General features: G+C 36.6%; 1 protein-coding gene across 1 annotated transcript; it reads right to left on the bottom strand.

Annotated features, from left to right (window-relative positions):
- Positions 1-18,887: 18,887 nt before the first annotated feature.
- On the bottom strand, positions 18,888-68,220 carry LOC128029243 (sortilin-related receptor). Its single transcript, XM_052616887.1, has 48 exons — positions 67,932-68,220; positions 61,593-61,709; positions 59,145-59,273; positions 56,639-56,800; positions 56,313-56,380; positions 53,467-53,647; positions 44,355-44,456; positions 44,089-44,258; positions 42,464-42,656; positions 41,157-41,274; positions 39,993-40,066; positions 39,419-39,507; positions 39,164-39,342; positions 38,733-38,919; positions 38,495-38,623; positions 37,999-38,084; positions 37,095-37,267; positions 36,157-36,288; positions 35,982-36,073; positions 35,660-35,906; positions 35,438-35,576; positions 34,358-34,531; positions 34,136-34,249; positions 33,931-34,053; positions 31,569-31,688; positions 31,347-31,472; positions 31,081-31,191; positions 30,869-31,000; positions 29,684-29,815; positions 29,375-29,509; positions 29,119-29,271; positions 27,721-27,876; positions 27,433-27,561; positions 27,223-27,349; positions 26,330-26,499; positions 26,121-26,233; positions 25,934-26,038; positions 25,781-25,847; positions 25,251-25,333; positions 25,075-25,162; positions 24,812-24,996; positions 23,646-23,765; positions 23,401-23,565; positions 23,122-23,296; positions 22,504-22,610; positions 22,078-22,276; positions 21,771-21,983; positions 18,888-20,857 (listed from the first exon to the last, which is right to left on the bottom strand). Exons 1-48 carry the CDS (start codon positions 68,217-68,219, stop codon positions 20,790-20,792), a joined length of 6,645 nt encoding a protein of 2,214 aa, XP_052472847.1. The 5' UTR covers position 68,220; the 3' UTR covers positions 18,888-20,789.
- Positions 68,221-72,089: the final 3,869 nt, after the last annotated feature.

Below are 72,089 nucleotides of genomic sequence, written 5' to 3'. Positions count from 1 at the left end.
AATAGTATAATAGAGCATGTTTTATGTTTTTAGGCGTTTAGATGCAGAAATGGACAAATAAAATGTAAAATAAAATGTAATTGATTTAATTAAATATAGATTAATTCTTGTTAGAGCAAAATAATAAATAAATACGTACACACATTAAAAAAGCAGCCAAGATGAATGAATTTCATTTTTTATATAGATTAAAATTTAAGACAGAAGCAGCTGGTATACGCGGTCACTTAATATTCAAATCCAGTAGATCCACTTCAGATATATTTCTCAACAGTTTATGTTCACGTGGCTGTTTTCGTTTATAGTCGCCAAGCTATTATGTGTTTTGAAATAATCTTGTCCGTGATGTGTTCATTCTTACGACGAAAGGCAGAATCATGCAGCTCGAGAGATATATGTTATTCTGCCAGTCGCGCTTTCAAATAGTCTTGCAGACTTAAACGGGTCACAAACACCTGCATTTAGCTCTTGTAGTGTTACAATGGGTTTATTGTGTGCATTTGTGGTAATATGTTATTTAAAAAAGCTCTTAAACAAGAATAAATTCGTTTGTTTTGAGCTCGACACTGTACGCGCTGATCGGAGGCGTGATTTCAGATAGGCAGCCACAAATATTTCATTTTCACACAAACAGTTCAAAAACATCTAAATGTAGCTCTTGGTGTGTTCTAATCGGTTGATTGTGTGATATCGCTGTAATAATTTATTTTTAAAAGCTTTAAAACAGGAATAAATTCGTTTTTTCTGAGCTCTTTACTCCAGACGCTCATGGTCACATCTGTGATTCATTTCTCCTATTTCTCACATATCTCTGGCCATAAATTATTTATCCATGAGCCCTGAACCGGTAATAATCAGATATGTTGGTTTAGCTTGTCAGTGTGAATTAAATCTAAGTATTTATTTGTATTTTTAACCGATTTAAAAGTGAAAGAAAAAGTCCGGTAATTGCACCTGTAGGGGCGCAATTTCTCTCAGACAATGGAAGCACACACACTCAAACAGAGGGACAGAGTGAGATGAGATGTCTGACAGTTTTTTAATTTTCTGTTATCCATACAGTGTTGTAAAGTCGTGAAACTATCCATATTTACTCAGAATGACTTTTTTTCTGTATGAAAAAAGGTTTTGAAGTGTTTGGAATTTAAAAATGCAGGACAATTAATAATTTCATTTTTACTGTCATTTAAAAAAATCACCACGACAAAACCGTTCAAGCTATCCAAAATCCATTGGCAATTTAAGTTGTTTAAAATGTTTTGGCATCATGTAGACAAAGTTTGGTGTGTATAGTGTTACTCTCCTCTGAGCAGTATGCATTAATTCACAGCTAAATGTAAAAAAAAATCCACATTCAAATCAAAATAGCTGACTTCCTGTTGATCGTAGCTGATGACTGTGAATTAGAAAGTTGTCCGTCTTGATAAGAACAATTTATGTACCAAGTTTGGTGTCTGTAGCTAAAACTAACCCCCCCACTTTTGACAAAAGGTGGCGCTATAGAGTGCCTCATTCACGCCCTTTTAAAAGCTTTTGCCATTGTCTAGCTATCACTAATACTGATATGTGTTTCTAGTTTCATGTAAATCTGAGCTTGTTGTCTGCCTCAAACTCACCATAACAGAACATTCAAGTTTGACACGTTGCCATGGCAACACTATATCAGATATCAATATCCCCACAACAGATTTACATCGGCCGTGTTTTGTCATTATTCTGATGAAGTTTTAAGTAAATCGAGTAAAAATAAGATGCTGAATTCAAAGCATTTGGAAAATGACACACTTCCTGCTGCCAGTTGGTGGCGCTATAACGTTGACTCTTAATAGTCACATATATACAATCAGTATCATACAACGAACAAACCCATGAATTTTGATCAAATTCAGGAAATGCATGTGGATGTTATTAGACATTTCCTGTTCCTCATTTCTCGCCATAAGTTCCACGCCTCGCCACGGGCAAACCGTTCGAGATATCAAAAATCCCCTCGCAATTTTTCATCCACAATGTCTTGAGATCATGTTCACCGAGTTTCGTGGCGAACGGGTTGAAAACCTCAGAGGAGTATTTCAAATTCCAGAGCATGCTTTTTTTAAACAGCCCTGAATAGCTGACTTCCTGTTGGGCGGAGCCTATGACATAAAGCGCGAAAGTTGTTCAGCTCAATGAGATCTATAAGTGTACTGAGTTTCATATAAATACATGCAAGTGTGTGTGAGCTATGGTTCAAGATTTCTGACTGTGTTCCAGGGGGCGCTGTAGAGCCCCTGTGCCACGCCCGGGTCCCAGCCTCTGCGGCGTCCTGATGGCCGCAGATTCCAATGTGTGTGCCAATTTTCAAGAGTTTTTGAGCATGTTAAGGCCCCCAAAAACCCCCGGAAGGTTTAATAAAAAATAAAAAAAATAATAATAAGAATAATCCTTAGAAGAACAATAGGGCTCTTCGCCCCTTCGGGCTTGAGCCCTAAATAATCCTTAGAAGAACAATAGGGCTCTTCGCCCCTTCGGGCTTGAGCCCTAATAATAATAATAATAATAATAAACGGAGCAATTCCAAGAGGGTCCTCACACCATCGGTGCTCGGGCCCTAATAATAATAATAAACGGAGCAATTCCAAGAGGGTCCTCACACCATCGGTGCTCGGGCCCTAATAATAATAATAATAAACGGAGCAATTCCAAGAGGGTCCTCACACCATCGGTGCTCGGGCCCTAATAATAATAATAATAAACGGAGCAATTCCAAGAGGGTCCTCACACCATCGGTGCTCGGGCCCTAATAATAATAATAAACGGAGCAATTCCAAGAGGGTCCTCACACCATCGGTGCTCGGGCCCTAATAATAATAATAAAATATCTTTTTTTCTGTACAGGGAAGAACGGCACAAGGGAATAGATACCTTTATTTTCTTTAAAAGGGCTATTTTCCCCCCGAAAGAGACTCAGTGGAATGTGGTGTAATGCCAGATGTTCAGCATTCCTGAAACTGTTGCATCAGTCTCTGCATGTAACATATTTAGGGAATGCCTACACTCCTAAACTCAATATAATGGATGAAAAATTGGAACACAGTCTGCACACAAACTGTATTTTCCTTGATTAACAAATTAATCTGGCCTAATAGCCTAATAAATTGCAACAGCTGCAGTGCGAATGTAAAGAATTTGCGATTGTAAATCTTTTAGAAAAATGTTCATCTAAAAATAAAATGATTAATAAAGCAATGAAACAAAATTCCTTTAAAATATTTGTTTTTTTGTTTTTTTACTTTATGTCCTCATCAGACTAGAATGGCTGCAGGAGGAAAAGGGAGAGTTAACTGCCGTTTTTGCTGTGCAATCCGATCTGTTGAACATGGAGGGAAGGAAAGATAAAAGGAAAGAGAAGCTGTTGGAGTCTGTCTACAGGAAGAGCCTGATTAGAGGTGAGCCTGCAGCAGGCACATTGGCTGAGGAAGCGGCCAATCACGAGGGCAAACCATCTCTCTGCATGTCACTTCACTCTTGTTGAAAACAGTGTGTCACTATCAACCATGCACTTGATTACAATATGAATTTACCTCTTGTATTTCATGTCATATGAAACATTACAGGTCACATACTCTCAGCGCATGTATTATTAATGGATTTAATGGCTCACTGGTGTTTCTTGAAATATGCATGCTCATGAACATTAATAAAGTTTGGGAATGTACTTGAATTCTGCAGGAATTAAAGACACAAGGGTCCCTGTATATCATGCAGTTTTTACAGGGTTTTCAGACATAATTAGGCAGTTATGAGCATTTCTTTAACTATGGTCACACATAACCAGGAATTGATTTTCTTTTATAACAGCTTTATTTATTTATTTATTTTTAATGTAAAGGTTACATTAAAACTTTGATACTTTTTTACCATGAAAGCATTGTTTGTTTTATGCATTTAAATAATTAGATCTAAAAAAACATAATAAAATGATTTACTTATTTACTTATTTATTGTATAAATTGTAATAAAACCATTGTAACATTTTTATAAAAAAAGCAAAGCCTTTGTTGATTATATATTTTTTTTTATTACACTTAATGTGTAGTAATTTAAATAATATTAATTAAAAAACAATTGTAGTATTTGTGTTAAATTATTCATATAAATGTGTACTTTTTTGTGTTACATACAGTATAATTACTAAACTAACATTAATGTAAATACAGTCACAATGGTCATATAATTTCTATCACAAGAAACAATTGTGTCCTTAATAAAGGGTTAATAAAGGATTCAAAGTTACTTTAGATTTATCGAGATACTATTCTAGTTTTTATTCATATTTAATATATTTTTTCATTTTTTTTTTCTGTTTAATTATAAAGTTTTAGTAATTCTATGTTTTTGTCAGTTTTTATTAATTTTAATTTAGTTAGGTTTTAGCTTTAGTTATTTTAGTACATCAAAATAATGAGACAGTTTGCCTCTAAAAATAAATAAATAACTTAAATAAAATAAAAATTGTAAAATATATATATATGAATAATTGCTTTTTGGTTTTAGTTTACAATAATAACCCTTCCAGGATACTTAAAATACAAACTATGTAATTAATCAGAATATGTAAAACATTTTTAAAATGATGAAATGGGATGGAAAGGACACTGTGGTCATGACTTTCAGAAACACAAACATGGCAGAAACCTCCTGTGATAACTGTATGTCCACTGTAGGACGTTGTTAGTTTACAAATTAAATAAACTGAGTCTGGGAAGTGCTTCAAAAGAGTTTCATGGTTTCTGAAAATATCAAATGTCTGCTTGAACACTTAAACAACGTCACATAAAAAAATGCTTTTCTAGTCTGCGAGGATATTTTTGTCAATCCTTTCTAAGAGTTACATAATCTCTCTTTCATTTATTGTGTATAATGTTGTCCAGTGTCCCACTCTGCTTTGCCAAGAGGCCACCGAAAAGCGTTCCCTTCCAGCTTTGCCATCTCAGAGTGGGAGCTTTGCTTAGGGCCACAGTACACCCATTCATGTGGCAACCGAAAGTCTAGCCAGCAGACTGTGTCGGCCTGTATCACAATGCCGGAGTGAGCACACATGTCAGCTATCAGTCTCCTCTCTCTCAGGCTCAGAGTTGGCAGTGCTGAGCGCAAGGGTCAATTTGCTGCATTAATGCCATCGGAAGCTGGCGCACACTCATATGGCTCAGGCCCCATTCACTCCCCGAACACTAAGCGGGCTCGACCCACCCCAGACGTGGCCTGCTCACTGCTTCAGCAAGTTGCTGGAATTAGGGGATCAGGGAAGGCAATTTGGTGTTTTCCTAAAACTCGGAAGTTGGCAGCAAGAGCTGATAAGAGGAGTACCGGAGATATTAGTGAGAGCGCCGGCGAAGCAGTATCCTCAAACACAGGTGTTGTTACTATAGATACACACTCCTGCTCACCTTACATATGACAGCCAAGGACACTGATGGAAATGGATAGTTATGAAAACATTATGAGTGTGGTTTTACCCACAGTTCATTTGGAATCGCATGACCTCTTCTGGAGGTTGAGACAGGCTACTCTTAAATAAAAAACTAAAAATCCAAGGAAAAGTGGAGCATATAGACTATATAAGAAATACACACACACACACACACACACATTTCACTAAATTACAACTTTTCTTGTAAATGGTGTAAAAGCAATATGAAACCACAATGTAAACTTAATTGGGGTTTGTATATGTGTGTGTGAGTGTGTGTGTGTTTGAAACAAGATTTTCAACTTTTTTGTTTTTTCTCTTCCCCGTCTATGTATCATGGACTCTCTCATATTTATCATTGGTCCCCTGTACCAGACCTGAGCTAAACCTGCTGAACAGACCACTTAACACCATCTGGTCAAGCTATTGGACTACCATAGCCATGTCAAAAAAAAAAAAAAAAAAAAAAAGGATAAAACGCTTCAAACAGATGGTTTGCTGGTTAAGCTAGTTAAGAAGCCTAGGTAGGAACACCAGCATACAAACATCTGATGTATCGGTATCGGTTTCCTCACAGCAATATTTATCAGTCACCTTCATTCATACAAACTGAGATGTTTCCAATGGCTCTGTCTTTCCAATCTCACTTGCATTTCTTCTCCTTTTCCCGCTCAATGCAAAAGGCTTTGTGTGGCAGGGAATCTGAAAATAAGCAGAATCGCAACGCGAATGCTACGCGGACTTCAGAACAATGGCAGAACATGCCACGAGGGTTAAAACAAATGTGTCTTTTATGAAGTGAGGGTGTCGTTTCTACAGTAGGGTGGGGGAGATGGAGCTCGGTGGATGAGGAAATGACAATATCCAGTCTGTCCCTGCAGGCAGCAGCAGCGGTGAACCAGGCGCCTCCACGGCTGAGCACCGAGGAGCAGCAACTCAGAGGAAACATCCATCTTCACCTTCACTGAGAAGGGGAAATAATTATGTTTCCTATGTGTTGCTCATAATGATTCGGCAAAGGATGGAGGAAGCTAGTGAGGACTGTGGACATGTATGTCTTAAAACACTTTTATTCAGGGGAATAATTTCTAGTCTTTCATCAGTACTGGGGCACAGGCCACCATCAAAAAATTGTGTCCCAGTTTAGATACTGCTATATGGATATAATTATATAAATAGCTTTTGCAGTACAAAGTCGAGCTGCTTCACTGATTTTAAGGTGAATTTATTTTTGTTTTCTTTCTTATAAAGTGTCCTGATACAGATGTGGTGTGAGAAATCAAAAGAAACGTGTGAGTGAACTGACCATGTGAATTAAAGGCCACGTACACACTGCAGCTAAATGTAGTAAATTCACCTCACACAATCCTGTTTTGTACACACACATCTCAGTAATTCACGGGAGTGACGAGCGTTTTCCAAAACTGAATCAAGTAACAACCACATTTACAGAAATGTGACGCTGTGTACTGATCCAAACTAAACTGGTGGTTAATGATGTGTTGAAATGTGTATGAGAGTTGAGGTGTAAGAAATCACAGGGATTTCTGTACATCTTGACCCATTAGTACTGACAGATCTTGCTATACAAAAAATGCACCTTCCTACTTTATTAAAGGATTAGTTCACCTGAGACTGAAAATCCATCCATCTTCTATTCACCCTCGAAGCATGCTATGTGTGAGTGACTTTCTTCTTTCAGAATAACCCAATCAGAGTTATATTACAACTTGCTCCTTGCTCTTCCAAGTCTTTCAACGGGGTAGGCAGGTGTTTGTTGTCAACAGGTCAAAAGATGTGAAATAAAGTGCGCACATATGTAATAAAACGTCCCTCACAAGGCTTGGCGGGGAAAATGAAGGCAATCGGAAAAGTGGAAAAGTTCTGTTCAGTACGCACACAAAACTCTTATTTACTCTCGTATTTAGATGCGAGGTTGTCATTAATGAAACGGTACTGAACCGCAAACAAATTCTGACCTTTCTGCAAACCCAAATAGTATGGGTTTGAAAAGTGTGATTTATTGGCGAATGTGGCATCAATAGTTCTAATTCTAAACAGTGTTTAGTAAACACACACGACATGATTGCTCAAATATTAACTGAAAAAAAATGTATTCTCAAATCAGTATAGAGTAATCATTCCCAGACAAAGATTTATCAGTGATAAATGACTGGGTCTCATGCCCCAGTAAAAAGAGTCTATCATTTCCCCTGTATTTATCCACATTAAAAAATATTTTTGAATGCATCGATAATGCATGTTGCACATTCTGGAAGAGAAACAGAATACACCAAAAAAAAAAAAACTGACAGACACAGCGCAAGTGTTGATTTTGTTCAATGTAATGTGCTATAAGAGGCTGAAAGTGGCTGGGGGTATTTTTGGCACCACTCTACATCCTCATACTGCGTGTTAAAGAGGTGCTAACTATACCTCCATTTGCCAGAAGTCCTCTGTAAATATTTACAATTAATAAATGAAATGAAAAAATCTGCCGCCAGCTCAATAAACACAAGGTGCCTAATACATGGGAAAGGCTTACAGAAGATTGATGTTCTCCTGAAAAAGTGTAAATAGCAAAGAGGCGTCCCTTTCGTCTGTTTGTTTGAGATGTCACGCCAACGGTCCAGAAAAGAGGATGGAACTGGTATCAGGAGAACAGGCTCTTGTTTGTCTTTCTCATGCTTGTCGGTGAGCTAAACGTCTGGACTCATTCAACTGAATCTAAAGGGGACGAGTGACAGGGCATTGTGGTGGCACTCGCCAGTGTTATTTTTGGAAGAAGCAGGTAAGGAACACGGGCGAAGTGACATCCGTGGTACCTGTCGGCACTTCAGACGGGATGTCGGGATGCCACGGCCTGATTCAGCAGCTGGGCTGGAGGTGGTAAGCCAGCTCAAATGTGCCCAATGTTTGTGGAGATTTGGCTAGTGCTGATGGAGACTAGGTGACACCTCTCCCAAGCTAAACATAGCAACCTGAGCGCGGCCACGTGTAACAGGAGACAGAGCAGCCCTGTGTGTGTTTCAAAGCTTCGCCATATGTCTGAGAGGCCTGCAGAGGGAGAAACCCGAATTTGTGTGTCAACAAACCTGTTCATCTACGGCAGACGAATTAAAACTGATTTTGCCCCAGTGGCCTGTTCAGACACAGATGGTTGCCATGTCGCTGAGCTTTGTCCTGGCAAGCATTCACCAAATCGACAGGGGCGTTGGGAGTGAAAGCAGAATGAGAATTAAAGGGGGCCGTGTGGCACCTCCATTGTTTGGGAGTGTTAAGTTTTTTTTTATTAATGATATTTTCCGTAAGCTCACAGTTATCACTACTAAGGAGTCCTGTTGCTAGGAGAGGAACAGCACCATTCACTTTCATTGGCTGCGAGGACCTGCATGATTGGCCAATAAAAAATGACTAAGAGACTCGGACAGTGCTGGCTTTACAGACCCAATTATATGCAAAAATAAGTCTTTAGGGGCAAAACTATTTTTATTTTTTTTTCTCCATGCACTGGTCAATTTTGAGATTTGGGGGGTTTGTTGGCTCTCAAAACAAGTCTTCTTTTAGACAAGAAAAGAAGACATCCAATACGTTACGTTAAAGCCGCTTTCCACCAAATATTCCACCAGTTTTATTTTATTCCTGCCATGAAAAACTGGTGTAGAAACAAAGAAAGAATCGAAATGACAAGTTCAGAGAAATGACAATCAACACTGCATTTAAACCTTACATTCTGAAAGACTAAAATAGGACTTTCTTGTTAAATATACTCCAGTAATATTTTACTGTTTATATATTCTGAAGGGTTTTACAGAAGGGTTTGATCATATCAGTCCCCTGCTTTATATAATATTTAATTTTTTTATTTTTTACTTTAGACAGTATTTTTTGATTAATGGAGTGAAAAAAAAAAAAATCTCCTGTTTAAAATAAGAATTTTGAAACTGCCTTTATACAATGTCCAGATTTCTGATTAGTGCATGTATAATTAGATAAAGCATAATTTTCATATTCAATCATAACCTATAATATATTAAAAAAAACTGTCTTAATGTGCTGTGATTAATCAGCTGGTGAAGTATGTTCACATGTGGTGTATTGGATTGAAGGAGACTAGATAGTCCAGATTTGACACAAGAAGGATATGGAAAATATATGAAATAAAATCTTTGGTGTTTTGAATTTCAAAGCAAACCCATGGAAAAATCTTTTCTCCATCTCATATTCTCCCAAAATCAATGCCAAATCCTTTCAGACTTGCACTTAATGCCCCTTAGTTGGTGTTGTGACAGCAGAACTCCCAATCACAAGAATTTATATGAAAGGGTCAAGGAAGTTATATCTCTCTTAAGCGGAGAACAAATCACCTCCGGCAATAGACACAGAGGGAAGTCACGACCCGTGAGAAGAAGGGCCAAATCCCTGTCAGAAACACTGAAAGTCATTTCCATTAAGATTTGAGGATGTAAAAGAAAATAAACATTTTCCGGAGCCACTTAAACTGATGTAAGACAGGTCTCCCATAAATAAGTGCTAAAATATTTTCATGGTAACTTCTCATGCCTGACATGTCCTTGACCTTCTTCTGCCACCTGCCATGTGACCTTTCACCTCTAGGAGCTTGCAGTTCAAGAGGCTCCTGGTGTTTTATGGCAGCTAACACTCAAACACAAGACACATACAAGCACTCAGGGACCATCAAGCTTGTGGAAAGTGTCAGAGAGTCTCAAAGAGTCTCAGCCTTTTTTTTCCATTATGAACATTTAAATATAATAATTAATACAAAATTATATGAAAATATTGGATTAAAAAATCATTAAAATAGTGTTCATACATATTTGATGCACTTTATGCTGTCAGTATTTAAAATGATTACAAATAAATTCAATAAAATGTAAATAAATTCAACTTCATTATCATATAATATTCAGGATTTAATCAAATCAAAGAAATCACAGACCGAGAGCACAGAGAGTAAGCGGCTGGTTCTAAGAAAATTAAATGGCCTAAAAACTGATGTGACGTGTGACATGTAGCCAAATATGGTGTCCCAAACTCAGAATTTGTGCCCTGCATTCATCTCATCCAGGTACACACACATACACCCGGATCAGTGGGTTTTTACAAATTTCTTCTATTTACGATTTGTAAAATTACTATTGTATACTGTATACATATAATATTTACATTAGAAATAATTAAATTCTTTGTACATTGAAATACCATTAAAAATCTTCAAAATTGTGTGATTAATGTTTGGTGAGCTTTTAGTAAAAACTTCTGTCAACATGCATTACACAAGTATTTAATAAATAAACAAAGATTAAGAGTTAAAAAAAGAAATTATAAAAAAAAATTACAACTTAATTAATCTACTCTTTTAAGTAATATTTATAATTTGGTGCAAAGGTTACATCTCTCAATCCCTAAAAAAAAATATCTAACAGCTGTTTTTATAAATTTATACTTTTTATTTTTGTTATTTATTTTAATTGTGACATTTGTTATGTCACAATCTGATGATGTTTATTCTCAGATCAAAACCATATTAAAACGTTTTCCCAAAACGAAAATGATGAAAGCTGAAGTCTTGAAACATGATCTGCACTCTAAGAAAACTGTTTTGCTATTTCCTCTTTCCAAAAACAAAGTGGAACAAGGAAAGAAAAAAAGCATCATTTCAGACGAAGTGCTCCGGTCAGCTACACTGTTCATTTGTGAAAGGAAAACAGAGAGGTTTATGTGCTTTTAGACATTGACATTGATATTGCTATTTGCCGGTTTCACTGTTATTTTATTTTGCTTGCTTTTAAGTGATGCCATACATACTTTAATATGAAAATACAATATGACTTGAAAGTCCTTAAAAAGCTTTAAATTATAGTGATGTAGAGCTTAGTGCAAATGTGTAGAGAGATATAATGCCAAAACAGGAGATACAGTAGAATTAAAGCAAAATGGCATTTGGTCTAAAAGATCTTTGGTCAAAGGAGAATAAAACAGGCTGAGAACAGGAACATCAGGGATACCTGTGGGTGTGCATGGAATGTGAGGAATGCATTAGTGATATAGTAAATGGAGATCTGCTGGTACTAGGGAGGCAGTATGTGGGCATTGAACAAAGCTCGTGGTGTGTCTTTAGTTTTCCTTCATGTAGCTCTGCGTCACTCTGCAATGACATTTTAGACACCGCTATACCCCAATAATCATATTAGTACCTCAGGACTACTAATGAACACTGTAACTCTTGACACTGTCTACCTTTATTGTATCTTTTACTGCCACTTATGTTTATATAATGCTCTGTCCGTGTCTTTCATTCTCTGGGCACTGAAGTCACTCAAAAATCTCAGTGCTCTCCACGTACGTCTATGTCTTTTATGTCTTGTTATTGTCACTGTATGTCTGAGCCTCGTCACAAGCATTTCAATGCCCAGTTTTCCCCAGCATTAACTATGCAAATAACAAATAAATGCCTCTTGACTTGACTCTTAGAGAATTATGCATTACTCATTAGAGAAAATGCAATGCGCCAAGATAGTGACAATTGTCTAAGACAGCTAGGCAACAGCAGTATTATTATTCCTGGACATCAAGATGTTCATGACGTTCAAAGTAAATGGTTGCTAGTTGATCCCGAAAATCTCGGACCTGAACTAGACAGCCTGAAAAATATCTTTGATGAGCACAGACGAACAATTAAACAAGAAAAAGGAAAAGGAATGAAATGGGTCAATTGTAACCGTTGCTAAAGTGCTAATTGAAAATGGTGATAGAGAACAAATAATGTCATTAAAAGTTGATTTTCCAAGGTGATGTGGATGTGATGTGGAAAATGTTAATATGAGATGTCAGTTTAGACAAACAGAATAACTGAAAAAGTTGTCAGGGTGTCATATGCGCCTATAGACTTCTGGAAGGGGGAACACGCTCGGAAAAAGAAAGGTGCAAGTCTACACAACGAAAACCGTAATGGAAGGAGAAACAGAAGATTTACATCAGAACCTGAAATAAACTTGCCTGTGTGGTTGAAATGGAGCTTTTATTTATTTGTATTTTTCAGGAAGCATGAAACTAGTTGATGGAGATAAATGAGAAAATTGGGAAGGAATGGAAAGAACCATGCCTGCCTTTAATACGTCCTTTAGTTGATTTTGCTACACAATTGATTGTAGTGGACCAAATTTACTACTTAAGAAGAATGTAGCAAATGTACAGAAATAGTGGAAAAATACACAACAGGAAATAGTACAGATGTGAAATGTAGATTGAAAAGGGGAATATTTCACTTTACAAAAAATTGTGAAAAATATTTGGATTTTGCACAGGAAGAGCGGAATAGAATATGAAGGTCCTGGAGAAAAACACGGGTGCTTTTAAACTAATCAAGAACACATAAAAATAGATCATATAAAATACAAAATTGACCGAACCCAAGTAAGAATAACTCCTAGAGAGACTGAAATTAAAAAGAAACGTAATATGAAACTTCAAAATCCAGTGTTCGTATTTAAAGGAGAATGCCAGAATAGCAGGATCCTTTCCAAAAGATAAACTGGCATAGTAAGACAAATAAAACAGCAAACGTGATGATAAAACATGCCACTTATTCTGTTCAGAAGAAGACCTGATACCAAATAAGTGTAAGCACAAGAAAAGAATGGGAGGACTGTCTAGAAAAGAATAGAGAGAAATGTAATGGAGAACAGTATAATTGGCAATTACATACTATATGGTGCAAAAAGGCCTTTAAAGGCTATATTGAAAATTATAGATCTAGAGCAGGATTAAACTGGGATAAGGAAAAAGAAAGAGGATTTACATGGCAAGTACTAAGACTGCAAATAATGAAAAAATAAATACAGAATTGTGGAAGAAAATATTAACTGGAAATGGCACTGAAACAGATCAAATTGTATTACAATTAAGACTTTGGGATGTACAGTAATAGGAAATATAAGAGACAACATAAATGTAGGAATTACTGAGAAATTGTTAAAAGGAGAATAAAAAAAAGAGTTACTACGATACGAGAATACGATATGAGAATAGATGGTTATATGAGTATTACCCAATGCCTATAGTAGAGTAAGACATCCTAATATAACTGGAAGAGTGTTTTGTGTAATACCTAAAGGAACACCAGAATAGTCTGAATATTATGAGACCTGAATGCAGACTTTCCTATAATCTTAGGGGATCCAGATGATCAAACAGTGAAGTACGCCCCCAGGAGTTTATGAAGAGTATTACATTACGAAGAAGACAAAGATCAAAATGTTAAATAGTTATGAATGTTGGATGGTCTAGTATACAATAGATTATAATAGAAGAAGAAATAACCTTTATCGGGGAATTAATAGGTTGTTAGCTAAAAGTATTACAATAAATTTACCCATTTTGGAGCGGAATATTTGGAAATTTAATAATCGAGAACAAGGAAGATGTATGCCGCCTTACTCTTGGTACTGTATGGTAGCATAGTTACAATGTGCTGAAAAGAATGCAGGATACAGGAAGTGGTTGGAAAGATTTAGTGAAAAAGAATTACACAAGGATGGACTTTAGTGGGAAAGGATTGGAAAAAACAGTAACTACAATGATAGATGTAGGACAAAAGGTATTGAATACATTAATAAAAGTGGTTTAATAGGTAATTGTCATCTAGTATGTGTCAATGGTGGGAGAATGAACAGGTTTTAATGGAATACTTAGACACTTGCTAAAAGTTGTTTGCTGCTTTGCCTGCAACATCCTGAAAGTTAAAATAACCGATGATGATGAATCAGAATTGCAAGAGGCGTTGCTATCAGAAGACCGGAAAGATGTGAATATAAAAACATTGAGAGGTAGAAAAAAGCTACAGACCTAGTGTCTATTAAACTGTTGAGAAGACTTCAAAGACTAGTGAGACCATAGAAGAAAGAATGACAAGCAACTACACCAATGAGACTATGGCCAAGATCAGCGGATCTTACAAAAACTATGGGAATACTGGTAATAGAATCTAGCTTACTATTTTGGATGATAATAATGATTTTGGATAACTAAAGAAAAAAAGGAACAATAAGAATAGTACTGATTCACATGATAAAAACAGTATTCAGAAAAATAATTATGGGAGACATTACAATAATATTGATGTATAGAAGCAAAAAACTCCTGGAAATTTTTAGTCACTTAGAAAAACTTGTATGGGTTGGTGAGAATCAGTTTGGCATCATGTAGGCTATAGTTAGTTATTACTTACCTGAAACATGGATGTGTGTTCATGATGATTACAGAAGAAGAGGTACTAGGGGTTAGTAGTAGTCTATGTAATAGTAGAAGTCATTCAAAAATGAAAAATTGTACTAAAAACAGATGGAATGTGATAACTTAAACCAAATGGATAATTGGAGCAATCATATTAGCTGTAAACGGTGTGGTTGGAACAAAGAGTATTACACCTTTGGTTATAACATACATGATGTTTTAGGAGCTCCAAAGAAATCTGGAAGTAGAGCTTCTGGTACAGAAGAGTAAAAGATGGCTATTAAGAGACAAGAAATGTTAGAATATGAAAAAAATATAAATTGGTGTAATTTAAAAAAGGGGAATTAGTCATTTTAAATATAGTAAATGTATATACTAAATGTAATTGTAAAGAATTATTGAAAAGCAAAAGTAGAAATTATTGAAATAACTAAAGTGTTTGTTAAAACGCTGAAATGTAATATGACGGGGTAAAAGAATGTAAATTGGACAAGAATAAAGTGATAAACCAAGTTTTTGTATATGCTTTAGCTTTACATTAAAGGTACAATAAGAAATTTGTAAGAACTGAATAGAGAATGGGATGTTTTATCTTATAGACGGAGGCATTTCTGAATATGATGGAGGAGGAAGAGTCCCAAGAACTCCCCAGAAAAGTGACGGCCAAGGTCTTGCTGGAACACTAAATCTTGACCATAGGACAATGTAAAAAGTGTGAAAGTTATGGGAGAGGTCGTACCTTTTTCTGTGAGAATCCAAAGGGAGATTACATACTGTAGCATGCCAACATTAAATAACCAACACACAGCTACTGAAGCAAAAATGAGGGCGGTACCTTACCATCGTAAAGCAGAGAGATTGGCCCCAAAATGATATCGTGAGAGATCCAGTACTTAGAGAAGAGCTGGTGAAGCCAAAAAAATTGAACATTTTGGGTCAAAGAGTACATGAATGTTACTGAAAAACTGAAGCTGACTATAAAAGGGGATGTGTACATAGAATTACTGAAGTTTAACAAAAAGACCAATGCACTCGAAGTGTACATGCAAATGAAAATGAAAGATTGATCAGTTAGATCTAGAAAATAGCCAATAGGGGGTGATTTGGATATGGATATTGCCATTTCCCTTTTTTAAAGTTATTTTATTTTGCTTGCTTTTAGGTGATGCCATGCTTGAATATAACAATGTTTTGATCTGAAAGTACCTAAAAAGCTTTAAATGATATTGATGTAGAGCTTAGATAAATGTGCATGACTTCCATACTGTGAAAAAAAATAAGTGTGAAAAGTAATATGCTGAACTTAATTTAACTAACCACAAAGGTTAACAAGAGGGCACACGGCAGTGAAGAGAAAGTGTTAAAACTACAAGTGGATGTACAATCGACAAAGAAGAAGGGGATAAGTGCGAGAAGAAGAAAACAGCCAAGTGGACAGTGGAAGAATCTCCGGCAAATTAAACAAGAGACTGAAACTGAGAGACTCCTACAACAGGAAGACGGTCTCCTAGAGGAAATAGATGAGTCAAAGTGAACTGGCATCTCCCAAAAATAAATATACAAAGGTCAGAGGAGTAAACCACTCTTCATCTGCCTGCATTAAGTGTGAAGGACACCTATCTCCAATATTGCTGTTTAGAGTTTGATAATAGAACTTGTAGTTTAGCTGATTTTTGTTTTATTTTTGCATTAACTGCTTTGTATTGTAACTAATAAAATAAGATATTTTTATTGTTACGATTGCCTCCAGTTAGACTTTATTTGTATACAAACTGAGCCTCAAGAACAACCACAAGGGAGTCTTCTACATCATTTCTGAAGAACGTCAACCTGCGTGTGGGTGAGTACTTCATGGTTTAAGCTAGATTTGACTTTCCTCGCCCAACCTGAATAATTATAGGGTTAAAGGTGTAAGAAACAAGGACACAACAAGGAACAGAGCTAGCGCACCCACTGCTGGAGTTTCCTTTCAAATGTAGATTTCTTTGTCGTCTTGAAGATCCATCTGTCCTGGTTGTTCTTTATAATCATACAGTTATTTAGAAAACAATTATAATATAATTTCTGACAGTAAAAACTAAGCACATTCAAATTAAACAGAAAAGAAGACTGGGACATTTCTACTTTTTGAAAGGGTCTATTTTTGGACCTAGACCTTTCTGTCTGACCTTTTCTCTAAAGACACAGATCCATTACAACATTGACCTCTTGTAATTGTTTGTCTCATTGCAGCTCTGGCATTTTAAAACTTAATGGTCCTTATCTGTACACACTGGACAGCTATCATCAATTATCTTCTTGTTACAAACATCAAAGGGGCCTCTACACTATAGTGACATGTGCAGCATCGAAGGAAACCTGCACAAGAAGAATCAGGAAGATTTCAAGAATTGGAATTTTCTGATAAAAGAAACAAAGCAAACAGTTTGTCAGCTAATAAAAAGTACAATAAAAAAAAAAAATAACAATGTCAAATTAAAAAAACTTTTTACTGTTAATATGTTTCTTACTTATAAATAAAATTATTTAAATGATATTTATTTACAGAAAAGTATTCATATCTGCTTAGACGTTGTTTTCCGGTTTTTCTCTTTTTCTGTATTTTTAATTACCTCGCTATAAAGAATTCTGTATTTAATTAACTGTATTAACAGAAAAGCACAATTAATAAAATGTTCATCTCATACTGTTATGTGAACTGTTAACTATATGTCTTCTTTTGTATAATACAGAAATAAGCCGCATGTGAATGAAGGAGCAGTGTATTGAGAAATGAGAGACATCTGCTGGTGGTTACGGGGAACTGCATTATGAGTCAGTCCCACGGTAACATTCCATTTTCACGTCATACGTTTAATTATTTATTATTACATTGTCAGGGACACATGCACAACTCATTTTAAGACTCAAATTAGTGAATGCTTTTTAAGGGACATATTTTAAAATAAAAACAGGGATACCAGTTAGCCTAGAAAAACTTACATATATTTATATTACACACTATATTACATTAGAAATAGATACATTGTAGTAGTCTTTGTTACCGTGCTTTTTAAATGAATAATATTTAATGAATATAAATATCTCACCTCTATAAACATGTCTAACTGTTGTTCACATAAAGCCCACACATCAATAAACACAGGGCAGAGGGCCTAGAGGCTGAGGCAGGGAAATTATGCAAACTGGTTGCTCTAGGTTGCCTTATTTTCAAAAATGTTTTTTATATCATATCATCTGTAGTTAGGAAAAAATTAAGTGGAGGTGGAGGGAAAGAAAACATTTGTTCTCGGGTGGTGTGGCATAGTAATTAAAATACTGTAAACCAAAAGTCTTGTGTGGAAAAAATAAACTATAACTAAAGTCTATAAAAGTTAAGGCTCAACAGGTAAAAGTAGGTTAAGGTGTAGATCATATACTACTTTTAATTAAGTACTATATTAATTTATTAATTAATTTACCAAAAGGATACCCGAAAAGAAGAAACTCCGCAAACCTCTCAGAAAATGATTTCATCTTGTAAAAACACTTTTACCCCATTATCTGTCACTTTGTAATCTGGTAGGATTTTTGCTTTGCACTTCTTTCTTTTCCCACACTGGCTAAACCAAAGTCATTTAAAGCTAAACACCCTCTGGCTCAGCCTGCTACAGTAGCCACGCCCCCAAACTCGCACGATTGGCTGCGCGGAGGTATGCGAATACAAAGAATACATGTAATACATACACACGTTTCATGAAAACAAAAAAAGGGGGAAAATATTCTATTTGGAACAATTCAACCACGAATGGAAATCGCTTCATGAGCAGCAACTTTAGAAATCTTCCTTGAAGAAGAAGAAGAAAAAAAAACATTTATCTTTGTATCTAGCACAAAACTATCATTAGACCCATAATATGTTTTAACCTTTATTCTTTTTACTTTACAGACCAAGCTTCTCTTCAAATAAAATAACATTAATAAATAATCAATCAACCAGTCATTTTATTTTCTTCCAAATAATTACATACAAATCTAAAATTACATGAAGGTGAGAAAATTATGAGAATTTTTCCCTCTTCTTCTTTTCATTTTGGAGTGAACTATGCAAGTACAGAAAATGCTATGGCTGTAAGTGGTACAAAGAGCTATCTACTATTGGAATCCATTCCCACCGCCACACAAAGCGAAAGGAGTCCAATTCAAGTTTTTCAACATTTATTTCAGCATAAGTGGCTCATAAAACATCTCAGACTGTACCACTTATAAGATTCTTGTCTTTAAAACCCTCAGTATGCAGGCAAGATCAAAAATTTAAACATGGCGGTGTCCAGCGTCACGGCTATGTCATAATTTTTACATCTTCTCGACTGAAAAAAAACAAATGGGTTTCAAACTGGACATGAGAAATATTGCCACAGATGGTTGCGAGTAAATACAAACAAGACAAAATAAAACCAGTGGCTCAGGATTCACACAAGTGCTGCACTGGAACTTTTATAACATTATACAGTGGTAACTCACAATATGTCGATTCCAGTCTTTTTACAATAGTTTACGCTTCTTTTAACTCAAGTCAGTTTTCTGTGAGCGTGTGCGATCACATTGACATACTGCTACATACTTTACTCAGTGTCATAATAAGGCAATGTGGTACTGAAATGAACAATTTCACTAAAAACAGCCACATCTATCAAGTGAACAGTTTTGTTTCATTCCAATTATCAATGGGAGAGGGCATCATTAATAACGACCATAAGCATTTGAATGTAAACTGGCCGTTAACCTCATTTAAAATCCTTGAACATTAAAGAAGTGGGTAGACCATATCCATGTTCCTCAATAAAAGATACGAAAAATAACGAAGAAAAAAAAAAATACATTCATAAACAGAACTGTTAAGCCACACCCGCAATCCAGTTGAAAAAAATGAAACATGGATTAAACAAATGTACCTCTTCACAATGGTTCGGGGAGGCGAGACGTCTGCTCTACCCTCTGCTTTTCTTAAGCTTGGCACAAGAGACTAGGATGAAGCCTTCTGGTCCACTCAGACAAGAGCTGTACTGGCTTTAATGCAATATGGAGCTACTGTACAGAACAATAGTCTCCGAATTAAACACACTGCGCTGCTTGTGGCAGTGTGACTGATATCGCTGGTACATCGACATTAACCCAGTTCCCTGAGAACGCTAAAGGAATAAAACCACAGCAGCACACAGGATATTCAATAATATTGGATAGATAAAATGCGTAGGATAAATCAAAGGAAAAAAGAAGACAGTGAAAATATGGACTAAGCATATGACTTATGACTCCAATAACTGTTACTGCCTTAATTTCGGTTATTCCTTTCTGGAAATAGTTGATAAAAGAACCAAAACATGGTTGTACATTTTCACATTTTCAAAAAGCAAAGGAAATTCAACGTGTTGCTGAGCAAGGAAATTAAAAAAAGGATGCAAAGTGTAAACAAGGTACCATGGACAAATGCAAGCCTACTGACATAAAGTCACACAAACCGAGCATATACAACGAAAATCTAATCCTGTGCAATTCACGGTCAACCGCTTTCCCTTTTCATCAGCATTCATTGGTGAGTTTTTTTCATCTGTGCACATGTGAGGTTTGCTTTTTAGATTTTTTTTTTTTTGTTGTGTACCTTTGTGTTTTCGCACATATGTACCCATATCGAGGTGCTTGTTTTGGCTTTAAGCAAATGTAATGCTCATGTGAGAGTTTGTTGCAAAATAAGGGTCTTTTCCTGGTTCAGCGAGTCTGTTGATCGGCTGACAAACTCCTTCACAGTTAATGCCTACAAAGTCCAATACCCACATATAATATATATATATATATATATATAAAAAAAATAAGTTATTGCCCATCCGAAAAAAAGTGCATCTTATATTCAAAAATATCTTTCGCTCCATGATTTCCTCTCTTCTTCAGGATCCTGAAACCCAAATCCAGCATTTTCTAAGTGATCGGGGGGAAAGAGGAAAGGGGGCTTGATGGCTTGAAGGTGTGCCGGATGTGCACTTAAGAAAACATGAGGAGGAAGTGGAGTGGGAAGTGAAGGAGGAGGAGACAAAGAGTTGTCCAGTTATGCAATCACCATTGGAACGTCATCTGAAAAGCCACTAATCATTGGAGAGTCTTCATCATCGTCACCTAAAGAAGAAGAGAGGGAATAGAGAAATAATCTTAGCAGATGATATTCATAGTTTAATAAATATTGTACTAAAGAAAATGAGCTGAAATGAACTAAACATAATGAATGTGACCTGAACTAAGCTGAATTGAAATGAAATAAACACTTGTTTAACAAAGAGCTGACGTGAACTACACTGAAGTAAAGTAATTAATTATAACTTAACTGAAACTCAAGTGAAATTAAAGAAACTGAACACAATACAACTAAACCAATCAAAACTATAAACAAACTAATGAACTAAATTCAAAAGTAACTAAATTTAAACAAACTTAACTGAATTAAACTAATGTCAAGTGAGCTAAACAGAAGTGAAATTAAGTGAACTAAAGTGATCTAAACTGAAATCAACTGAGCTGAATGTATATTGAACAAGTCAAATAAGCTAAACTGAATTTAAATTAACTGAACTAAACTGAAGTGAACTTAACTGTCAACTGAGCAAAACAAACTGAACTAAAAGTAATTGAACTAAACCCAAGTGAGATGATCTGAATTGAGCTGAAGTGAAATAAAGTGAACTGAAGTCACTGATCTAAATCCAAGTGAACTTGAACTAAACTAAACAGAAGTGAACTTAAACTAAACTAAACAGAAGTGAACCTAACTGAAGTCATCTGAGCTAAAGTGAAGTAGAGTGAAATGAAATAAAACACACAGTGAAGTGAACTGAGCTCAATTGAATTGATCTAAATTGAAACCCAGACGTCATCTGAGCTAAACACAAGTAAACTGAACAAGAATTTAGTGAACTTAAGAAGTACTGAAGTCAACTGATCTGAAGACTACTGAACTAAACTGAAGTGAATTAATGACACTTCTCTGAAGTGTACTGAAGTAAAAAACAGATTTCATGAAAGGCAGGAGACGTACCCAGCTCATCTCCTGAGGAGAAAATGGCAGAGCCCAGACGAGAGTTGTAGTGGCTGTTAGTGAAAGCGGTGAAGCTGTGCTGGAGCCGACGGTGTCTGAGGTAAAGCACCACCAGGCCTCCACACACACCCACCAACAGCAGGAACAACACTGGAACCACCACCGCCGCCACGTCTTCTGATTTACCTGACTGAGATGAGGCATCACTTGGCCCTAAAAGACGTCGAATGCGTCAAAATCAATGTCTGGCTCCACAAATGGCCATAGAAATACAGAAGCAAAATGTTTAATGTGTAAAAGCTCATGCCTGCTGCTTTGCCCAGCTCATCATATAACAGCACTGCCGCCTCTCCACACAGCTGGTTGTTGAGCAGGCAACGCACCCGCACTGAGAACGTGTAGTTATGACCCACCATCAGGTTGCTGATCCTGAAGAACGTCTCCGTTGTGTTACCCAGACTCTTTGTGGAGTTAGTGACACTGTCATGCATGTACACCTCGTAGCCCTGAAGAGTCAGACCATCATTAGAGATACAAAAGGAAATGGGGAAATATGACAAAAAGGAAAGTCGTTTCAGACATGGATGAACCTCTTGTTAAAAGATAATAAAACATTTTCTTTGTGCTGATGTGCACCAACACATCATGCACAATAAGACTAGAAATACTCATTAACTGAGAAAATAGAGTCACATGTTGATTTCATGTTGACATTAAGATTCTGGTTTCTAACCCTGCTCTCATTGAAGGTCCGGTCCTTCACAGCCACGCTCTTCCAGAAGAGAAACACATGATCCTGTTCTTCTAAGATCTTGAGGGCCTCAGGCGCAGGCAGAGGAACTTTGTGGAAAAAAAAAAAACATGCATAAATATACAATGCAGCAAGGAATTGTGCATATATTAGAACTACACTTCCGTTCAAAAGACCCTATACCAAAACAAACAAAAAAAGGTTTAAATACAGGCCTGTGGCTCTTAATTTCAATAGCATTTGTATGAAAACTATATTCACTGAATGTAATTAAAAAATTGAGAATCGAATCAAATCGAAAGCTTGTGAATCGAAATCAAATTGTATCGGGACATCTGAATTAATACCCAGCCCTAGTCAGTACAATGATTTTTCAAGAAAGTAATGTTTTATTCAGCATGGATGCATTAAATTGATCAAAAGTGACAGTAAAGACATGAATAATGTCATATCAGGTGCTTCACCGTGCACCACAATGTATGCTGGCCATCATGCCCTAAATTACGTTAAAAGGTTTAATTACAGTAAAACTAATATAAAATTTTTTTGTGTTATTCCTTATTTATAATACGTTTCAGGCAAGAGAAGAGACGGCTCTACCGGTGTTGAGTGTGTAGCTGGCCTCTTTGCTCATGTTGAGCAGCCTGATGGTGATGCTGTAGCGTCCTCCAGGCTCCAGGCCCTTCAGCGTGTACTCCACCGTGTTGTTTTGAGTCGACACCTTATAGTCCTGCTCCGTTTTACGAACTGTATCTCTCACGTGCACTGCATACGTCTGAGATATAGACACACACAGAGATGCTTGAAAAACCCCATCTTGACACATAAATAATGTTTTTATAATTAAAAATGAACAAAGACTTGGCTATGTGGTCATACCAAAGGACTGCTGGGAGAATCATACGGCGGCTGCCACTTCAGAGTGGCCTGTGTCTTATCCACTCGCACCTTGTGTAGATTTCGAGGTGGAAGTCGGTCGTCGGGGATCATCTTCACTACAGTGTAGTCAGATGGAGGCCCGAGGTAAGGAATGCTCACCCTCACCTGAGAAACAAACACATATACCCTTCATTATGGTGCTAAAGTGGATCTCTAAAGTGAGGAGTATGAGGGTGAAGACGAACCAGGAAGAGGTACTGCTTGTCGCTGTCTACGATCACAGTCAGACTGGTGGAGGTGGTGTTCACCCTGTGAGGTCTGCGGTACAGATCCAGGAAGGATGTGGCGTAGAACACTCCATACATCTATAAAAACATAAACGGGTTACAATGACGTCTTTCTAGACACAAAGGACCCATCAGGGAAATGTCAGCAAAATGTTGCTTGTCCAATTTCTATTTCAATTGCGTAATGATGTACAGTATAAAGCACAACTCACACAATTGTCACCTTCACATCAAGATGCTTTTGCTTAGTCAACGCAGCAAATTTGGGTGATTAAACCCGATGCGAAATGTGCATGGGGTAATATTTTCCCCCTCACAGCAGATTCCCAAATGCATAGATTCCTATTGAAATTTTGTTTAACAATGGTAAATGTGACTGCACCTTTAGCTAATAAAAATTAATGCTTTCCTTGATCTCATCCTGTAGTGTTCATTGTCTTTTATTTTCACACTTGTAAATAAAAAAGCGCAAAGTTTCTATGAATTCAAAGCGAATATTTGTAAAAGGCTAGTTTATTTTGTAAAAGTGAGCAACTTAATAGACTCACTTTTCTTGTGACCAACTTAAACACAAAGAGAAATCAATTTTGCCTGTGAAATTTTGCCAAGCAATGATAAATATGACTACACTTATAAAGCCAAGAACAATAAAGATAAAGATTTACTTTATTAGCAATCACACAAACACACAACGGACTCTGCTATTGATTTACATTTACATACCTTTTTTTTGGACTATAAGTCGCACCTGAGTATAAGTCGCATCAGTCGAAAAATACGTCATGAAGAGGAAAAAAACATATAGAAGTCGCACTGGACTATAAGTCACATTTATTTAGAACCAAGAACCAAGAGAAAACATTACCGTCTACAGCCGCGAGAGGGCGCTCTATGTTCTCAGTGTAGACTACAGGAGCACTGAGCAGCATAGAGCACCCTCTTGTGGCTGTAGACGGTAATGTTTTCTCTTGGTTAATTTCTCTTGGTTCATGTCAAATTAATTTGGATAAATAAGTCGCACCTGACAATAACTCCCAGGACCAGCTAAACCATGAAAAACAGTGTGACTTATAGACCAGAAAATACGGTATATAACCTGTGTTTGAATGGGCCTTTAGTCTCACCTCAGCTTGAGGGCCGGTCCAGCTGCACTCTACAGCGGTCTGGTTGAGCGCCCGGGCCTTCAGTGACGGCTGGGCAGGTCTGGTGCCTTTGGTCTGCTCGCGTATCAGAGCAGTAGGACTGTCTCCATCATCCGTGCGAGCCCAAACCGCCACCTCGTACACCGTCCCTGCTGTCAGGTTAGAGGCTGTACAGAAAACAGCACACGCATTTAATACAGCTCCAGAAATGCTGACGGATGTTTGATGACTGTGAAGTGTTTTACCTTTCAATGTCCTAGAAACAGTGAAATTCCAGCTCTCTTTCACATGTTCATCAAATACCCACGAAATGATGACAACATAGTGCTTCACCTGACACAGAGAGAGATCAGTATTATATTTAAATTAGGAGGAGGTCATAAACGCAACCCACACACAGAAAAAAAGCAAACCGACTGACCTGGACTTTATAATCACCGGTGATGGACAAAATCATGGAGTCTTCTGTGATGCTGGTGATCTCAACAGCAGGAGGAGAGAGAGCTGGAAGACACACACAAATATTAAGAAAACTGTTTACAACATTGATAATAAATGTTTCTTCAACAGCAAGAAAATAATCTTACCAACCCCAAACTGAATGGTAGTGTATGCACATTTCATATCACATGTTAAAAATCTTTTTTTTTTTTTTTTTTTTTTAATCTTACTATCCATTATTTAGAATGCCTAATTTTATAAGCCGGAATGGCCTTATACTATGAGAAGGCCCTGTCTCATTATTATTAATGATACCACATTACTTTTCCAGTGATATTAAATTGCAGATACAAAATTATCTGTTTATATTTATGCTGTAAAGGGAGTTTAAATGACACTCAATAGGTTTCAACCATCCTGTAAGATCAAATCCTCGAGAGTAAGTGTCCAGCAGGGGGAGCTAGCGCTCCTCTGTGAATGTGTCTTTTGCGTTTAAATAATTTTTGATACCTTTTTGAGGAATTATGGATTTAATATTGGTCCAGTTTCCCACGCCTCTGCTTGTGACAGCAGCCACCTGACAAATAATAGAAGGTTAGAAAAAGCTATGATCCCTAGAAGCATATGTGAAGCAACTTCATGCAGGTTTTTAGGGTGTCTCACCCTGAATCTGTAAAGCGAGCTGGGCTGCAGGTTCTGCACTTCTGCATTAGTGCTGGTGCTACGTTGGGAAAACCACTCCGCACTGTCCTCTTCACTGTACTCCACCTGCACAACACACACACACGAGCTGGTTAGATATAAGTATGGGTTGATAAATGCTATGAAGTACTCAAGGCTTTTCACTCACAATATACTCCCTGATGAGTCCATGTGCTTTATCAGGAGGGCTCCAGGAACACAGTACTGTCCCGTCCTCAGCGTTGTCAGAGCTCAGCTGCAGATTCTGCGGAGGGTCCGGCACTGCCACACAAACACAGTCGTCAGCATATCTCTTCCATATAAATCTGAGTTGTTCCATGAATCCTTTTAGAGACTGTGCTGCTAAGACAGACTTACATCCTTCTGGTGTGCGTAGTGTGAGAACTTCATTGGTCTTGTATTGTTTGCTGAGACACTGAGTCAAAACCTTCACCTGGTAGGTGGTGTCCGGCTTCAACACGGTAAGAACAGCAGTGCTTTTATTGCTGTGTGTGTCTATGGACGTCCACTGCTGGTCACCCACCGGCCTGGAAAATACATACAGCTTTACATTACAGACTCATGTGGACTTGACACATTTACTGTTGGGTGTAGATCATGGGTTCCTTATATACAGTATAAATCTAGTATGGCAGATTCATTATAAAACAAATTAAATGTTTTGCTGCCAGGCCATCAGCCCTCCTATGTCCTATTTAATTAAATTTTACATATATATATATATATATATATATATATATATATATATATATATTTTTTTTTTTTTTATGTCGTATTCTATTTTTGTAAATAATACTGATGGTTAATTGGTCTTTTTTAAATTCAAAGTAAAAAAAAAAAGCTTAAAACAAACAAACAAAAATAAAACAATAAAAACAAAACAAAAAATAATAATAAAGGTTAATTGGTCTGTGGTTTTTGGTACAAAGCTAAAGTGGTCCATCACCTGAAAAAGTTAAAAAATAAATAAATAAATAAAGAACAATGGTCAAAGAGCAAACAAAGAGGTCTGTTATTATTATTTCTTATTTAAAATGGTCTGCCACCTGAGAGAGCTTTAAATTTAATTTAAATATAAACACAACAAAAAATAAAACCAAACCAAGCCAAAACAAAATAAATAAATAAATAAATAAATAAAAGTTAAGTGGTCTGTTTTTTTTTTGTTTTTTTTCACAGTTCAATTTGTCCGCCACTTGAAAAAGAATAGAAATCTCAATTTTTTATAAATTCAAAGCATGAATTAATACCTATAGTTGATGACAAAAGAGCAGGAGGATGCAGACATATTTTTGGGCCTTGACCATGTAAGTGTCACAGCTCCAGAAAAGTTGACACTCCACTGTAGATTCTGAATCTTGTAGACCCTCAAATCCACTGAAAAAAGGAAAAACGGAGAATCACCAAGAGGAGTCAGATTTCAACGGCAGATAGACCATGAACGCCCCTCAGTGTCTCACCAGTGCAGTTGTCCTCGTCACTCCGGTCAGAACAGTCTATGAAGCCATCACACCTCTCGCTGTTCAGCACACAGGCCTCGCCGTCCGCACAGAGAGTCCCATCCACACAGAGCAACGGACCGTGAGTGGCTGGAAAACAGGGAGTTCTGTTAACTTACATTTACAGGTATGTGAAGACACAAGCCACACCACCCCATATCCCGTTTATGCAAGTATATACAGTATAATGTTTGTTTAAATTGACAGTTTTGAGATTTGACAGTGTATGGTTGTCTTATAGGCACTTACGACAGTTGTCCTCATCAGACCCGTCCTGGCAGTGAGGCTGTCCATCACAGCGCTTCCAATCAGCAATACAGACTGGAGGTTTCAGGCACAGGAACTGATCTTTAGTACAGCTGCCCGATGGAGGAAGAGTTGCCACTGGAGTCACTGAGCCTTTGACTTGAAAGAGAGACAGAAACAGCAGAAACCAAAATGATAAAGTATAAAAAGCATTAATATTCGTTTTTTTTTTTTTTTTATTGAGGTGAGATCTGAAATCAGTTAAGAAATTCACATATTAATTACAATAAAAAAAAAATAATAATAAATAAATATATTTAAAATAAAACGTGTGGTTGGAAACAATTTAAAAATTTACTTTATTTTTTTTTTAAAAATAAATAAATACATAAAAGTAGTATGGAAACAACTGACATTCTTTTATTTCATTAATATTTTAATTCTATTTTTTATTTGTATTTTTTTAATGTCATCATTATTAAGTGATAACACTCAATAGTATTAAGTGAATTGCATAAACTGTGAAAATGAAGTGGCGCTCTGGGACTACCATGTCACTGAGCACCTCTTAGCTGAAAAGCATGAATTTGCATGCATGAACATGAATTTTGAATGCCACACTAGGGCTGCACGATGTGTCGTTAGCATCGATAGCATCGATATTGCGATGTACGAATCCACAACATAGTCACATCGCAGTATGTGCGATGTAGGCTGTCATAGTTGATCCGTTATTCAGAGAGAGAGCGCGAGAGAGAGAGAGCGAGAGAGAGAGAGAGAGAGAGAGAGAGAGAGAAAGAGCGCGAGAGAGTGCGCAAGAGAGCGCGAAAGAGAGAGAGAGAGTGCCACGCCAGCACGCTCACTGTTTTCAAACATCAGGAGCACTGTCTTGCTCTCTCTCCTTCGCGCATATTAATCAATTGACATGATGGTGTCGATGTTTAAATCATTTAAAATGAGAATGTAAGTGTGCTCACCCCACTTTTGTTTGTAAGAAAAAAATTTGATTAGATTTCATAACGCAATATATATCACAGAAAAATAAAATATCGCAATGTCATTTTTTCCCAATATTGTGCAGCCCTGTGCCAAACATAATTAAAAATAAGAATTTAATTTGATTAAGCTTAATTTATTAATGCAAGAAACGTTTATTTAATTGTAGCTAAAGAATTATATCATCAATATATACATGTACATTTTTATATAATATTTTGTGATGCTATATTTGACAAATGGCTACTTTATATATTTTTTTCAGGATTCTTTGAATAATAAAAGGTTCAAAAGAACATGTATACACAAACATATAGAGAGACAGAGAGTGAGAGCAAGAGACTCTTTCACAAGCCATATGTTTGACACCCCTAGTATCGGGTAGGAAAAGAGAAGAGGAAGCACCTGTGGGACAGCCCACTTCATCGCTGCCATCAGGACAATCAGCGTAGCCATCGCACACCCAGCTGTCCACAATACACACGCCAGAACCACAGCGGAAACGATTAGGAGCACAGGTAGCTGGACCTGGCTCAGGTGTGTGAGGAGCTCGGCCACCTGATCACAGACACAACAGAATTCATTCTAATTAATCCACTGAGCATTTTCTTTATAGGTTCTGACTGGGCAAGAACACAGTGTACTGGACTGATTAGTGTACCTGAGCATTGGGATTCATCAGACCAGTCACCGCAGTCATTTTCTCCATCACACTTCCACCAGGCGGGCACACAACGGCCGTTCTTACACTCATACTGAAAGTAATGCGAGCAGCCTGGCTCATCGGTCGGGGACGCTGAAACAGAAAGCACGCAACTCATTAGTAAACACAAAAACAAGATAAACACCACTTCCTCAAAGTTGTCCCAAGTACGACTGGACTGGACCTTATTAATTGAATGCTCTGACTGAAAGTCTATAGTCTTGCACAAGCAAAATTCTGTCTAAAGAAGTTAAAGCTCCCGCTCACCACAGTTGGCCTCATCAGAGTAGTCGCCACAGTCGTCCATGCCGTCACACTTCCACTCCAGGGACACACACATTCCATTAGAACACTGGAAGCTGTAGCCATCACATGTTTTCTCAAACTCAGGGTTCATTGCTGTGGAGGTGTAGAAGAACTAATGAAATTACAAAACATTGCATTTGTGCTCTACCCAAGGTCCACAATTAGGACTGTCAATCACGATAATTAATTAAATTAATTACACGATATGCCCATAAATCAATCAAATTAAGTTGAAAGTAAGTGCATATCAATTTTCGCGGAGAAGCTATTATGAATAAATTATGACACTATGAATTACATACAATATTGTAGCAGACAAGGACAGCATATGAGAAATAAGAAGCAATACACTGCAAAAAGTGGCGAATATTTTAAAAAACACAGAAATGTAATAATACATAAACTGCATTTCTATTTCTTTATTATCAGTAAGAGTTTTTATGAATGCTAAATAAGAGAAACTAAATAAGAAATGTATACTAAAATAATAAATATTCAATTGAACAAACATGAAAGTTGATGTGTTTCAAATGTTACAAAAGATTTCTATTTCTAATAAACACTTGAACTTTCTTTTCATTAAAGTATCTTGATAAAATCTATCACTGTTTTCACACGATGCTTAGACAGCAAATCCATTCACAATAATAATTTTACTGATAATAATGAGAAATATTTTTTGAGCAGCAAATCGGCATAATTAGAATGATTTCTGAAGAATTATGCGACACTGAAGACTGGAGTAATGGCTGCTGAAAATTTAGCTTTGCATCACAGAAATTAATTACATTTTACAATATATTAAAATAGAAAATTATTTGAAATTGTAATATCAAACAAATACAGCACTAGTGAGAATAAGAGAATTCTTTCTAAAAATTATTATATAACAAAACTTGTAAATAGTATATTTAAATTAGATTAAATAATTTCTCAAGGAATATCTTAAGGAATTAAAATTCAGGTAAATGGTCATAATTAAATTTGTACATTTATTTCTACATACTTGTATTTATTCATATAATTATTTGCACTTAATTTACATGGACAGTCCTAGTCAGAAACACATAATGGGCCTTTTGGCCATTTCCTCCTGTGAAGGTTTTCTCATGGTCACATTTCAGTTAGCAAATTTGTTGGACTCACAGCAGCCAGCATATGTCGGGTCCTCATCAGATCCATCGGTGCAGTGCCGGGTACCATCACACACCAGAGACTGGAACAGACACTGTGCTCGGTTTCTGCACACAAACTCCATATAGTGTGCACAGAGTGGACCTGCAAAAACAGATCCCTTTTATTTCTCTAGTTCTAATTGCAACACAACAAACAATTCCATTTATTTAAGAAAGCAATACCGCAGTTTTGCTCATCAGCGCCTCCTGGACAGTCCTCCACACCATTGCAGTGAGCACTAGCGGGCAGACAGGTGCCATTAGAACACAAGAGGCCGTTGCACTTTTCTCTACCTGAAGGACGAACCCGAAAGTTACACAAAATTATGCATGAGTGAGCAACATGATGAGAGGAACTGATGCTGATGCATTTGGTCTTCCACAGAAAAAAAGAAAATCCAATGGTTGACACTGGCATGAGGGTGAGTAAGGCAGTGTTTGAGACTGACCACACTGGGCAGGGTCCTCGTCTGAGCCATCCTGGCAGTCGTCATCTCCGTCACACACCCAGCGCTGAGGAATGCAGTGACCCGTCTGACACTGGAAACTACTGCTCTCACACGTGTGGTGACCCACTTTATGTGACAGAACGAAGAAGAGAGAGACATTGAGGATGTAGATGTGATGTATTTCACTGCGTATTTCTTCTAAATTTGTCTCTTTTCTCTCACCAGTACAGTTGGTCTCGTCTGACCAGTCCCTGCAGTCGTTGTCCCCATCACAGCGCCATGCGTCCCGGATGCACACACCTTTTGCACAGGTGAACTCTCCTGGGCCACACTTGTGAGACACTAATAGAAAGCAGATACAATATAAGCACTGCATTTATGTTTACAAACAGAATATCCACATTTTCTTCAATGCAGAAGTAAGCCTATGGGGGAAACATCCGGTTCATTAGCCGCTACAGGTAAATAACGAGGAGAATAACAACGTACAGTACACGGTAAAACTGTTTGCACTAAAAACCAGTGTGTTCATAATTAATTGTAGTGGTCGACCGATATTGTTTTTTTGACAACCGATGCTGATACTGATATCTTGGAAAGCGGGCGGGGGATGGGGGTGCGGGGGGGGGTGATAGCCGATATAAAGCAGATATAATTTGTAAAAAAAAAAAAATCATATTTAAGCATAAGCATTTTGCAGCATAATTTGAAATCATACGTTTAAAGTTTTAAAAAATTCTATTCACATGGACCGACCATCACACAGAGAACACGTGATAAAAATTCACACTTCACAAGATCTCACAGCTAGATTCATCTAAGATTGCAAGGTTTGTGTAATTAAAAGTTCATTAGCCATTCACAGATTTGTTTAAATTATGTAAATGCGTATTTGCTTAATGCTGATGGCATATAATGTTACGCTTTCTATTACTAATAATATAAAAGCAATCGTTATTATACTTGTTGTATTCTTGTTAATTCCTTTTGTTTAACCGTTCTATCTGATTATTAGACAGGCTTCTATCCGTATTAGACAGAACTGTTAACAACGACAGTAAACAAGAGGGAGAGTGTGAGCACTGTGTGCTAAGGCGCTGAGGTTATTAGTGCCTTCAAAATAAAAGTCTGACACGCCATCAAAATAAAAGAACACATCAGCCAAGCAGAAAAACGTATCGACCGATACCAATATTTGAAAAATGCCAAATATATAACGTTTAGCTTAAATTATTAATTTGAATAAACAGTGTTCATAAACCGCTGCTGAGGTAGTATTCTCAAGTGAAGCGAATTGAGGCTTGGACCCAGTGCTTCTTACGTCATCACTAAACAACCAACTGTAGGTCGACGACTAATTAAGACAAAACATTAAAATAATATAATAAGACACATCAACTTTCAGTAACAAGCAGTAAACTGTTTTGTTCAGCTAAAAATAGCTTGACAGAGTTGACGCAGAGTGGATTCAGATTAGACTGGAAGCCAGAGAATTTACAAATGTCCCTTTTTTTATGACAAGAAAGAGGTGGATAGCTTAAATAAAAAGGTGATTACTTTTCAATTCAAGTAAGACCCATAGTTAAACAGATGAAAGAGGTTTAATGCAAAATGTAAATCTTGTTAAAAAATTATTAAAGCATGTTTTAACACGGTTTACAATAAATTAACAGGAAAAAAAATATTCATTAACAAATTGTATTTATATACAGCATTATAATACTTTATACATATAAACAACATTAATAAAAAAAAGTGTGCAAATATGAATAATTTGATCAGATCTGAACTGTTTCATGGAAAGAAAAAGTTTTAACTGATTGAAACCTGATTGCTACTAAGTTTAATTCAGAGCATTAATAATTCAGATGATTATCTATATACTATTGTTGTATTTATTAATATTTTTAATTATCTTTTATATTTTTTATTTTATTTAGTTTTATCAATTTTGTCATGTGCTTTTATCATTTTCACCTTTTAAATAATTTTTATAATTGTAAAAAAATAATATATTTCTATTCATTTTTGGTTTATTTTTTTTATCTCACTTTATTCAATTTAGCTCTTCAATTTCAACTTATTTCAGTTAGTTGCCAAGGCCAAAAGTGAATTAAATCTGAATATTTATAATTCAGAGAAACTATAAAAAAAACATCACCAAATTTATTTATTTTTATTTTTATTTTTTATTATTTGCAGTTGCAAGATGGGGCATGGTCTTTAAACTGGTCTGTAATTTATTCTTTAGGAAAGTTTAAATTAAATTAAATTAAATTAAATTAAATTAAATTAAATTAAATTAAATTAAATTAAATTAAATTAAATTAAATTAAATTAAATTAAATTAAATTAAATTAAATTAAATTAAATTAAATTAAATTAATGCATTTAGCAGACACTTTTATCCAAAGCGACTTACAGTGCATCCAGGCTACCAATTTTTACATATATCATATCAAATATGAATTAAATAGCGAATTAAAATATTGCAATGCTGCTTAATTTTATAAATCACCCACAAAATCATCTCAGATAGTGTATAGTGACTATTTGACATATAGCTCTAAATACAAACACATACCACAATGCTCCTCGTCGCTGTTATCGCCACAGTCATCCTCATGGTCACACTTGAAGGACTGTGGAATGCAGGAACCCGAGGCCACGCAACGGAACTGGATCACAGAGTCACAGGAAGTGGTGGCTGCAGAGAGAGACAGATATGAAGCACAGAACATACACATTTCTGTCGTTTTATATGAGCCAGGGCATATGACGTGACTCACGGCAATCCTGTTCATCGCTCATGTCGCCGCAGTCGTTGTCACTGTCACACTTCCAGATGCTGCTGATGCATTTCCCATTAGCACAGCGGTGCTGGTTTGGCAGGCAGGTGTGTTCTGATGGGCAGAAAGAGTCAATAAAAGCAAAAATCCATTTAAACTTCATAAAAATGTTTAATCAGCATTTGGAGCTTTTGATATGTGACACTTTTATGTCTGTCAGACCTGTTTTAATGCATGTATTATTGTGGAGCTGGTATCCACTGGGACACTGGCACTGATGCTCTCCTGAGGGTAGGATGGTGGAGGAAACTCCATCAGGGCAAACACAGTGATGCTTGTTTTCAGGCTGGGGAAGACACAGAAGACTGCACGGCTGATCCACACAAGCATTCTGACCTACAGGAGAGAAAAAAAAAACTTAAAAGAATATTTCTGTATCCCATGTAAACCAGTGGGACCACTGTATAAAGATGAGCCCATGAAATTATTATTGATAGTTTTGTGGTTTTATTGCTTGTCTGTTAGCATTTATGATAGTTTACTCCTAGAAATACTACTGAAAAATATCCCTAAAAGTTGCACACACAAAAAAATAATAATAATATTTTTTTTACAAATACAAAGTATATTTCTCTATTCTTGTGTAAACAGACTAAATATTGATGACACCAGTATTATTTTAGTATCACTGATGTACTATTATAGTTTGTTGACATTTAGAATTTTATTTTTATATTTTGTGTTTTCATTTAGTTAAAGGTTTAGTGATTTTTTTTATTTATTTTTTATTTTTAGGATATAGTTTTAGTTTCAATTCAGTTTAAATTATTTTAGTACTTCAAATTAAACTAAATTAAAATTATGGTGCCTTGGCAGCTAGCAACAATTAAAATAAAAAACGTTAAGTTTAAGTGTTTTTATTTTAACTTATTTTATTTTATTTCCGTTGATGCTTATTTTATTTTAAGTATTAAAAGAGTTTTTATATTTTTAGTTTTAATGAAAATAACTCCAATAACTTACAATAAAAAGCAAGAACTACAAAGATAACAAGGAAACAACTAATAATAATAATAATAATTCTAAAATTAGAAATTTCTAAAATTTCTAATATTCATTTATTTTGCATTCATAAACGCTATGAGCTGACAAGTGAGATTTTGTGGGACTGTTACATAAAGCAAAGGCAACTGGCCATTAAATTAAATCAATAAATAAAGCCCTGCCACCACTATCCCTCTCATGATCTTTAAAGGTGTATTTCCCATGTTTCAGAGCGACTGTCTCTCCTCAAGGACTGACCTCTGTTTTTTCCCTTGTAGAAAATCTTGAGATCCATCACTCCTGTCAGTCTGCCCACAAGCATCTCAACGTCTGGTGAGCCTGATTTAGGTGCTTTGAAGATTCCCAATCTAGACCAGTCATCCCAGTACAGGTCATTCTACATCAACAAAGGGTTTATGATCATTAAAGACAGTTTAATATCAATTGCATCGTTCCCAGAAGTGATTATATTGGGCTTACCTTGAAAACAGCTATAGAATAAGGATGAGGCAGGCCCTCCATTATCACAGTACGGCGCCCTCCATTAAAGTCTGCTCTTTCAATGCGGTCTCCATACGCCTCCGTCCAGTACAGCCATGACTCATCGGTTGTTATGCCGTTGGGCCAGTGAACTGCCTCAGACACAATGCAGGCAATGTTGGAGCCGTCCATCCAGCTACGGTAGATGCCTGCTGTGTGATTGCCCCAGTCTGTCCAAAACATCAAGCTAAAAAAGACAGCACATGCAACTTAGTGGTTAGGGTGAAGGGAGCATGCGGATTGATTTATGGGAACACGCTACCTCTCCTGTGGCATGGTCGTCAGGGCTCGAGGCTGCTCCAACACTGAAGAATTGACCAGAGTGCGTCTCAAGTCTCCATCAGAGTTGGACACCTGGAAGAGAGACAATGTGAAGATGAATGCAGGAACAAACGCCTGTAATTGATGTTGCTGTAGTTGTTTTAAGCTGCGATTACCTCGATTTTCTGAGCACCAGCATCCACCCAATACAGCAACCGGCTGATGGGGTCGAATGAGAGCGCCTCCACGTTTTGTAGGTCCTTTTGGACAATCACTTCCTGTCCAGAGCTGCCATTTAAACACAATCTCTACAACACAAAAGCAGATAAAAAAACTAATTAAATTAATTTAAAAAAAAAAAACTAATTTAATAATAAATATTTTCTTTAATTTCTTTTTTTTTACATAATTTTTTAAAAAGTTTATATATATATATCAGTATACATCATATGAATCATATATATATATATATGTATATCAGTGTGGCCTCAATGTAGGCAACATTTTGTAAATATTTCAGTTTTTACGTAGGGATGCACCAATATTTATATTTTGATAGCAAAAAGCTGCTGATTATTTTTGTAATGAACGGTGACTAAAATATCCAATATATTCTATAGAATTTATAGAACAACAAATATTAAACCAAACTAAACAACAAAGTTAAAAACTAGTTTAAAATAATTAGTTGCTGAAGCTTTAGCAATTATTTTTAATGTGAACTAATAAACATCAACAATACATACACAAATTTACCCGACACAATAAAGGACAAAAAGGGTTCAAATAAGCAGCATATTCTAGAAAACCAAAGAATGTGTAGGATTTGGATTTATTCAGGACAAAATAGGACAACCCATGAAACTCATCATCCATGTAACGGCAAGAAGATCAAATTAATTTACATTTTCTGCAGCACTGTGAATTTTGAAGGGGCTGTGTTTATTAGAGATATGAAATGTTATAATTGTTTGTGTGTTGTTAGCTCAAGCACATTGTGTTTTTCCATACTTGTGACTTTGATGAGACCAATTTCAATGCTTTCACATACGTTTTCATGTCACTGTACATATGGTACCGATCCCTAGTTTAATGTGAGTGGACGTTTATTCACCTGTATGGTGTCCAGTGAAACATCAGCCCAGTATAGACAGTTCTTCTCATAATCAAAATCCAGAGCCACAGCGTCGTTTAGACCTGAGAGTGGAAGCGGCTGGTCTGTTCCTGAGGCCAGGTCATAGCGGTGGATGGAGCTCCTCACCGAATACAAGATAAACTCATTACTCTCTAAAAAAAAATAAAAAGTGGGTAATAAGTCAATAAGTAAGAGGTGAAATAAAGACTCTCACAATCTAGAGAAATACATGGCATATTATATCTGAACACTCCAATGAAAGCATTTAATTTCAAAGCTACTGACAGTAAAAGAGAATTGTTCCTTTTTCTGTTTCAGTGCAAATCCTAAAAGAAAACTGATGGCACCGCTGAGAGTCACATCACTTCCTTCTCCTGCTGGATCAGATCTCAGCTTCTGAAAGGGCTGCTTATTTACTCCCAGCGTCCTCTAGACAGAGAGGCACGGCAATCAACACGGCCACTGAAGCGCAGTCAAGTGGCTGAGCGCCACAATGCCAGAGAGAAGAAGCAGTCTAGACAGCGACGGGTCTTAAGAACAGCTCGGTGGGGAGACGGGCTTTGATCACACTCCAACAATCCTCATTTGATTTTCAAATCCCATCCACATCACTGTATTCAGTATAGGTTAAATCTCCATCAGGTGTCAGTGAATCAGTCAATCATGTCATCGCAGCATGGTCATTAACTATCTCATCTTATATAATGGACTTTTTTGGTCGTGTAAATTTCCTGACTGTCGTTTTTGATACATATACAGTACATTTAAATTTGAGGCCGTGTTATGAACTTTGACTCCACAACTTCATGTTGCTTCCCGTAGGATTGTGTGGTGAGCTCGGAGAAGATGATTGTGTAAGCTGAGGAGGAGGATCTTACTGTACCTCCCACAGGACAAGGCAGCATTTCTCCATCCAGCCGAGCTTCAACATCTCCCCCACTGCAGCTGTCTCCAGAAACCTTCCTGTACCTAAAGTGTCAGACGACACACCTTAACATCAGTGGATAGCACTTACTAAACTTCACAGTTAACTTCTCTTCTTGAAGAACTTTGTATATGTAATAATCTATTTGTAATAATGACCAATAACCAATACATAGCTGATATTATGCTTTTATATGCTTTTTATATGCCAATACTTTTATATGCTACTTCTATGTTATGTTAATTCTGAATGTTGGTTTTACATGCTTTTCCGATTAAATGAACTGTAGGAAACTGAATGAATGACCACTACATAAATAAAAAATATGGATACCTGCAGTAATGATGCACTATATTGAGCAAAATAATCACAAAATATCTATTTCAGTTTTCTGAAACATGGTAGTGTATGCAATCAATAGTGTTATTTGAAGGATGAATAACCTCATTCTCACCCTTTGCTGCGGCGGTAAGTGGTGCCCACTGGACAGGGTACTGGTGGGGCATAAAGGTTACCAGAAAACTCAGGATCAGGCATGCACACCTCGAGAGACAGATCCTCACTCAGCTTAAACCCATAGTCACTGCAAACACACGAAGATGACACAATAAAGCTTTGGAAAATGACTGGTATTCAAGGGAAGACAATGGCAACATAAGAAAAACATAGATAGAGTGGGTTTTGGCTCGTACCACTCATAGTCCTGTCGAGTGCAGGAGCAATTGGTTAGAGACACAGGCCGGTCAAAGTCCTCGCCGTTGAAGCAGGTGGCATGAGGAGAGCGGCGCTTGTACACCATCTCTCTGCCGAGCAGACAGTCATTTCCCCTCTCGTCAGAAGGAGACCAGCGTTTATAGTCGCCCTCCGTGCACGGCACACCTACAGTAAGCGCACATAACATCAGATGCGCAGCTAGAGAACGGACAGGTAAGACATTGCTAAACAGTTGCTAAGCATTTTGGGATGGCTCCTAAGAGAGTGCCATCTGAATGCTTCAGGGGAGCTGCTTTGGAGTCCTAAGTGCTTGCTAGTGTGTCACCAGTTGGTTTCTAGAGTATTCAGGGTGGTTTCTAGGGATTTTGCTCTGTGTGGTGCACCAATTAAAAGCACATTGTTCTCTTACCAAGCACATCACTAGCGTTGACCTGCAAAATGAGCCAGCTGTGTGTCTGGTCTGCGTAAGAGCCGAAGATAGTGAAGATGGTGCTCTTTTCACCCGGTTCGGTCAGCAGCTGGTACACATACACCTCCTGCTCTGAGAACTGGAACTCTTTCCAGGTTTCCCCTTCATTAGTACTGAACCTGAGCCAGCAAAAGACAAGACACAGCTATCAGTAACCTCCTGATAGCGACATTAGATCCTTAAAGGGTTACTGACTTGAGTGTTTTGGTGGAGCCACCCTGCGCGATAGCCATCAGGATCCCTCCATGGTCTCCCCAGGTGTAGAAATGAGGACCAGCCAGGGCCTAAAGAACATGCATATCCATTACATGGAACAGCAAATGCTACTACACTTCTCATAAAAGACAGGTAATATAATAAGCGCTATTTTAATGGCTAGCAGCATAATTCGTTTTTTTTTTTTTTTTTTTGTCTAGTGGTAAAGTTCTTATTTATTATGTAAAGGGAAACCGGTTCTGGATTAACATATAATTTCCCACCAAAATTATAAATAAATAAATAAATCCCAAGCAAAAGGGTGATTATGCTTTATGTTAAAAAAAGAGCTGATTTTATATTTTGGTTCAAAAGAAAAAAAGCCAATTCATGATTACAGCTGAAAAAATTAAACAATCATTAACTGAACGAAAGAAAAAGAATAAACAAAAGCACAAAAAATATCAAGATTTAGACATGTGAATTAATTTCCTGATTTCTGTGTTCTATGCAAACCCAAATTTTACCTAAATAACCTTTGGTGAAATTGCACAGAGATGCAACTGGTTCTCACCTCTCTCCATCTGACCCCTGCACTGCTGGATACATACACATTGGGCTTATTGGCCAGATTCTTTCCCACAGATCCTGTGCAGAAGTAGACAGAGAGTGTGTGTGAGAAAGAGAGAGAGAGAGAGAGAGAGAGAGGGAAGTCAATTTTTACACTGCATCAGGTGTCATGTATCACAGGCCTCGATTACAACTGATATCAGATGACCATCTGACAATAGTACAGTGTTAATAAGGTGAAATGGGGTATTTATGTTTCATGATGTAAACCACAGGAGAGATATTCACAAGCTTATCTGACCACTTCATATTTGTTTTCTGTTGATAACAATGTGTCAGCTTACTCAAGATTCAGACCGCAAGAGACAAAACAGCAGAAAATTAGCACAAAGAGGAAGAAACCCAGCAAAAAGCAAGAAACAAAGTGTTCCTGTCTCATTTTAGTCTCACCACTATGACAAGAAGTCCAGACAAGCATGTTGTCAGTCACCTTCTATTTCCCCCCCCTGACATCAGAATCATCATTTTCAGTTTTTTTGATGTCATGTGTTTCGTTGCTGCGTCACCGCAGCTGTTCTTGTCATTAATTAATCTGAGTGGTAATGACTTCATTTACATTCATCTCCTTAAAAGAGATATGCAGCACTTAACACGTTTTTTGCAATAAGAACAATGTTGAGGTGGTGTGGCTGCCCTCGGCTGGCTAAGTCTATGAGTGCGAGGGTGTGTTTGTATGTGATAATTAGCCAGTGGGTGAAGTACAAATAATTAGCACATCTGCGCCGAAGTGATAGCAGCCGAATAGGCCAGACATTTTCACAAGCCTCCTGCGCCTCTCATCTTCATGCATGCACATTATCTAATAAGCATTTAATTAAAGGCCTGACCGTGGCTGGAAGAGAGAGGGATACCAGAGGGAGGAAGTGTCTTCCAAACCTTGCAAAGAGAGCAAAATCAATGTTTTCCGCCAGCCGTGAACTCAAGAAGGCAGGCTCATGCACTTGCTCCCTATCATTACAGTGTGTACTGTGTTCTCTGAAGGGACCTACATGCACTCGGTTAACAGAAAGCAACAAAAACAGGAAGATGCAGGACAAGCAGTTAAAGTGCTCATATTTCCTCTCTCACGCACATATGAGAGGAGCAGAGAGCAGGTCATGTGGCCCACCTGTTGCCATGATGAGGCCAGGTGCAGACTCTTTAGACAGAATAGGGATCCTGCGCAGCTGGATATTCAGCAGCTGACTCCACCGCTGGGCCAAGTGAAGGGAACAGCCACTGTCCAGCTGAGAGACCGAGAGAGAGAGAAAGAAAGACATTGTGACTATGGTAATAATACAGATAAAAAGAGCAGTTCAATGGAAACAGTTCAAACAGTTCAATGGAAGCACGAAAAAAACAACCTTACTTCCTCCCCACGATCGCAAACTCAGCACTCTTTTTTTGCAAACACGAAAGCACTGCTTCATGAGCACATGCTTGGCAACACGCATACACAAAAGAAAGTGGAGATTCTACACTCATGGTAGGGAGGAGTACAATATATGGGTCTCATAACAGCTATCTACTAACAGTAAAAGTACACTTTTATCACTTAATCTTGGTTATTTAATTGTTAATACTAATTTCCTCTATTTTAAGCTGGAGATCACTTTTGCCATCCTCTAATGTTCTTTTTAAAAACACTAAAAATAATTTTTATGAGAGTTTATAAACGCTTTTAACTGTAATCTTTAGCAGATCTCAAAATGAATATCCATTCTTTATACTGTACATTGTGTTTCGATGTTTAAATAATTTGCAGCATTTAAAATTAAATATAAAACGTTAAATTTATTAACATTTTATGATTATTACAATTTATTTTAGTTTTAGTAATTTCGAATTAAATTGTTTCTAATCAGTCAAAATAAATAAATAAATAAACTAGACAACATAATACAATGTATTGTATAGACAAAATAAAATAAAATTTTATCGAATATTTATCAGTTATTGACCATGAATCTAAAAGAAACTAATGGCTATATCGACTAGCTATTTTATGTACTGGCTATATCGACTAGTTACAATACATATACATATACATCTCTAGTACTAATAAATGTCAGCAATGATTTATCATGAATATTATATTTTGTTGTAGTGGCATTTTGGGTAGTAGCCTGTGGTCTGAATGGTTAGAAGGGGATAAGAAATGTATGCCGAAAAGCAAACACTGAGTTTAAGGGGGAGAAAATTAGCTAAACTCTGTATATAAGGAGTGTCCACATTAAATATGTGATCAAAAAAAAAAAAAAAAACTGCATAAGAGCTAAAATAAATGTACCAAAATAAAGCTTTTATATGCTGGATTATTATTAAATTAACAGGACATCTAAATGGGTCAGCCACCAAAAACAAAACTTTTCCCCCAGAGTATTTAACTGATTTATCTAGTACTCAAGTAGCCAAAATGACCAACATCCCTAATACCTGGCAGTCTATGGTTCCTCCAAGGCTGTCGGCCGCAGGTGGCTGCAGAAGCTCCCAGGTTCCTCCTTTATCAAACGTGATGACTGACCGCATGTTGTCCTCAGTGACCGATCCATTAATCAGAGTGGCCACAAACACACCCCTCAGCCCCTCGACCCGGTGGAGATCTGCAAACGGCTCGTTGGCGAAGTACCTTTCAAATAAACAAACACACAAATCTGTTTCCATATGCCATTCAAATCTGCCAAGATAGGGGTTCTATGAAAATGCCAATGGCACGCGAGCCAAGCGCATCTGATCTGCATCCCACACTGCAGTAATTGCGTCTCTTCTCTCAAGCGGCCGTGCTGAGCTCAGTGGTTTGGCAGTGGTGAGAACCTGCTCTGCCACAGAAAAAAACAACAGCATGTCCTTGGGAAGCTGTGCAGGAATGATAGATGTCTTTCCTACTGACAGTGTGAGCGGAGGGACCGGTGGGCGAAGACATAGTTCTTGAATTAAAGTGACGAGACCTCACTAACCTGCTTATGGGTTGAGCACAGATGAGGGAACATCACTAAACCAAGAGGAGTTCAAGTAAAGGTGACGAGACCAAGAGCTGTGTAAGACCGGGGGGCTTAATGTGAATTATTGAAGTGGGACATGTTCCTAGCTTAACATGGTTGTTGGCTCTCAGACAACATTTATGTCAAAATTTTGGGTTTGGGGCTTCTACAATAATTTGTAATAACATGATTTCCTTTGGATTTTAGGAATTAGTTTAAAATTGTAAAACAGAAACCTTCAATTTTAGCAATTATGTTAACAGTTTTTATAAAATAAATTCTGTATTAATTAGTGGTGGGCCGTTATCGGCGTTAACGTGCTGCGTTAACTTGAGACTCAGGCAATAAAAAAAATATCGCCGTTAATCTATACTTAAAGTTGGGTTGAGAGCTTGGTCAATACTACGCGAGCTATGATGACTTTCACCTATGTCGAGAGCGCATTATTGTAGCGCGAAAGTACGTTAATATAATGCCCGAGTGCAAATCTCTCTGCTCGCACGTGGGAACTGGGCGCGCGCTCTCAGATACACGTTGCTCTCGTAAGAATTTTCAATGGGCTCGCTTAAAACGTGTTCATATACGCTTACTTTAAGCAAAGAGGAGAGATTCGCGATTGCACTGAAAACGTTTTAAGTGCACCACCTGTCTTGAGAAACCCGTTCTCAAAGACTTAACGTTACTTTTAGTCATTTTTTTATTTGGGTAACATACATATTCTGAATGCCTTCGGCAGAATTCAAATGAGCCATTTTAATCTAGATTAATCTAAATTCCAAGATTACAGTGAGATTAATCTAGATTTTAAAAAAAATATCTATGCCCACCACTAGTATTAATCTATTCATGCATTTTCAAATTCATACTAATGTTCAAATGTTTGGGGTCAGTATGTTTTTTTGTTTTTCAAGGAATTAATACTTTTTATTAGCAAGGATGTATTTATCTACAGTAAGAAGGTGTTTCTCTCTCTCTCTCACACACACACACACACACACACTAGGGTGACCACCCGTCCCGCATTATTAGCAGGTGGTCACCCTAACACACAAACACACACACTGTGTTATTCATCTGTACCTGATAAGGGTGTTGCTTCCGGAGCCATCAGGGCTGAAGTACAACACGTTCTCTAGGGACAGAGAGAAGGCCAGGCCCTGTGTGTCGGAGATGTACAGGTGTGTAACGCTATTATTGTGGTTCACGCATACGAACACCTGGTCCTCCGAAGCATCTGCTATGTAGTACTCCTGCAGAGAGAAGAGAGCAGGGAATCACATAAAACAGGTTAACAACATGAAGCTATAAAAAATCATGACCATAAACATATTGCTGACGGCACTCACCGTGATGGGGTGGCGGGTGTTAAACTGAGCTGCTCTCATTGGCTGCCGGTTGTAGGAAACCCACAGCTGGACAGACTGAGACTCACGGCTCCCAAACAATGTCTGTGGAAACACATTCATAACGAGTTTAACTAAAACAAAGAAATCTAACTGGATATCACATATTACAATTTGTTAAAATTAGAGACTGAATTATTATAGTTAACCAAAACTGAAAGTTAACTTAAACTGAAACCAAAACAAAAAACACTTGATGTACTAAAATAAGTAAAAAAAAAAAAAAACCTGAAAATGACAAACAACTAACCTTTAACTACAATTTAAATGAGAACAGAATATCTAAAAATAAAAACAATAAATACATCAATGATACTTAAATAATACTGATTAGAGATGAATCGATAATGTCTTCTTATGAACTTTTAACGAAACAGATTATTTTAATTTATATCTAAAAACATTTCAGCTTTGACAGTAACAACTATATGATCAATAGACTACAACAAAAAACTATGCATTTTGATTATTTTATTAATACAATAAAATATTTTAATCATTTGGCATAATTTGTGTAATCATAATATATTATTATTATTATTATTATTATAAACAAAAGTAATTCATGCATTTAATTAATAACAATAAGAGAAAATTGTTAAATGCTTTACTTGTATTAATTGTTGTTATTTATGGCCTATTTAAGATGTTTTGGTATCTGAATGTTTGAATAGTTTTATTATTAACTCTTTAAAAAAAATGTATTAATATTTTATATTTGTACTTATAATAAAAATACAATTTTGTACATGTGAATATGTCAAATCAATTGTATAAAAAAAACTGAATATAGGTTAAAAAAAAGTAAAAGTAAGTAAAAGTAAACAGAGACATAATATCTCTATAAATGGGGCTCACACAGTGTCATATTCTATATATCTCTATTAATGGGGTCTGAATGGCAGACAATATAAGCCTGGGGGGATCTGCCCAGCCAGCACTGTATTCATTGGGGTCCTGTACCTGATAACACTTAATAATTCCTACTGGTGATTCGGAAGAGGAAAAACAGCATATCTCATTTGTTCTTCTAAAACTGCTGGTTTTCAAAGATAAAAGAGAAGGGAAGCTGGTGCTAGCCGTACTAATCTAGTCAGTGTCCCACCAACCTAGATGTGCCTCTGTCTAGAACTGTCTGCGTCATTAAGGGATGAATGTTTTCACTCTTTTCTTCCCAAGTCTCTCTTTCTCTTTCACTTTCTCCCTTCAGGAAATCAAAGCTTCAATCAATTCTTAAGACCAGGCTGTTCAATCAGCCTTTCCCTTCTACGACAAGCTGTCACTTAAATCAAGCCGTAAGTGAGTAAGAGTTACTTACATCAGGTTCACAAAGCCTCACAAAAGCAGATTAATTAAGTCTCAATATAATAATCAGATTACATACAACCAAACTAAACATGTGTTTGATGAACTCATGAAATCCTTCATTCAATGTGCACTACATAAATACCTCATGAGAAATGAGTGAATTTAAATGATGAAAAACGCATTGAAATCTCATCTGACTATTCACACTGACAAGCAATTCCAAAATCCACTTCTTTATAAACTGCTTTTTCTAAATCGTTTTCTTGCTGTGCAAACAAGTACACAGATTACAAATCAGATTTTTTAGCTATAATATCAGTACTTGAAAAAACACTGAAACAGATTCTCATTGTTTCAACAGAATCAGGTTTATTGCTTTCCTTGATCAGACTGCGGGTCAAAGAGGCTTGCAAGATGGGAGTGGTAACAGGCGAAAATACTAACAAACAGCCAGAGAAACAGGGATTTATTGGGTCAGTGTAAGAACAGCAGGAAGACAGCCTGTCAGATAAAAGTGTATTTTAACGCAATCATCCTTCCTGAATAACAAGTTTAACTTCTTCCTTGCTCAAAGGCACAGCGTTTTCTGTCTCGTCTCTCCGCACTGCCTTGTTTTTAGTCACACCATTCATGGTATTGATTTATCTCGCTGTTAACGGCTGTCTCCAGGAACAGACTGCAGTGTTGTGGAAGCAGCCAAAACACAATCTGGCTTCAGAGAGCAAAGACAAGGAAGATCTCTCGAAACAGACGCTGTTGCCGGGAGAGCTTGAGAGCAAAGTGTGTAATACAGTAACAACAATCAAATCACAAAGCTGCAACAACCAGATCCAGACGCCGATGCTTAGATATGCCACCATAATAACAGAACAATACCATGTTTTTGTGAAACCAATAGACATTCACACAATTATTGGATAAGGTTATTTAAAATTATTAATAAACATTATAAATGATTGAATATTTTATATTATATATTAATATAATTTAAAATAACGTATGTAGTATGTTTAAAAATGAAAATCTGCTATATAGTTTACTAAATAATTGAATATATAAAAATATTATATATTTTACTATTATATAATATATTATATACTTTTTTTATATTTGTTAAAAAATTAAAATCTATCCAGTTACATTTTTTTTAAATTGAGTGAAATAATTTTTTTTTTATATATATTATTCTATTTGCAATTTAATTACAATTACAAAATTACAATTACATTTCTAGGTCTGGATATCATTAAAAATATTGTTAATACCATCGCATATTAATATAGGTATTGAAGAAATGGAACTTGTAAAACAATCAAATACAACGGTACTAATAATACTAATTCTAGTAATACTATATCATCTTTAGCATTTGATATATATATAAAACATTTTTAAAACATGGTACTCCCAAAGTTTAATTTAAAGTGGCATTGTGGTGGTTTTTGAATTTGCAATTAAATTCAAGATGCAATCTCATTTGATCACTGAGATTTCCATTTGCACCTGACACATAGATCTACTCTCCAATTTTAGTCATCACACTATCATTAAGCATTTATAGCCACAAACAGCCCCGTCAAGCAAACTGTCAACTCTCATTCAGCTGCCATAGTATCCAAGTGTCCCTGACTACAAGCTTGACGACAAATTTGCCTATAAGAAGCCTTCTATTCTTACATGCCAACATGAATGGGATCGTTTTTTGGCACAGCCGGCCTAATGAATATCTGGCTTTGGAGTCACTTTGCTGTCTTTGTGGATGAGCCATTTATCTCTGGAACAACAGAAATACTGTGCTGGCAGCCACTCCCATCGCTTAGTCTGCAATACAGATCAGACTTTTAAGCATGTGTGAGAATGTGTAGTGTGTTGAAGGAACACAGTGTGAGAAGTTCTTCATTGTTCAAACTGAGGACCTTTTCCAAGCAACCCAACTGAATCTATGGGGTCACAGCAGAAAGTTTGCAATAAAAAGATAATTGCATCAATAAAACTTTCTATTGCACTTAACTATTATTAGATTCTTTCTTTGTTTTTAAATCGGTTCTTTAATCAATCTGTGAACAGACTTGCAATCTTTGAGTTTTGATGGTTAGCGTCGGTAAACCTTGGTTAAACTTGAAGGAATAGTTCACCCAAAAATGTAAATTTGATGAAAATGTTATCATCCCTAAGAACATCCAAGATGAAGATGAGTTTGTTTCTTCATCAGAAAGGATTTTTTTTTTAAATGTAGCATTACATCACTTGCTCACAAGTGGATCCTCTGCAGTGAATGGGTGCCGTTAAAATGAGAGACCAAAAACATCATAATAATTCACAAGTAATCCATATGACTCTAGTCCATCAATTAATGTACTGTGAAGCATTGAGCTGCGTTTTTATAAGAAACAAATCATTAAGGCATTTTAACTTTAAACCACTGCTAACAACTAAAATGAGAGTCTTTAATGATGCTTTAAGTGCCCCTATTATTCCATTTTTATGGTTCCTAATATTGTTTTGGGAGGCTCCAAAAGGTTTACATGCATGCAAGGTCAAAAAGCGCTTTCATCTTCTCAAAATATGCATTTAATATAACCTCATTTTCCGTTGATTCTCAAACGATTTGTTCAAAGCAGTTCTAAGATTCAGCCTTTCTAAACCTACTTCTAAACCTTCCATAAGCCTACTCTGCTCTGATTGGTCTTTCGCATACAGCACGTGTCGGAATATGATTGTGGGATATGCCCACTGCCATAGGTCCGTATTTTGAACGCTTGATATGAATTATAATCATAAATTATTTATCATTCTGTAGAGTTGTGATTCAGTGAAGCCAGCTGGTCCAAAGACTGAGCCGCTGCGGAGAAAGTGCATAATCCAATTTGGTCTAAACATGTGACAAGCTGCATATTAAGGCCTTTAAAAACTGGTAAGACAGTTTATAGTTTAGTTTTGCATGATTAGTTTAAAGCGGCTCAGCACGTCCTGTCATATGCTCTGACAGAAAGGCTGTGTGTGCCGCTGACAGAGACACTACTCATGCTGTTTAGTGTGTTTGAGATGTGCTGTCTTCCTGAATCCATGAATTACGTTTCACAGATACATTCTCCATCTGTAAATGTTAGAAAGCCACTGAAATATTAAAAATTTTCTGTCAAATTCGACTAAAATATACATTTCCCAGACATATTTGAAGTTGTACAAGAGATGAGACGTAAAATTTTAAACCTACAAGTAAGTCTATTTTTATGATAGTTTGGTGAATTTAACTTCTTGTTTAAAAGCCTAATTTTTGTTTTTATATTGCAATGCTAGAATGAAATGTGATTTTAACTCTTTTTTCTTTTTTTTTGGACATAACACAAAGTTTTGCATGGTTACATTCACTTTGTTTTCATAGGCTTTAATATGTATTGTTTTGTTGGACAACATTTCCCCATATCGCCCAGCCCTAGTTTTAATAGCGTTAATTTTAAGCATTGATTCTTTGCAGCCTGATCTTTCTGAAGTGAAAATAAAACGAATGTACTTTCACAGAATATTCTTGACATAAGGTTAACCACATAAAGGGGCATTTTAATGGATTTGTTTCTTCAAACAAGTAGCTCATTGCTTCACAAGGTATTAATTGGAGTCGTGTGGATTACTTGTGGATGACTGTGATATTTTTAATGGCTGTTTTTTACTCTCAATCTGAACGGCACCTATTCACTGCAGAAGATCCACTTGTGAGCAAGTGATGTGATGAAACATTTCTCAAATCGATTCTGATGAGCAAACAAACTCATCTACATCTTGAATTGTTTGACAGTGATTGAATTTACGGCAAATTTTTTATTTTTGGTTGAACTATTCCTTTAATCCATCCTGTATTTCAGTATTATAGACATCACGTGCAGCATTCTAACAACTAACTCATTGAACCAATCAAAGCAGTAATCAAGTTAACATCTCATTCACTTACTGACAGGATGTCCATTGAAAATTTACATTTACAAGAGATTTCTTGTAATGTCTGGTATTTTACTTAAATGTATTAATTTGAGACCAATTTAATGCCTGCTGATATGCCAAGGTCATGTTTAAAATCTCTTTTTGTCGTTCCTAAAGTAACTTCCTTTATCAAAAATTTCAGATTACACCCAAAACCAGGATATCACTAAAGCAGCTTGCAGGGCGACAGGGAGGTGAGGACTAAGAAGAGAAAAGGTTTAATTATTACTAAGGATCTCTACGACATTATGGATAAATCCCTGAGATGTGAGGAGCTTGGTTTCCACAGCTTTAATTAGTCTTAGAAGCTTCTCAATGCCAAAGGCTCTTGTGATAGATTCATTATGGTAATCCTATTAGCAAGGCGGCAGAAAGAGTGAGTCAGAGAGAGACACACTGACTAAAAGAATAAAGGGTGACAGACTGGGAAAAAAGGAAGAAAACAAACTGACAAGAGACTTTGGATTTATTCCAAAACTTAGTCAATAGCCTTATGGTGTATTCACAGCAAACACAAATGTAATTATTTGCACGAGTAGATTACAAACAAAGTCAATGCAAAGACACGAATAGAGGCAAATTCACACCAGGTGACGCAAATGATGCAAAATGCACGACGCGAGATATTCACATCAAAAAATCTCAACTTTACTGCCCACTATCTACATAGGCAGCATCGTAACTTACAGTGAATCTAACAAATGACTACATTTTGAATGTTACACAAGCAGCAAATCACAAGTACACAAAGACTAGATGTTAGTGTAGCAAAAATTTATAAAATAAATTTATGTTGAAGCTTGTTTCACTTTTTACTTGTTCTACATTGAAAACTTTAAGGTTTAATTTAACAAAAACCAGGCTGGGCTTAACCTGTTTATCTTAAGAGAATGCATAATTATAGGTTGAACTGGCCTAGGATGGTTTGCTTGTTTTGGCTGGTCTTTTGATTTTTTTGCAGGTGAGGCAGAGAGACCATTTTTTTTTCAGCAGGGGCAGCTTTATGCCACCTTAAAAGACTGCCTCTGTTGACAGATCTTTACGTTTTGGAGCAAACGCTTCATTCTGTAAGTGAGTGAGCGAGAGACAGAAAGAAAGAGGGGGTAGCTCCAGGGGTCCGTCTGGCCAGCAGGGTCAGGTCCAGGCCACGCACAGTCATCAACCAAGGCTCTCAACAAGCCTGTCACTTTCTCTCTCCTCAAGAGTAGAGATATTTTACAACCATCCCAGCCAGGCAAATTTCACAGAGCTGTTTGCTCTGACCCGTTTACTATTTGTCTGTCTTGTCATAGAACTCCTAAGGATAATTTTGTTTAATGTGCTAGTAGACAACCAACTTGCACTGCAAAGAGTTGAATGGTCTAACCATAATAACCACTAATTATGCTGTTGTAAATCCATCCACTCAATAAGCGAAGTATCCAAATCCCTTAAAAAAAGAATCCACTGGAACTGTGGCGCACCAGAACACAGGGAGCAAATTTCCCACAGGCGCTGGTGGAAAATTTAGAAAAATCACTCAAAGAGAGAGCATATTGCACTCTATGCCTTGCTTCAACACCAAAAAAACCAATTAAATGAGATTCAGATGACTTTCAGGATCATATAAAGACATATTTCCGCTAAAAGCGAGAATTTGGTCATCATTTACCAACCGTGTCATTCCAAACCAAACCTTCTGTCTTCTGTGCACTGCCATAGAAGATGTAACATTGTCCAAAATAACGTCTTTTAAGTTCCACAGAAGAAAAAACGTTATACAGGGTTGGAATGACATGAGGGTGAGTAAATTATGTCAGAATTTTCATTTATGTGTTACCTACCTCTTTAATGCACAAACAAGAACAAGAATGTTAAACCTGTTTCACTGTATTACAGCAGCATAGTGTTAAAGAAAGGACCATATGGCAGCACTGGGCAGCAGAACGTATGTAAGTGGTGCATGAGTGGTTAGAAGCACCCCAGGGAAACCAAGCCACAACTTCATTAACAGAACATAGATCAGAGCTTTTCAAGCATGCAGCTCCTCCAGCACGGTGTCCAGGGCCGCAGCAGTGCCATCCGTGCAGCACCGCTCATAAACAACCCTCACAATTCCCACAGAGTCTTTGGCTTTCTGAAGCCGCAGAGAAATTGCACATTTCGTCCCACTTTAATGGGTGACTTGGTCGGGTTCTGTTATACGCAAACCTGGCAGTGCCATGTGTGACCTGCCAGATGCATCATCTAGTTCTGAACATTTGCTGTGGATGAGGTTAGTGAGATGCCAGCTGATGTGGGACGGAGATGATTAACAACTGAATACACTCAAGGGTAAGAGAAACACACTGAAATATAACACTAGCTGTGGTCAGCATAGACTTGTAGTCTAGACAGTCATTGTTTCAGCAACCAAAACTATGCAACACTTCATGGAGGCATATCAAATGAAAATTATTATGTTCCTATCTTGACTGATGACCTGGGGTGCAGGGCTGGGTAAAACTACCTACCTCAAAATACAAAACACATTGTAATACATGTCAAAACACTGTAGGATCATAATTGTCTTTAGTCAAAACTGTCAAACAATATAAGTGTTTCACTTCAATAAAAAGGCAAAAATAATTAAATGGTAAAGAAAGTGTGAATCTGCGTAATCAACTTCAATCTATTTAAGCAGTTAGCATTTTTAGAGTTTCCATTTATTGCAGTGAAACTCTTCATTAATAAATCAACACATTATTATGTAAATGCAAAAATATAAATATATACACATGATGCATGGTTTTAAAGAAGTTCTCAACCAGGATGACTTAAAACTTTTTGAAATTATTAAATTATTATCTAAGCTTAATGCAACTGCTCAAAAAAAAAAAAAACATTGTCAAGGATGCTTTATGACTGTACTAAAACATAAAAAATACCATAACATGTTTGCATATATTTCGGAAACATGCTAAGTTCAAATACTTGTTTCTCTGAAAAACAATGCTACAGCCAGTTATTCTACATTGAAATGTATTTTCCATGTCGGAATGTCTGTTTTTCTTTTGGTCTGAGTGACTCCGACTCCGCCCGTATTTTAACACCCTGGGTTGAAAGTTGGCAGAAAACATATCATATTGTAGCAATTGAAGCCAGCAAACTAACTGGGAAAGAGATCGCAGATTCCACTCGACTTACATACACCTACAGTTAATAAAAATGCACCAAATAATTCTGATATAACATTTATATGAAAATGTAGCAATCATCAAGCAACATCAAGCATGTGGCAGTGCATTCTGGGTTTGTGCTCTCTGTGTAGGATACGCACTATGCTGCCTTAGATTCTGGCCAAAATTTGGTCCCTTTGATGCGACATAACTAAATCGATTTTCAAAAAGGATTCAAACCTGCAACCTTTTGGTTACCAGCCCAGATGATTAAGGTCCACCCCTTATAGAGGGTCACATGTCTAAATTACCTTCTTGCCACAAAGTTCAGAAGTTCACTGATTGATAAACAAACCAGCAATCCTCCACACTTGACTCCAGGGCTTTAAATAAGCCTGTTATCACTGCCACTTCATCTTGAGCTGGATTGTTCCTCCAGCTCTTCAGAGGAGTGTTTACACTCACAGGAGAGGCATTCAGGGAGTTTGGCACGAATCTGACTCTCAGCACTCTGCACATTTTCAGTTTTTTAACTCTAGCTCAGTGCTGCTTATTCTTCCCATATTTTGTCTGAAGTTTCCAATTATCCTATAAAAGCTTGCAGCTTTGCTCTGGTTGCAGTGCACTCTTACTCTTTTGGTAGTGGCAAACATGTACTTGTCCCGAAGCTGGAAGCTGTCCACCTTCTCCAGGATAACTTGGCGGTTTTGCTCGTCCTGGAAGAAGTCTGTGCTGCTGAGGATGCTGGAGTCTCCTTGGGGCTCGTGGCGCTGGACAAACACTGTGGTGGGATTGTCATATGGCTCTACACCCCTATGGCAACAGAAAGACACACATACTTGAACATATCTGCAGATGCAAGCAGCATGTAGTGGACTCCTGAAAGCCCCCCTCCACATTTTTTTATTTTTAAGTTTAGCATAAATGTATATTACACTTTATGTTTACATGGCAAACATAACAACCAATAACATATTTTATGAGTTAAGTTTCAACGTCTCCTCAAAAAATATTAAGCAGCACAACTGTTATCAACACTGATAAGAAGATATGTGTATTGAGCACCAAATCAGCATATTAGAATGGTTTCTGAAGGATCATGTGACACTGAAGACTGGAGTAATAGCTACTGAAAATTCATCTTTGCCGCTACAGGAATAAATTATTTCTTATTTTAAATTGCAATAATATTTCACAATATTATTGACTTTAATATATATTTTTTATTTAATAAATGCAAATTTAACATAGCATAACATTAGGTTATGTGGTCGACCGACATATCGATATATCGGCCAATATTTGAATTTTTTTAAATATCGCCATTGGCCGATACGTTTTTCTGTTGGTTACAGTGTTTATGTTACACTGAGCCAAACAGGCAAACAAATTTCCTCATCTGTCTCCTGCACGATGCTACTGATAAATTATTCAAGGTGAGGGTGGGAGATCAAGATTACAGACAGGGAGAAACGGGCAACAGTTTAAGATAAACGGTCGGGAGTGTCTCTCTCTCTACTCCGGACAAACGGCCTCACTTTACTTCCTCTGTAAACATACAGAGGTGCTGATTGTTGAGACTGGCTCTTAAATCAACAAGCTAGAGGATAAAGGGATTATCTCGCAGAGGAACAAACACACAAACCTCACAGTTTGCCTTCTCTATTTCACAACTGGAAGTTTAACACTTTGAGCAGCGGGGTTTACTGCAGGGGCTTACTGCTCTGAAGCTCCGCCTTTAGCTTGTCTATATTCTATTTGAATATTAAAATGAATTAAATTAATATTGAATTTTAAAATGTAATTTATTCCTGTAATTAGTGGACGGCTGATATATCGCCAATGCCGATATTTGGCATTTTTTTAAAATATTGGCATCGTCCAATAAGTTTTTCCATTGACCGACTTTTATTTTGGAGGCACTAAGGACGGCATTATTAGCTAAGATCTGCCGATTTGCTGCTCAAGAAACATTTATTCTTATTATCAATGTTAAAAAAGTTGTGCTGCTTAATATTTTTGTTGAAAAATACAAAAGAAATAAATATTTATTGGAGATTATTATTATTATTTACGTTTGATTTAAGTCTGATTTAATTAAACAAAACAAAAAGGAATCTAAATGTACAAATAGAGCAAATGACTGTGACAATTTAAATTAAAAAAAAATATATATATATAATTATCAGTCCATAACCAATACAGTACTGAAACATCATGCATCCCTAAAAGAGATTCAACATCTGTTAAATGATCTGTCAATCCAGAAAAAGATAGAGCTGTTTGAAATGTACAGGTTCTTCAGAGAATCCTGAGCAAGGCTCAGTGTGAGAGAGCTCTTAAGAGCAAATAATAGAATGGTCATCACTGCAGAAATGGTGTAGTCGGCCTCCGAGCTCCCAAGTCATTTGTGTTGGGCCATCGCAATGGGTCGCTGATGTTACCCCACAGGCACTGACTGCCACACCAGCCGATGAAATGGGCCAAGGCTGACAGACACAATCAATTATTAATACGACTGCAGTATGAGCCACATCAGAGAAACAGCCACAACCGACTGTTTCACTGTCAAACTGCCTGTCTGGACAGCATCCCACGTGCTTGTGAACACTGACCTCTTCCTTATATATCTCAGACTGTTATGTTGCAATAATGTGCAAAACAAATCTGCTCTGGCATCAAGACACTGTAGACATTGTAGCGCTAAAGTAAAAAAAAAACACTGTAATCATGTCTGTGATGAATTACAGTCATAACATTCTAATTAGCTCCAATCTTCCGGTCGGATCATATCCTGGAGCATGATGTTTATGGAACGGGCCAGCAATAAACGTCACTCTGTTATTTGCTTCTTGCTTTCGATGTGAGTCCCTGATTGTGGAAACACTAAGTGTTGGCTGCAACCCAGAGAAAGAATTACACATTCCTACATAAACTTGTGAATTGAGAGAGGCATCACAGAGCGCTCAACCCTCTTCGAATTACAAACACTGATGCAAAAAATCTTCCTGATTATTTTGCATGTTTACTGTAAGAATGAGCTGCAAACTCCCTGTTCTCTTAGACAGCAATGAGTCATGTATGAAAAGCTCCATGCAAAATATGATGTGACAAAAAATGGCAATGTAGCATGGAATACCTTTCTGGACATGGACAGTATACCATACACACAGTTTCAAAAGAGGGACTGAGAGCTCTCGGACTAAATCTAAAATATCTTAAACTGTGTTCCAAAGATAAACTGAGGTCTCAAGGGTTTGGAATGACATTAGGGTGAGTTATTAATGACATAATTTCGATTTTTGGGTGAACTTCCACTTAACTGGAAAAGGGAGCTTGTTTCTAGAAAAGCTCATATGTTTATAGCACTGAAAGATTTAGTTAAATTATTAGCAGAGACAAAATTCCAAAACAGATTTCCTATTGGACACATTCACAGAGCGATTTGCGTCAACACTCTCAAACTGCCTAATCTTACCAGAAGTAGGACTTCACATGCTCCTGAATTAACACCCACGTCTCACCAAAGTCATCTGATTTCCACAGCTGCCAAAAAAGAAAAAAGAAATAAATCAGTTTAAATAAAGAAGTTCCTGTTATAACATTTAATGATTCAACATTTATCATGAACCAGTGCTTATTAAAAAATGACAGCAGATTACCTCACATCAAATCATGCAGCTTAGTGCAAAATAAAAAAAGGGGCAAATCTCTACAAACAGCTAAAGGCCTAAAATGACAGTGCAATTCACCTTACTAAAACTGAACACACATTATACAGATAAAAAGCCCAGTACTTCATACCTGTTTATTTGGGTGAGAGCTGTCATAACCAAGGACCAGGTTAGGCTTCTTACTGTGCAGCAGTAAGTCTGTGGGTGTGAATGGGATGGAGAAACCTTGAACAGTATTGCAGAAGTCAAAGGTGTTCCACAGGTAACTGTTTGTGGTATCAGTAAATAGATACTGCAAGGGAAAAATTGAGAAAACAAAGACCACTTAAAAAAAGGGTACATACAGCAAAAACGTCCTATATACGTCCTATATTATTATCTTAAAATGAGATGAAAACATAAAAAGACATGCAAAGTGGTGCACAGTGGATGGTGGTTTATAATGGCAAGCTCCAAAAAACACCATACAAGTAGTCCATATAAGTAGTCCATATGACTATAAGTTGAAGATTTGCAATGTATAATGACCCGATTATCAGCCTGTTTGTCTTAAAGACTTGGGGCACACAAGTCATACGGACTGCTTTTATGATGCTTTTAATTGGCATTATAAATCACCAATCACAAAAAGTGCAGCATCAACATTATGTCAAACATCTTCTTTTGTTTTCAACAACTTGAAGGTAAATATATGATGACAGAATGTAATTTTTTGGGTGAAGTTGCTATATCACAGCTATTTATTACAAGCTGTTGGCTCTATGAGAACATCAAAGCATTTAATTATAGTAAAAAAAAAAAACATATTTGTAACAATTAATTATTCAGATTATGCATTTTTGCCATTCTAATGTGCCTTCATTCTCTTTGATCTTTCGTTTAAGCTTTTGCTAAAGATTTTGTCTTCTCCATGGCCTGGTTTTGGAAGCAGGGCACTACCCTTTCCAGATTCTGAAGCAATGAGAACTGGAACTGAAACAGAAATGCTTGCTTATAATATATGTGCAATTATAATATTGCAGATATTATATATATCCGTTCAGATTACTTGTTAAAGTGCAATGAAATACCTTATATCTGCACGATGTGTGCCTGTTTGTGGATGGAGACTTTGGAACAGCCAAAACTAAGTATGCATGCATCACATTATAGTGCGGTGTGCCCTTTAAGAGACTGGTCACTTATAACGCACACTATGTGGTGATGACGTAGAAGGACTACGTTTGAACCACTATGGATGATGAGTTCGCTCTGCCGCCTTGTTATTATTTTGTCTTTACTTTATTTGTAACGCCAAGAAAGAGTTAATCTCTCATGAATGAGAAGAGCGAGTTGCCTTGTAGCAGCCATTAAATGTTTGGGACACCAACTCCTTGTTTTCTATCTCTTTCATTTCATGAATTTAATGAGTTATCCGAGTCAAAGCTTTACAACTTCTTCACTGACTCTAATCCTCTTTTGTGTGCGCGCACGTGCGTGCATGCGTGTGTGTGCTGAAGTGAAATAGCTGGGCAGTTTGCTAGCCGAATTATAATAGGCCGCCTAATAAAAATAATAATAGTTATTATTATAATTTAATACATTAATAGGAGAATGAGCCTAATATCGTCTTGACTATTGACAGAGACATCTGCCATAGTCAATATCTCTGACTATCGACGATACACGATTCTATCATCTATCGGCACAACCCTACTTCACAAGCCATATGATTTCCTCAAATTCATTATAAATATAAAGCAATAAATATTAATATTAATTATTATTATTATTAAACTAACATAATAAGAAATGGTATGGAGAGTAATAACTGTTGATTTATTGATGTTAACATTTATATAAAATTCTAACTACATTCTACAATAATCTAGGTCTATGTTAATATTAATAATATTGTGAATAATAATAGTCAATAGTAACTCCTTACAAAATCCATTCACACTTGCAAGCCAAAGCCCCTATAAAGCGATCAATCAAACAATCAGGCCCAGTATGTCTTGAAGGACTAAAAGAATTAATTATGAGTGCTTCACACAGTTATTCATATGAGATTATGTCAGGATTATTAATTTAGCACAAATGCATTAAAATTCTCAACAGCAAACCACAAAAGCTCGCTGCCAATGTCTCTGTTAATTATCCCATCTGTAACAATCAAGATTTAGAGTTCTTCTCCATTCGCGGACCAACAGTACAAATTACACTCGTAATGCTTTAGTTTTGATCCTTCAGCAGCAGCAGGTGGCAGCCACATCATTGACTCCAGATGAATGGTCACCGTCTGCTGCCGTCAGCCCCTGCAATAACGCAATGCAGCGTCCCACAGTGGTTCTTCCACATCTGCAGTTCCCCACTCCAACGCCCATAAGCTTCTGCACCTCACAGAGATTGAGTGGAGAAGCCCGTTATAGTGGGTGCCTAGGGCAGAGACTAAGGATGTAGCTTGTGTTTTTGCCCAGCATTTGGAGTTTCTCTCTGTGAGTGTATAAGCAACTGGAGTTGTGGAAGGTCACAGCTGCAGATGGCTGAGAAGCAGTCAGTGTCACCGCGGTCTTGCTTGACCTCGGTTTAAGCTCAAAAAACAAAACAGCTCATTGTCACACTGATAGTTCAGCTGATGTCTCTTACACACTTACTCGTTTGTTGTCGGCGGGGCTGTGGTAAAACTGTGAGATGACCTGTTTCTTGCCCTCCTGGTCTTCAGACAGTTTAAATTTCTCTGACATGTGGGTAAAGGTGGTCCCATAGTCATAAGACACGTACACCTGTTAAATAAACAACACAATGTCAAACTTCAACCTGATACACAGCTGAAATTGGAGATTTGTTCCAAAAACCTAGTAAGCGGCCTTGTTGTTTACTCTCTACACAGGCAGCTGCCTTTTAAGTCAACACAAACCTTTTAATATTATATGAAACAGATTTGGTACTTTCTTAATAGGGAGGAACTCCTAATGTCTCAAAAACAATGCTTCTTAAATTAACTCCACATAAGAACTCTCTTCACAATTGATTCCTGTTTGATGTTAGCATGCTGCTAAGCTAAAAGCATGATACACTTAGCAACTACTTGTGTCTCAAAAATAACACTCCTTACATGAGGAGCATGAGACTCTTCATATAACTGAATCCAAAAGATTTTGATGTTAGCATGTTGCTAGGCTAACAGCTTGATAATGTAATAAGTTACTTTTTATGTGAAGCAGATTAAGACTTTGCATACAATTGATTCCAACTGAGTTTTCTAGGATAGCATGTTGTCGTCAAAAAATAAAATAAAATAAACAGTACAGTTTCCTGGGTACAATAGCCAATTTTGAATTCAACTATGTTTTTAATACATTTCAGTGTGGGTTGAATTATAATTATTATTCAACTTCCGGTCACTTTTTTTGCATAGTAATCCAAGACAAATTTCCCTTCAAGGACAATAAAGTGTATAATTGATCTGTCCACCATCTTGGATGCAAAATTTGACAGACTGCATTCTGGGATTGTCTTCTCCAAAGAGGATACATGTAAATATCAAACATGTTGGATATTTAGGATTTAAATCGGGATGATGATGGCTATATGAATACGTCAGTACTTTCACAGCCAATGCACAAAACAGCTGATGTACGGCTCCATTGGATAGTGGAGACAGAGGAAACTGTTTCTTGACATTTTGTAGGAGCACGACAGTCTGTATAATGTGTCAAAAATGCATCACAACCGTAAGGAGAAAGAGAAGCACTGGAGTAAAAACCGCCTCAGTTTTGAATGCAATGGGTTAGTGCAGAAAGCTGCTAGCATGCTAGCTAACATATGTAAACAAATATCAGTGACAAACTGTTGCATGAGATCACGTGACGCGCTCCTTCTGGTTTGATAATCTTAATGATATCTTGTAGTGTGTATTGAGCCGCGATGTTCAAATCTTGTAGTGTGTGCATGTGTAAGATTTGAGGGAAGATAATCTGCGAAGATTCTCCTAATGTGTGTGCTGAAGCCAGATTTCATAATCGGTTAGGATTTTAAAAATCCTGTAGTGTGAGCCAGGCTTAAGTCTGCTAGAATTTACCTCAAAGAATTTAAGTGATCAAAACTAGGCAGTTATTCTTTTGAAAAAACACTGGTTTTGGAACAGACTGTTTCTGTAATACACTGATCTGTAATCTCTTGCCATTTCCAATGACAAAAAGTTTTTGTACTTGGATGTCTTTTGATTTGCTTTGTCTTGCATTTCCCAAAGAACATCTGTTACCATGACCGTAGCCAGCTAAGAGGTCACCAAGGTCCAGAACTCTGTACATTTTTCATGTTCGGAAATAAAATGTGTTCTTTGAATGACAAATTTGTTATTTAAAACTCCTATTATGATTGTCTGCATATTTAGACAGTTTGCAAGGATGTTTAGCGTCCGTGGTATGAAAATGAAATGGAGAAGTGAACGAGGCTTGAGAGAGTTGAGAGTGAGGGTGCAGGCGCATGTGGCCAAATCCAGTTATTACAAGCATGTCTGGACTCGTCTTTTCTACTTGATTTGACACTTTAAAAAGTTAAGAAAGGGAGAAGTTGTAGTTTAGGTTTATAGATATATTTATCTATTTTTATTTATTTTTTTAAATGTAGTTTTCATAGCAATATCTGGCAACACTGATCACTGGCACTGTAATGCACTACACACAGTTGAGCAGATAACAGCTCCAGTGCACCAAAACGTATGACCGCACCACTTTTGTTCTCACATTTGCATTAGATAATTTTTTACGCTAAAGCCGTGCAATTATTAAAAACTTTGCAATTACAGCCACACAGATGGAAAAGTAACATTAAAGGGTGCAAGAGAGTCTTTCCAGGCAGTGCAGCGAGTTGGAACAGGTAGAATTTAAGAAGATAGACTGAAAGTGTAGGGAACTGAAGAACAGAAGGAGGCCTTTCATCTGTATGACTCAGAGAGCACTACAAAGCAAATCTAGCTGGTCAATATGTTTTCTGTATCTTACAGTGAATAGTCATATCATATTCATATACATATATTCATATACAATGTTGGAAGTCAAAGTTCTGAAATGATCCATGGAAAAAAATTATATACTCACAGAGCTGGTCTTGGGATCTGTGGCACCGACGCTGTCTCTCGCTAACGCTACAATGACGTTGCTCTTCTCCCCGGCCCAATGGACGACCATTTGATTATGAGAGTCATTCAGGTTGGCCTGTGAATACAAAATACACTGAATACACTGTAGCTGCCATTTATTTTCCTGTGGTCAGACAAGTATCTAGGTTTCCACAGCACAAATCAATCCGTCATGGCATAACACTGTTTTACAGCTGGCTCAGAGTTGATTTTCAAAGACATTTCTCTGTTTCTGCTTCACTCACTGGGTCATTTTCCACCAGAGTTCAATTGCATTTGTAATTTTAGCTAAAATGCATCTGTATTTGACAGCCTGGAGTTTGTGGTAGAGACTGCAGGTGTGTCTCTTGCATGTAAGGATGTCAGTCTTTGAGAAAACAAACACAACCACAGATACACACAAACAGAGCAGAGCTAAGCTACACTATAGAGGCAGGAAAACTGAAACTACGGGTTGCGGCGTCCCAATCTAATCTGTTGAATAAAGAAATGCAAGTCATCTTTTCATGTCCACCCCTGTTCTCTTTCAACTAGGAACAGCCTGTCCCATTTTTAATTCAAACTTCTGCATGAGGACCATAGAATCATGGGTTCTCCTCCAATATCTCCATTTAGTCATAAAAGAGAACTTGCAAAAGGTTGTTTTTATAAAGAAATAAAAGCTAAGACCACTTCTTCTCCTGTCCTATCGTTGTTCACTGGCAAACAACAGACTTTCTTACTTAACCTCAAATGGGTCATATGATGCAACTTCATGGTTTCCTTTAACTTTGGAGTGTTAAAAGCTGTTCGTGCATACAGAAGTTCCGTAAAGTCTCGAACACAATGAGATACTCTTTATAGAGTTAAGACTTGTCAAAGCCCTTCTGAAACACCTAGTATTTATTATCACCATCACAATAAATATCAGAAACTATTGTGAAACATTTTTAAGCTCATATCGCCCATCCCTATTGATTGGTCTTCCAAAGAGGACACAACTAGAAATCGGTGGTTAAGTTTTATTTACAACACTGTTCCAGAAATGTACAACCCAAATATTTCCAAAGGGAAATTTTCCTAAACTTGGTTAGGGGTGTAACATTTCCGTCACACGCTTGAAGAATTTAGCCAATTACAAAACAAAATTTCACAAAATTTCTGGCCAATCAGAGCACACGGAGCTTTTCAGAACGATGAGCTTTGTAATAATCGAGGCGTTTCAAAACTCGGGGAGTAGAGGAGCAACAATACTGTACAGAATGTGGAAAATAATGGTGTTTTTTTACCTTAAACTTTACACCAAATACACAAAATATTTTTATGTTTCTCTAGCAATGTCTTATGACCTCTTTAACTTGTTAAACCACTTTTTGTTTGAAAGGTCGCATTTAACAAAAGAAAACTTCTTCCACTTGTTATACCATTTTAAATATTATAGGATTGGTAAAAGGCATATTGATGTTCCTTTAGGAATGTTTGTTTTTTTTTTTTTGTCATGTGCAAGCAGTGACTTTTTGCCTCAAGCTACCTCACCTTCAATGCATTCATATTTTCATTCGCCATAACATGTCAGTAAATCTCCCTGTTTTGTAGGCCTGCTTGGCAAGCAGCATGTTAGTACAAAGTAGAGACTATAGGAGACTGAAAGAGCTGTTAAGAAAACCTCAAAACACTTTTATTTGAAATATTGCAGCTGTATAATCCATAGCTTTTCTAAATTTGTTTAATAAAGTATGTGTCACACGCAAAATGTGATGTGTAACGACATCTTGATAAACAGTTTTACAATCATGTGACCTGCCTGACGTGTTTTTGACTATTCAAAGTAGAAGTGAATTTAATCACATCCTATGTGCCTTTAGCCAAACAACCAGTTAGTCCTGTCCCTAACTCGCACTGTTACTGTAAATGTTGCTGTTTCAGGCTGTGTTGGAGTTTATGGAAGACTAGAAGTGCCTCTTAAAAATAAAGTCAATTGATTCATTCAAAAGTAAAAATGGCAATAATTCACATTTGAAATATTTAAAACTGCTGTATTTAAATGTTAAATACAACAATAAAATAATATATGAATATTTTAAAATGCGACATTTTAAGTGCATATTTTTAAAGAATTTTTGTATTAATCCATCCAAGGTGTTTTTTTTTTTTTTTTTATCAATGGAGTTAAAAATTCCACTGGACAGTTCACTGACAAGTAATTTGAACAAACCAATAAACTTTCAAGTGAATTGGCATTATGAAAAATGTCAATGTGTACTTCACATCAACTGATTTATGGTTGACTGTAGTTTTCTAACAGCTGATTAATCTGTAAAAACATTTCCCCACCATCTCATCAGGAGCTTTTCCCACCACCTTGCCAACATACACTTTGAAAGTGCAAATGGTTGCAACCCAATCCGTCTCAGCCTGGCAAACTCTTGGGTCTGCTTATTCAAAGAGAGTTAAAGGCCTGTCTGCAATTTTTGGTTATCCTGGAAATTGACTTTCTGATCATCTAACAGGGCCCTCATTTATACTGGCACCTTAATATGCTGAATGCATCGACTGTAATACAAGTGCAAATAACTTCACGTTTATTATCGCTTGTCTTGTTGAAAGCACAATAAAGACTGAGAAACAGTGAAAAATATATATTTTTTTCTGTTTCTTATGTATTATTCAGTAGGGAAAGAATGAGAAAGTGTGAGCACTAGAGCACCTTGGCCCATCGCTGTAAGAAATGCATGGCTTGAAACCATGACATCATCTCTGCAGCACTAACATTTGGGCCAAAAATTTGCCTACCCGTTCCCTTCTGGCAACCAACCATACAAGCCTCTCAAAAAAACAATCTGGGTGAACCACACATTTAATATCACTGTGGCCTAACCAAAGGAAAACCGAGCAGTCATTATGCAGTTAAATGCTTAAAGTACAGTTAAAAGCCTGTTTTATTATTGCAGTATGGATAAGTACCACATGGGACCATTACAGGGATGTGTTATACTACCATGTAATAAACATACTTGAATATCCATTAGCAAGCCACATAGTAAATATACTAAAAAGGAAATGATCATTATCTTTTGATATTCACATAAAGCATTAATAAATCATCTTAAACCAATAACTGCTGACAAGATTAATACTGAGTTCATCTAGGCTATAATTTTCTTGTTGATGTTTGTTTTAAATTGTGTCTTAGGGGAACGATAAAGATTATATGAGTCATCTGTGTTGATTTGGTTTCACCTTGAGCTTAATGCAAGAGGAGAACTTCAGAAAAATCGAAACAAAACCGGCAGGCTGTTCAGACAAGTAATATTCCAAGGAATGCTCATAAACATCTACACCCCCATTATTTCAACTTTCATATCACAGAAAACGGAACTAAAATAGTCTGCAAGTAAGGCTACTTAAATATCATGTTTGAACAGGAAAGCTAATGTGATCCAGTCATTTTCTATAGTTTTCTGAAAAAATAAAAGAGAACTTAATGCAAATTTCTTTCGCAGTAACTGTTATACATACTGTACAACACCAAGTAACCGGTTACAAAGATTCGGTCTTAACTAAACACCACATTTTTCAAGTAGTACAAGGACAAAGAGAAACTAAATGAGGATGAATGGATGTAATTACCAAATTAGATCAAAAACTGATTTCACATGACTTCGAGACTCGTGAAATAAGTCCATGCTTTTCCTGAGAAAGGTGAGGCAATGTCAAGGCAACTCATTTAGATTCCGGCTACGGTTATGACTCTGCATTACATATTTTACATACTAGAACAAAAGTGCACTTGTTTGCCAGAAGTCTACTTAACGTAGTTTAATATAATAAGGGGAAAGAAGGCATCAAGATCATCAAGATTAAATTCATGAAATTAATTAAATTTACAAGAAAAATTGTTTTGAATGTATAATATATTACTAAGAATTAATTATTGCTTCATTAGGACTGCCAGTTCAAACTGTGAAATATTTCCCATTAAATAGTCTCTCCAAAAGCAATAAATATATAAACAAATGTGTCAAATTGAAACAAAAAATAGAGGGGAATTTTTTTTGTTTGTTTTCTCAGTAAAAACACTTATTGCTATGAAGTCCGCCAAGGCATTTGCCTTCAAGTGCTGCTCTTGGGGGTCTGGCGCTGAACTGAATATTTATGATAATGACTCTGTCACAGCTTTTCAAACTTGAGGAGTAATTGAGTGTCACGACAAATCTGCAAAGACAACAAAAAGAATCCTTTAAAACTGTGTATATACTTGTCCTGGCAGTGCTGAGGACTCTTCTAGGATACTTGATCACAACAGACAAAAAGAGTGGATTGATGCCTGTTAAATCTTACCTAACACTGCTCCCAGTATCTGTTAAAAACAATGCATAAACCAAAAGGTCTGAAAGAGGGAAGGAAGGAAGCTAGGGCCCAGATTGGAGATCTTAATTGGATCATCTAAGGGGGTAATGTACCTCATAGCAACTGCAATGGACATCCAGGACACTAATAACACTTCATAGAGGATTTCCTGTCCTCTCTACCGGGTGAAAGTCTAATCTTAGTGGCCGCCCACTGCTGCAGCTGCATATGCATTACAGAAAAATTACATGATGGTATACCTTCCTTATAATTTTTTTGACAGTTTGAGTAATTTTCTTTTGTACATCACTATATCACTGACAAAAATACTGCAAGTCACCGCTCAGATATATTTACAAGTATGTATGATCCAAATAACTCAAATGCAAATAACTAAAAATCTGATCAATTCCTTTTTCAAATGTTTTTAGGTTCACAGTGATAATCTTTAACAAATCAAGAGTCATACCATCTACCTCTACTTTTGGATTGTATTGCCACAAGTGAGCCACAACAAAACACACCTTGAATCACAACATCACCTGCTGCATTAGACGAGGCTGTTTGAGCCAATGTGAGGTCAGCCAGCTCTTGCCAAAACCACAATACCTGTATTTACACTACCACCCACAATCTTGTGTCTGTGGACATACCGCAATGACAGTTTTTTTAGACAAAATTCAGTGGTTTGACTACTTCAAGATGTCTACGGCACAATGGATCTGTGGTAAAGCAGAACTAGGAACTGCTGCATGGCTGACTTAACAAATATCTTGAAGCAAAACACTTGTGGGGTTAAGGTTTAGCTGGATATTTTCCCAGCAAGACTGTGCAACCAGTTATGCCTCTCTGTTTTGTTAATGCTTGCATAACCAACGCTGCTTCCTGACCGTAAACAAACAAAGAAACACTGTCATACATTTAACAGGAACCCAGATGAGCCCAGTCCATTTCTAATTCCCAAGAGACTGCAATAAGGCATAAACCCTTCAGTGTAAAAACAAACATTTAGATATGCATATTTATATATAGGGAGAATGTGGTTAATTTTCAGCAGCAATGAAATTTTAAGTAAAAAAAATATATTTTTTTTTTGCATTTTACCTATTTATTTGTATATAGGTAAAATGCAAAATAGTTAAAACCCCAAATAAATAGGTAAAATGCTTTTTTTTTTACTTAAAATTAAAAAAAATAATAATAATAATAATTAAAAGCACAAAAAGCTGTTTAGAGGAAGGTTACATTGTGACAAGTTACCCCACATGGCATGACAACGTGTTAAAAGAGCATTTTTGTTTTAATCCCATAAAATTCCTTTCAATAATTATTACATACCCACTGAATTAATGTTTTTTTTCTTATTCTATAAGGAATATTCAGTAAGGCATCAGAGACCGAAATAATAGAGAAAACGGTAATGTATGCTTAATAAAACTTAAAATCAATTATAACTGATTCAAAATAATACATAATGTCTCATTCAACAATACTTCATAGAGAGAGAGAGAGAGAGAATGAAAAGAGAAAGAGAAAGAGAAAGGGAGAGAGAAAGGGAGATTGTTACTTGCGTTTTTTTACATAATACATCCTAAGAAAAAAAAAATTGTTTTAGTATCGAATATCTTTATTGTCATATCAGGTAAGAGAGAAAGGTGATCCTGTTTAATGTGTAGGTAACGATGAAACCTTTCCATGACACATTCACTCAAGTCAGTGATAATAAAAAAATATCTATTTATAATATTTATAATTTGCGAGATGAAGGGGAGATCGAGAACATTTCGTCTGACAAACAGGCCAATTAACTTACACTTCTAGGTGACTGCGTGCGAACCAAAGGTGAATGATACACAACTATTGGGAACACTGAATTTAATATTTATGAGGTTATGAAAACTCTTGAGGGTGTTTTGCCCTTATTATCCAAGCAATCACAACCAACGAATGCAAGTTAAACCTCGCTTACCCTTCCATAAACCTTTGGCACGGGTGATCCAGCAGCATTCCGCCGAACGCGATGCTGGTGCGCGGATGATGAAGCCTCCCTGACTTCCCTCTCCAGACGCACGACGCAACTTTCTGCGTGCTGCAGGTGTGCACGCACCAGGGAGAAACCCCTGTCCTGTGGTAGAATGAATCTCTGGTCATGGTGTAGTCGAAGCGTGGAGGAGATCGCGCCGGGAACGAGTAACAAAAACAGATATATGGCACAGCGACTGAGCGCCAGCATCTTGCGTGTCTGCCTTGACGCCATGTTTGTGTATGTTGAATGTAATGTGTGACAGTGCGCCTCTAGCGGTTAACCGCGGTCACACTTATTACCATGGATACAGATGGCAAGTGATGGCACATGATGCTTTGTTTTGTTTCACACACTGAAAAAATTAATTCATTGAATTTACAAAAAAAAAAAAATTGGTTGCAATCAATTTATTTTAGCTACATTTAAATAAACTAATTTAGCTGATTCACTTTCAGCAAAATGTGTTTATTTAAATGTAGCTAAAATAAATTGATTGCAACCACTTACCATAAATTTTTTTAGTAAATTCAATGAATAACTTATTTTTTTCAGTGCAGAAACTGTAGATTGGTGAGAACAAAATAAGAGATGTCTGAGGGAAAGTTTCACAGAAAGAAAGCTTTATATTAGTAGCATCCCTAAATCTCTGGCAAATAATAATAATAGAAGGAAATCATGATAATAATTCTTAATTGCTTTTTGAAAGGAAAATAAATGTAAAAAGTGACATGACATGCAGCCAAATATGGCGACCCATACTCAGAATTTGTGCTCTGCATTTAACCCATCCAAAGTGCACACACACAGCAGCGAACACACACCAGTGGGCATCATTTATGCTGCAGCACCCTGGGAGCAGTTGGGGGTTCAGTGCCTTGCTCAAAGACACCTCAGTCATGGTATTGCTGGCCCAAGACTTGAACACACAATCTTAAGGTTAGAATTTAAACTCTCTAACCACTAGGCCACGACTTGCCTTGACTTTGCTTTGATTCCAGTATATACATATGATTCCAGTATATATATATATATATATATATATATATATATATATATATATATCATACCTGTCAAGTATCCCGTTTTGGCCGGGAAAGTCACATATTTTACCCTTCTTTCCCGTCGTCCTCCCGTATTAGTATTTTCCCGTAAATCTCCCGTATTTTAATTTTATTTTTTTTTATTTTAACCTGCGTTATTAATAAAATATTAATAAAAAAAACATTCCCAATCTGAGCTCTGTCACTAGTCTAGCGATAACTGCCACCTGTAGTAGCCTGTCGCGAGGAGTGTGTGAGGTCAGATGACATGAGTTATAACGCGGGAAAAACAACAACAACAAAAGAAAAAACCGAGACGGATGATGGATGCTACGATAGAGAGTGAAGGCACACCTGCCAAAGAACCAAACCCCATTTGTAAATACCAGGATAAATGGGACAGCGAATTTACTTTTTTAAATAATGCAAAGTCTGCAACAAATTTGTACATCAACTCACTAAAAGAGTAAAAGAAAAGTTATGTGAAATAAAAAGAAAAACTGTAAAAGAAAAGCAATATGAAATGAAAAGAATGTGTTGAATGAAAATAAAATGTAAATGTAAAGACAAGCAATGTTAAATGAACAGAAAATATGCAAATAAGCCTTTAAATAAATGCTCTTCATATATACCCTTTTGTGTTTTCATTTGGGCTATAACACCTGTCTTAAAATGTAAGGGATACTGGAGCTTTGTTGGGATGATTTGAAAATTTCCCTTATTTTCAAAACCAAAATTTGACAGGTATGATTTGGAAGAAGCCTGCAGACAAATGAAAATGTAAACTAGCCACAAGTTATTAAAGCAAAAGTCATGCCTTTATTAGTATTTTATATAAAATATATTTATTGAATTTTCATTAAACTGGACAATACATACATATTCCAGTGAAAGTTATGTATTGGATTTGTTGTGCAATACATTTTTTTTTATATAAAATCGATTGAAACACTGAGACAAAGTGTTTATATATGCATTCTATATTAGGGTGACCAGATGTCCCCGTTCAAAGTAACCAGCGAACACATTGGAAATGCTAGACCAATTTAACCTTCTGGATATCATATGATTGCAACTATTGCGATTACTTGGTCACATCTCGCAAGCCGTTATTGTAGCCATGAAAAGCTTGGAGAAGAGCATAGCGCTAATGTCATCAGTTATCAAAAGAGACTGCATTATATACATATTAAGTAATACCGTTGTGCAGTGTATAACAAGACATGTAGGTTGCGGGATTGTTTTGCACAATAGGCCTATTAAACATTCCCGAAACTCAGCAAAACAACTCTGAAGTCTCTGATATGAATGATATAAAAAATAATAAACTAATCAGTTACACTTGCACAATTAGGGGAGACCGGGGATGGTTGTAACACGGGGAGAGTTGTAACACTACCAATTCCATGAATCAGGGGCAAGATAGGAGTCATGTGACAATTTCAATTTCCAACAATCCCCTTACATACAACCAAGAACATTTTTGTGATTTTAACAATTCTACAGAATTACTAGAACTTGTGACTGGTAAAGAATGCATTTCATTTGTTCATTCTCTGGAGTATGGATACGCCTGTTAATTTGCTCACAAACACACACACACACACACACACATTTTGTGAAAAGTGGGGACATCCCATAGGTGTATTGGTTTTTATACTGTGCAAACTGTATATTCTATGGCCCTTCACCAACCCTACACCTAACCCTAAGCCTCACAGGAAACTTTGTGCATTTTTACTTTCTCAAAAAAACTCTTTCTGTGTGATTTATAAGTGTTTTGAAAAATGGGGACATGGGTTATGTCCTCATAAGTCTCCCTCTCCTTGTAATACCTGTGTCATACCCATGTCATTATACAGAGTTGTGTCCTGATATGTCACAAAAACAAGAACACACACACACACACACACACATGAATGTGCACGTACAGACATGCACACACACAAAGGCACACATGCACAAAAACACACAATATGCTCATACACTCCCCATATTCACACATATTTATTGTTGCAGTCATTCATTTAAAATAAAACTGCTTTTGTGTCAAATCACTTGGAGTACCCTTAGTTTTTGTATATTTTGTCTACCTGTTACAACTTACCCCAGTATGTGTTACAACCTACCCCAGTAGTGGGGTAGGTTGTAATAAAGGACCACCTTGTATTTGTCATCATCTCACAAAGTCTGTGATATAGTTGAATACATTTAAATTGTTGCCATTTGTAGTATAAACATGTGGGTACTTTGCCTAGAAGTTTTAGACTTGTAGCCAAAAGAAAAAGGTAATTTTAGGCGTTGAAGAAAAAAGTGTTACAACCATCCCCGGTCTCCCCTACATTTGCAGAAAGCACATACTTTGTAGTCAATATGAGCCTGAAATGCTAAATATTAACCCTGATTAGGGATAGAAAAGATCCATTTCCAGAAGCATGTTTTTATAAACAAAATTCGAAAGGTTTTCAACAGTTGTGAAAATGTTAAATACAGTTAGAAAATAATATATTTGTTGTTTTATTTATCATATGTTATCATATTTACTGTTTTATTTTAATGTGTTTTTGTAAAGCCATAATTTTGTTATAATACCAGCCTGTTTTTAGATGTTTCCTGTTTGCAGAGGTGTAAAATATGGTACTTGAGTAATTTTACTTGATTATTGTACTTAAGCACAGCAAAAAACGTTGGGTTGTTTTTTTAACCCAACATTTGGGTTTCACATATTGGGTCAATGTGTATAGTTATCTTAAAATTTGTTGGGTAATTTTTTTTTCGTCGTTGGGTTATTTTTAGTTATAACCCAACTGTTGGGTTAAATATGTTTCTGCTTCACTCCTGTTCAAATTTTAACGGTCCAGTCAGAGACTCAATGACATCAGTGGCAGCCTGCCTGATTATGAAGGGTAAGTAACTTGTTAATATGATCATGTGATGTATATAACTTTCATAACATTAAGTAATGTGTCTGATACTTAATTTCTTTATACGTTAAAAAGTTTTAATTCCCTTTAGTCCGTTTGTTTCCCCCAGATAATCAGATCGATTGTAAATGAATGCT

Source organism: Carassius gibelio, chromosome A15 (assembly GCF_023724105.1).
Source record: "Carassius gibelio isolate Cgi1373 ecotype wild population from Czech Republic chromosome A15, carGib1.2-hapl.c, whole genome shotgun sequence".
NCBI classification, from domain to species: domain Eukaryota; kingdom Metazoa; phylum Chordata; class Actinopteri; order Cypriniformes; family Cyprinidae; genus Carassius; species Carassius gibelio.
Note: the sequence above shows the minus strand (reverse complement) of the source record. Positions and strands in the feature narration are given on the sequence as shown.

What these genes read in the sequence shown, in the direction of transcription:
- LOC128029243 (XM_052616887.1), bottom strand. Translation starts at nt 68,219, where the DNA reads ATGGCGTCAAGGCAGACACGCAAGATGCTGGCGCTCAGTCGCTGTGCC. An exon ending in CATGTGAAGTCCTACTTCTG is followed by an intron (nt 53,648 to 56,312) that starts GTAAGATTAGGC and finishes CTGTTGCCATAG; the next exon opens with GGGTGTAGAGCCATATGACA. An exon ending in TGATGAATCCCAATGCTCAG is followed by an intron (nt 29,272 to 29,374) that starts GTACACTAATCA and finishes GTCTGTGATCAG; the next exon opens with GTGGCCGAGCTCCTCACACA.